General features: G+C 44.1%; 8 protein-coding genes across 8 annotated transcripts; 5 read left to right on the plus strand and 3 right to left on the minus strand.

The window, feature by feature from the left end:
- The first annotated feature begins 10,786 nt into the window (after nucleotides 1–10,786).
- Nucleotides 10,787–12,302, plus strand: LOC134183219 (uncharacterized). Its single transcript, XM_062650697.1, has one exon. The coding sequence runs from the start codon at nucleotides 10,903–10,905 to the stop codon at nucleotides 12,151–12,153; it is 1,251 nt and encodes a 416-aa protein (XP_062506681.1). The 5' UTR covers nucleotides 10,787–10,902; the 3' UTR covers nucleotides 12,154–12,302.
- A 26-nt stretch (nucleotides 12,303–12,328) lies between these two features.
- LOC134183221 (uncharacterized) lies at nucleotides 12,329–13,412 on the plus strand. The gene has a single exon (XM_062650698.1). It carries the CDS (start codon nucleotides 12,387–12,389, stop codon nucleotides 12,978–12,980), a length of 594 nt encoding a protein of 197 aa, XP_062506682.1. The 5' UTR covers nucleotides 12,329–12,386; the 3' UTR covers nucleotides 12,981–13,412.
- On the plus strand, nucleotides 13,191–16,381 carry LOC134183646 (uncharacterized). Its single transcript, XM_062651230.1, has one exon. The coding sequence runs from the start codon at nucleotides 13,191–13,193 to the stop codon at nucleotides 16,350–16,352; it is 3,162 nt and encodes a 1,053-aa protein (XP_062507214.1). The 3' UTR covers nucleotides 16,353–16,381.
- Nucleotides 16,382–16,411: 30 nt separating this feature from the next.
- On the plus strand, nucleotides 16,412–17,303 carry LOC134183222 (uncharacterized). Its single transcript, XM_062650699.1, has 2 exons — nucleotides 16,412–17,026; nucleotides 17,084–17,303. Exons 1-2 carry the CDS (start codon nucleotides 16,433–16,435, stop codon nucleotides 17,177–17,179), a joined length of 690 nt encoding a protein of 229 aa, XP_062506683.1. The 5' UTR covers nucleotides 16,412–16,432; the 3' UTR covers nucleotides 17,180–17,303.
- A 632-nt stretch (nucleotides 17,304–17,935) lies between these two features.
- On the plus strand, nucleotides 17,936–19,020 carry LOC134183696 (uncharacterized). Its single transcript, XM_062651287.1, has one exon. The coding sequence runs from the start codon at nucleotides 17,961–17,963 to the stop codon at nucleotides 18,918–18,920; it is 960 nt and encodes a 319-aa protein (XP_062507271.1). The 5' UTR covers nucleotides 17,936–17,960; the 3' UTR covers nucleotides 18,921–19,020.
- Nucleotides 19,021–24,566: 5,546 nt separating this feature from the next.
- Nucleotides 24,567–25,754, minus strand: LOC134183565 (ATP-dependent DNA helicase pif1-like). Its single transcript, XM_062651147.1, has one exon. It carries the CDS (start codon nucleotides 25,720–25,722, stop codon nucleotides 24,592–24,594), a length of 1,131 nt encoding a protein of 376 aa, XP_062507131.1. The 5' UTR covers nucleotides 25,723–25,754; the 3' UTR covers nucleotides 24,567–24,591.
- Nucleotides 25,727–28,180, minus strand: LOC134183647 (uncharacterized). Its single transcript, XM_062651231.1, has 2 exons — nucleotides 25,840–28,180; nucleotides 25,727–25,792 (listed from the first exon to the last, which is right to left on the minus strand). Exons 1-2 carry the CDS (start codon nucleotides 28,162–28,164, stop codon nucleotides 25,727–25,729), a joined length of 2,391 nt encoding a protein of 796 aa, XP_062507215.1. The 5' UTR covers nucleotides 28,165–28,180.
- A 25-nt stretch (nucleotides 28,181–28,205) lies between these two features.
- On the minus strand, nucleotides 28,206–28,746 carry LOC134183500 (uncharacterized). Its single transcript, XM_062651056.1, has 2 exons — nucleotides 28,363–28,746; nucleotides 28,206–28,285 (listed from the first exon to the last, which is right to left on the minus strand). Exons 1-2 carry the CDS (start codon nucleotides 28,723–28,725, stop codon nucleotides 28,268–28,270), a joined length of 381 nt encoding a protein of 126 aa, XP_062507040.1. The 5' UTR covers nucleotides 28,726–28,746; the 3' UTR covers nucleotides 28,206–28,267.
- Nucleotides 28,747–71,488: the final 42,742 nt, after the last annotated feature.

The raw sequence follows: 71,488 nt of genomic DNA on the forward strand, positions 1-71,488 counted from the left end.
CCCCGAGTTGGTTCTTCCATGGGAGCAAATATCACTGCCAGTACGTCTGGGTGGATTTGGTATGTCATCCCTGTCGTCCACCTTCAAACTCGGTTACGTGGCTTCATGGATACACTCACTTGCTGAGCTCCCACTTCGTTTTCCTGCTGTAATACCCATGGTTGACAACGTGGTTGACCATCAATTTGGTTCAGTTGGTGATGCTCTTGCCAAGTCCATACCTCCTGACAAGCTTCTGTCTGACTATCTGGCAAATCCTAAGAAACTTCAAAGCAGACTTTCAAATCAGTTCTTTGCAGACCAACTACAACTTTCATTAAATAACTCTGCTACGGCTAGAGATGCCTCTAGGTTATATTCCCTACAGGGAAAAGGAGCTGGAGCATGGCTAAATGCAATCCCTGCATCACAAGGTTTCGCATTCAAACCCTGCGATTTTCGCTTGGCGTCGCTTGTGAGGCTTGGATTGCCCATCTCTCTGTCACATTGATCAGAGGCATGCAACTGCAGTGCACCACTAGATGACAGCGGATACCACCTACTCACATGCAAGACCGGTGGAGGCCCTATTTGGTCTCACGAATCAATTGCTGGGGTGTGGTCTGAGTGCCTTAGGAGCCTCCAAATCCACCATCGACGGGAGCCAAGGAACAGATATGTCACTTCAGATTGCAGGCCTGACATTGTCATGTTCGATTCTGAATCAGCTTCCAACCTCGACCTGGACATCTCTCTAGCCCACCCTTGGAGTGCGGATGCATTTCCAAGCTCTGCTGATAGAACAGGCGTCGCTGCTAAACAACGTGAGAATAGGAAGGCGGCAAAATACAGCCAACAAAAGCTCCCTGGGACTTCAGTTCTCAAAGCCATCCCTTGGTATTCGAACATTTCGGTGCATGGGGAGAAGAGGCCAGGAACTTCTTGCGAAAGCTAGCAGCTTTCTCATCAGACGAAGTTGGTCAGCCAAACGCACCGGAATTTGTGGACTTCTGGCGTAAACGATTTTCAGTGCAGCTGCAAAAGTGCAACGCACGGGTCATTCAGAAGAAATTGAATGTGTTGTGTGGTGGGTGTCAGATTCCCGAGTCACTCAGCACTCAATTCTTTTATCATTAGTGTACTTTTAGTTGTCTCTTTTGCCTCAGAAAATATGTATACACTTACCTATGAACACTATAAAGCATTTAGCTTTAGTCGAGTAGTTTCTGCTGTGATGTATGATAGTGTGATTGTAAGAAATAAATGATTCTTGACAGACAGACAGACAGACAGACAGACAGACAGACAGTTGCAAGATTCTGGGAGTTCCCTTTGGGAACCTCTCATTTATTCAAAGTGTGTGTGCAGACTTTGTTGATTCTGGAAGCCTTCTTTGCAACCAAATTCTTCATCTTGACGATCCACAAAGTGCAATGCTTTTGCTTCGACATTGCCATGTACCTAGAATGACTCATCTTGCAAGATCCATTGCCCCACTCAAACTCTACACTGCTGCCACTGCTCATGATCTTCAGACAAGACAAACATACACAGGGCTGCTGAACTTCGGAGAAATCTCTGATGAGAAGTGGATTCAGGCAACCTTACGACTAAACATGGAGGCTTTGGTGTGACCTCTGTGAGAGAAATTTCTCAGTTTGCATTCATTTCTAGCTGGTCACACACTTTATCAGTTCTGCCCACACGCTTTCCGATCATGGAGAAGATAGTAAACGATCTCATTTTTCAAAATGACACTGACACTTCAATTGCACTGGAGATACATCAGGCCCTACCATCAGGCAAGAGTCTTAGCGAGCTACTTCAAAAGCCCAAGCAACTACAAAGAAGGCTCACTCAACAACACATGACTTCTATTTCCAGTTATATGATTGAACATTCTTGTTCACCTAGAGATGCAGCCCGCCTTCACTCCCTAAAGGGTTAAGGTGCTGGTGCCTGGATTGCTGCTATCCCAGAATCGGCAAATTTCGCACTTCAACCTTACGAATTTCGTCTGGCTTGTTTGTTGAGACTGGGTCTGGAGATACCGGCTGTGAGCTGCATCGAGAAATGTGAATGTGATGCTAATCTGGATAACACAGGGTATCACTTACTCACCTGTAAGAAAGGTGGTGGTCCTGTGTGGTCACATGACTCCATTGTGTCCGAATGGTCTGATTGTTTGAGGCACCTGCAGATCCACCACAAACGCGAACCTCGAGATCGGTACACTGACAACAACAATCGTCCAGACATTGCTGTCTTTGATGCGGGCTCAGGCACCAATGTAGAGCTTGACGTAGCCTTGGCTCATCCTTGGGCAAAAGACACATTGTTCCAAGCTTCTAAAAGGGAAGCAGCAGCAGCTGCAAACAGGGAGAACAGGAAGTTAACCAAATATAGTCAAGTCACTCTCCCCGGTGCGTCTTCCTTGACACTTGTTCCACTTGTATTTGAGCATTTTGGCCATTGGGGAGAACGAGCCACCAGATACCTACAGGAACTATCAACCAGGTCGACGGATGATGATGGCAATAAGAATGCTAATGAATTCATGTGTTACTGGAGAAAACGATTCTCAACAGCGCTACAACGTTGCAATGCTAGGACTATTGCAAGGAAACTATCACGCCTTTTATCTATGAGCTCCAGTAATGTAAAGAACTATCATACTCAGTTTTGCGTACATTAGTTTGTGATGTGTATTGACCCTATTGGGTCTCTTGAAAATTCTAAATAGTTTTAGTTGTAATAGCATTCATTTATGAAAATATATGAAGTTCGACAGACTGACAGACAGACAGACAGACTGCTTTGTCTCAATTAGAATATCCTCAGTCAGAATGCCTTCTACTACGTCATTGCCATGTTCCCACGTTAAATTACTTGGCTAGGTCAGTATCACCATCTTTATTTCAGTCTACAGCTGAAATACATGACAACATGACTTGAACAACCTTTTGTAAAATATTGGAAGTGCCATCAATAGTCGATGAACGGTGGAAACAGGCAACACTTCCTATCAAATTAGGAAGATTTGGAATGACATCGGTCGATGCTATTGCTTCATCTGCGCTTTTAGGAGGATGGATGCATACTCTGTCAAACTTGCCTACTAGGTTCCCTCACTTGACTAACGATGTATCACTCTTGCTTTCAACCGATAATGTCTCGAAGATCTCGGCCGATATTCATCAAGCTGTCAAGTCTACTGGTTGTGATGATTCCCAACATTTAAGTGAGTTTGTCAAACAGCCCAAGAAATTACAACAAAAACTATCTAGTCAACTACACGAGACAAACGCAAATTCCTGCCTGGAAACTTCAATTTCACAATCAGATAGAGCTGCAGCTAAACTTAGATCAATAAGAGGTAAGGGAGCTGGGTCATGGCTGGAAGCCATTCCTACTGAAGAGATTCTTGCACTGAAACCCGACGAATTTCGTTTGGCAGCATCTCTGAGGTTGGACATACCTGCACCTTTTGTCAACTGGAACATCCAGTGTGAATGTGGCAAGTTGGCAGATGAATATCATCTTCTTACATGCAAACATGGAGGTGGGCCTGTGTGGCAACACGATGAAATTGTAAATGCATGGAGCACTTGTCTACATGAATTAAAGATTCATCACGAGAAAGAACCTCGACATCGTTACTCTGGAAATGACAATAGACCAGACATAGTTGTGTATGACTCTGGGTGTAGCTATGACCTTGATGTGGCTATGGCTCATCCTTTCAGCCAAGACACTTTAAAGCAGGCAGCTTTAGAGGAAGGTTTTGCTGCAGCAAGAAGGGAGGAAAGGAAGATGATCAAATACGAAAAAGAACAACTTGCTGGCAATACATCAAGTCTCAATTTCACTCCTCTGGTATTTGAACATTTTGGAACATGGGGATCAGAAGCTACCAACTATCTAAACAAACTAGCCAGAAGATCAAGGGACATTGAAGGCTATACAAATGAAGCTGACTTTAGAGGTTTTTGGAGAGAAAAATTCTCAATAATATCACAACGATGCAACGCTAGAGTCATCCTCCACACGCTGACACGTGTCTTCCCTGGAGGAGAAGATGAGAACATACACAATAGAGACTACCAAAGTAGTTTGCATTAAACTAAAGCTGAACTCAGTAGATTTCTTGTATTTAGTGTTAGAAATGTAACGTAGAGTTTGTGTTTCAATAAATGAAATTGACAGACAGACAGACAGACAGAGGAGGGAATCCACCAAGGAGACCCACTCGGTCCTGCACTATTTTCCATTGCCATTCAGAGCAGTCTGCTAGAGGTGCAAAGAGCTAATCCAAATGTCACTTGCTTAGCATATTTGGATGACGTTTTCATCTTGGGACCAGTCGATGCTGTTGTAGCAGCGTCAGCTGATCTCAGATCTTCTTTTTCACCTATTGGACTAGTAATTCAAGATAAGAAGTGTGAATTGTTTATTTCTGAGGTATCACCACCTTGTGATGTCTCATTCCCGGTTTCAAGTGATGGTGTTATCATACTGGGGATCCCCATTGGCAACAGCTCATTCATCTCAACAGTCTGTACTGACTGTGCCCAGTCGGGAAGTTTACTCTGTGAGGAATTGCTTCAGCTGGAGGATACACAAAGTGCATTGCTTCTCCTTCGCTATTGTCATATTAACCGTTTGTGTCACCTGCTAAGGAGTATTCCTCCTCAAGATTTAAGTCACGCTGCGGTCATACATGACAGACAAACACGCACTGCCTTTACCAAACTACTGAACATTGATGAAATGACTGCTGAACCTTGGGCACAGGCAACTCTCCCTGTGAGGTACGGTGGTTTTGGAATGACCCCTGCGACCCATCTTTCACCAATAGCATTTGCCTCTGGTTGGGCTCATTCATTCCATGTGCTGCTGGATCGATTTCCAACCCTACAGCCTTTGGTAACCTCAGTAATCAATGAAACAACATCATCAATAGCACAAGAGAACAGCATTAGTCATCACCTACAGCAGTCCCTGTGTCCAGGTCAGGCCCTATCAGATCTCCTCTGCAACACCAAAGGGCTTCAGCACAATTTGACTGAAAAACAGACAAAACTCAAAGTTCAGGACATGATTGAAAGATCTGCGACCAAGGATGCAGCTCGTTTGAGATCTCTTCAAGGGAGGGGATCAGGAGCCTGGCTAGATGTCATTCCCAGCTCAAGAAAGCTTGCAATTTCCCCTGGATTGTTCCGCCTGGCAGCTTTATTGAGGTTGGGTATGCGTTTGCCATTGCCTCTGTCAGCAACCTTATGTGATTGCGGCACAGCCTTAGATCCTGAAGGATATCATCTGATTACTTGTAAGACAGGTGGGGGACCAGTTTGGTCTCATAATTCAATAGTCTCTGCTTGGTCCGAGTGTTTGAAACGCGTGTCTCTTCCCCATACCGTTGAGCCAAGAGACTGTTACAGCAGCTCTCAGTCCAGACCCGATATTGCTGTTTATAATGCAACCGACTTTAACGTTGAGCTCGACATTTCCTTAGCCCACCCATGGAGCACCGACATAATTTCAGTCGCAGCTACAACTGATGGATCTGCTGCTTCAAAAAGGGAGGGAAAGAAGAGAGAGAAGTACAGCAGAGAGACTCACACTAGTGGGGGTTCTCCATGCCTAATTCCACTGGTGTTTGAGCATTATGGCCGCTGGGGAAATGCAGGAGAAAAGTTTCTCCATCAAATCTCTCTGCGATCACGAGATGATGACGGCAAGGTGAACTCCAGCGAGTTCAAGACTTATTGGAGACGATTAATGTCCATTACTTTACAGCGGTGTAACAGTATGGTTTTGGCGAAGAAGATTGACAGAATAGTGTGTAGAAATGACTCCGTAGCTGGTTTTTACAGTTACCAGAGTGTACGTTAAGCTTTCATTTCATGACCCTTTGGGTCATTTTTCTTGGACTCATAGATAGTGATTTAGTGTTGACTGTAATAGCGTTGATGTTTACCAATAGATGTTTTTGACAGACAGACAGACAGACAGACAGACAGACAGACAGACAGACAGACAGTTGCAAGATTCTGGGAGTTCCCTTTGGGAACCTCTCATTTATTCAAAGTGTGTGTGCAGACTTTGTTGATTCTGGAAGCCTTCTTTGCAACCAAATTCTTCATCTTGACGATCCACAAAGTGCAATGCTTTTGCTTCGACATTGCCATGTACCTAGAATGACTCATCTTGCAAGATCCATTGCCCCACTCAAACTCTACACTGCTGCCACTGCTCATGATCTTCAGACAAGACAAACATACACAGGGCTGCTGAACTTCGGAGAAATCTCTGATGAGAAGTGGATTCAGGCAACCTTACGACTAAACATGGAGGCTTTGGTGTGACCTCTGTGAGAGAAATTTCTCAGTTTGCATTCATTTCTAGCTGGTCACACACTTTATCAGTTCTGCCCACACGCTTTCCGATCATGGAGAAGATAGTAAACGATCTCATTTTTCAAAATGACACTGACACTTCAATTGCACTGGAGATACATCAGGCCCTACCATCAGACAAGAGTCTTAGCGAGCTACTTCAAAAGCCCAAGCAACTACAAAGAAGGCTCACTCAACAACACATGACTTCTATTTCCAGTTATATGATTGAACATTCTTGTTCACCTAGAGATGCAGCCCGCCTTCACTCCCTAAAGGGTTAAGGTGCTGGTGCCTGGATTGCTGCTATCCCAGAATCGGCAAATTTCGCACTTCAACCTTACGAATTTCGTCTGGCGTGTTTGTTGAGACTGGGTCTGGAGATACCGGCTGTGAGCTGCATCGAGAAATGTGAATGTGATGCTAATCTGGATAACACAGGGTATCACTTACTCACCTGTAAGAAAGGTGGTGGTCCTGTGTGGTCACATGACTCCATTGTGTCCGAATGGTCTGATTGTTTGAGGCACCTGCAGATCCACCACAAACGCGAACCTCGAGATCGGTACACTGACAACAACAATCGTCCAGACATTGCTGTCTTTGATGCGGGCTCAGGCACCAATGTAGAGCTTGACGTAGCCTTGGCTCATCCTTGGGCAAAAGACACATTGTTCCAAGCTTCTAAAAGGGAAGCAGCAGCAGCTGCAAACAGGGAGAACAGGAAGTTAACCAAATATAGTCAAGTCACTCTCCCCGGTGCGTCTTCCTTGACACTTGTTCCACTTGTATTTGAGCATTTTGGCCATTGGGGAGAACGAGCCACCAGATACCTACAGGAACTATCAACCAGGTCGACGGATGATGATGGCAATAAGAATGCTAATGAATTCATGTGTTACTGGAGAAAACGATTCTCAACAGCGCTACAACGTTGCAATGCTAGGACTATTGCAAGGAAACTATCACGCCTTTTATCTATGAGCTCCAGTAATGTAAAGAACTATCATACTCAGTTTTGCGTACATTAGTTTGTGATGTGTATTGACCCTATTGGGTCTCTTGAAAATTCTAAATAGTTTTAGTTGTAATAGCATTCATTTATGAAAATATATGAAGTTCGACAGACTGACAGACAGACAGACAGACTGCTTTGTCTCAATTAGAATATCCTCAGTCAGAATGCCTTCTACTACGTCATTGCCATGTTCCCACGTTAAATTACTTGGCTAGGTCAGTATCACCATCTTTATTTCAGTCTACAGCTGAAATACATGACAACATGACTTGAACAACCTTTTGTAAAATATTGGAAGTGCCATCAATAGTCGATGAACGGTGGAAACAGGCAACACTTCCTATCAAATTAGGAAGATTTGGAATGACATCGGTCGATGCTATTGCTTCATCTGCGCTTTTAGGAGGATGGATGCATACTCTGTCAAACTTGCCTACTAGGTTCCCTCACTTGACTAACGATGTATCACTCTTGCTTTCAACCGATAATGTCTCGAAGATCTCGGCCGATATTCATCAAGCTGTCAAGTCTACTGGTTGTGATGATTCCCAACATTTAAGTGAGTTTGTCAAACAGCCCAAGAAATTACAACAAAAACTATCTAGTCAACTACACGAGACAAACGCAAATTCCTGCCTGGAAACTTCAATTTCACAATCAGATAGAGCTGCAGCTAAACTTAGATCAATAAGAGGTAAGGGAGCTGGGTCATGGCTGGAAGCCATTCCTACTGAAGAGATTCTTGCACTGAAACCCGACGAATTTCGTTTGGCAGCATCTCTGAGGTTGGACATACCTGCACCTTTTGTCAACTGGAACATCCAGTGTGAATGTGGCAAGTTGGCAGATGAATATCATCTTCTTACATGCAAACATGGAGGTGGGCCTGTGTGGCAACACGATGAAATTGTAAATGCATGGAGCACTTGTCTACATGAATTAAAGATTCATCACGAGAAAGAACCTCGACATCGTTACTCTGGAAATGACAATAGACCAGACATAGTTGTGTATGACTCTGGGTGTAGCTATGACCTTGATGTGGCTATGGCTCATCCTTTCAGCCAAGACACTTTAAAGCAGGCAGCTTTAGAGGAAGGTTTTGCTGCAGCAAGAAGGGAGGAAAGGAAGATGATCAAATACGAAAAAGAACAACTTGCTGGCAATACATCAAGTCTCAATTTCACTCCTCTGGTATTTGAACATTTTGGAACATGGGGATCAGAAGCTACCAACTATCTAAACAAACTAGCCAGAAGATCAAGGGACATTGAAGGCTATACAAATGAAGCTGACTTTAGAGGTTTTTGGAGAGAAAAATTCTCAATAATATTACAACGATGCAACGCTAGAGTCATCCTCCACACGCTGACACGTGTCTTCCCTGGAGGAGAAGATGAGAACATACACAATAGAGACTACCAAAGTAGTTTGCATTAAACTAAAGCTGAACTCAGTAGATTTCTTGTATTTAGTGTTAGAAATGTAACGTAGAGTTTGTGTTTCAATAAATGAAATTGACAGACAGACAGAGAGACCCGGATGTTGGCGGCGAGGGCAGCGAAGCTTTTGCCTGTCTCTTTTCTTTAACATGTCTCAGGAAGTGGAAAGTTGTCCTTTGCTTTCTTGCCACTTTTCGGGAAGGCTTCGGCGGGTCTTATGCCATATACGAGAAGTACATGCTCCAGACGACGTACCGGAAGTTTTCGTTTCTCGTTGGAGGCTTCAGCGGTGTCATCAATGTCAACATTGGTTTATGAAGCTGGGCCAACATGCTACGCAGTGTAGGAAAGTAAGTCAAGACAATTCTGCTACTCAACGGCCGCCGTCAATTTCAAATGTGTCGTTGACATCCATTTCTGCGCAAGCGCTACCGTCTTCACCTCGTCAAGAGAATGCTACATCTGAGAAGGAAACCAGACCACCTGCTACAAGGAATGTGTCAGTAGATGGTGTGAGCGACGCCAATCTTGAATCTAGCGGTTTACAAAAGGCTAAAGAAGACCGAGAGCTATCGTCGTGGCAACTAATACGGGACATATCTGTTGATGATATCTTGAAACAACCTCCACCTAGAACAGTCCAAACGATCAAACCTGCAACAAAGGCGCTGTTTCAAGAATGTTGTTTATTAGTTCTTCGCAGAATCCGTCAAAACCTGGCAGATGAGACGGCCTGGAAACTTCTATTTCTACTTCCAAGGATGTTGTTGCGACCATTGTCAAGAGGAGGGCGAGCAGTTATTAAGGAAGTGAGATCGCTATACAGTCAATTCCTAGATTTCCATTGGGAAGGTTTGATCCAGTTTAATGAAAACAATACGTGCGCATCTAGACGTGAGGCAGCATCTCAGTCACAAAGAGCTGCACTCAGACTTGTGAAGTGTGGAGAACTCTCCAGGGCAGCCAAGGTATTAACAAGCAAAGGTTTGGCTCCGTCTACAGCTGATACAGTGTCCAAACTTAGGGCAAAACACCCATCTAAGGAGGATGATAGTGATCCACTGCCTGATTGCCCCAGCTCTACATCTTTTTCACTGTCAATGTCAGTGTTGCTTAGTGTCATCAGGGATTCACCCAAGGGCTCGGGAACTGGGCCGTCTGGGTGGCGATACGAACATTTTAGATGCATGATAGAAAATGAGGAGCTAGCTGAATGTCTGCATGCTGCATGTGCAGGCATTGCAAATGGATGCCTTCCTGGCTCAGTACCGGAACTTTTGTCTTCCGCTCGGCTTATTGCACTACCGAAACCTAATGGTGATGTAAGACCAATAGCCATAGGTGAATCACTTCGACGTCTTACCGCAAAATCAATTTGCAGGCAGAAAAGGGGCTGTTTTTCCAACTTCTTTGAGCCTGATCAACATGGAGTGGCTACAGCTTGTGGAATAGAGCTGCTATATCATCATGTTCAACTTCTTCTGGAGGGCAGGCCGGACTATATCGTTCTCAAAACGGATGTCAAGAATGCTTTCAATTCACTACACAGGCATCATCTCCTTGAACAAGTCTCTAATTTCCACCCAGAAATTTATCCTCACGTTCGTCAAATGTACTCCCACAGTAGCTCTCTGGTCTACCAGCAAGGCGATTGTATTGTCATCATTCCATCTGAAGAGGGAATCCACCAAGGGGACCCCTTGGGTCCAGCTCTGTTCTCAACCGGTATACATTCAGTTCTGTCAGATTTAAAGGGTTCATTTCCTACTGTCAGAGTTCTTGCCTACCTAGATGACATCTTTTTGGTGGGGGAGAAAGATGATGTTCTGTCGTCCCTGGATTATCTAAGACCAGCATTCTCTAATATTGGTCTTCAAATTTCTTCCAGCAAGTGTGAGATCTATTCCCCATCTGGACCTCTGATGTCAGGCAGATCTGTCTAGATGCCATACCTGTAGTTAGCGATGGGACTATAGTTCTTGGGGCTCCAATAGGCAAGAGAGAGTATGTGTCTGCAGCCTCTAGCCAATATGCTGAGAGTGGAAGGCTGTTGTGTGAGCAGTTGATGAAGTTGGGAGAGGTACAGAGTGCAATGCTTCTTTTACGATTCTGCCATGTTCCTCGCATGAACCATTTAGCACGTTTAGTTTGCCCTGACAGACTTCAGGCAGCTGCCGAGGTCCATGATAAGATTTCTCGTGAGACCTTCACTCACGTATTGGGATATAGTCACCTCACTGACTCTTCCTGGATGCAAGCTACACTGCCGGTCAGGTTTGGTGGTTTCAGCATGTCACCATGCCTCAGCACTTCTCGATTTGCTTTTCTTTCGTCCTGGGTTCACACTCTGGTTCATCTGCCTATTCGTTATCCAGACCTCAAATCCGCACTGGATCTTCTAGTCAACTCAAATGGTGTCGAGGAATCGATAGCATTTTCGCTGATGCAGGCTGGCAGTGATGGGACAGATATTACTGAAATGATTCAAGTTCCAACTAAACTACAACAGAGGCTGACACGGCAACACGCTAAAGAAAAGACGTCAGCAATGATCGAGAAGGCCCCCTCCCAGCGAGATGCTGCTAGGCTAAGATCGATTCAAGGCAAGGGCGCTGGAGCCTGGCTGAATGCTATGCCCACCTCAAATAAGCTCGCACTAGTTTCCCGCGATTTTCGTTTGGCGGCTTGCTTGAGATTGGGGTTAGCCATGCCCTTCGATGGCTGTATTCGTCAGTGTGACTGTGGTTCTTTTCTGGACAGTTGTGGATACCATCTCCTAACATGTAAGTGGGGCGGTGGTCCAGTCTGGACCCATGAGTGTATTGCCAATGTATGGTCAGACTGTCTGCGCAGCTTACAAATGCACCATCACAGAGAGCCACGGCATCGATACATTACATCTGACAACCGCCCTGACATAACAGTTTTCGATGTTGGATCAGGGTCCAACACAGATTTAGACATTTCGCTAGCACATCCCTGGAGCAGTGAAGTAATTTCAGCATCAGCATCTACGGAAGGTGCTGCAGCATCCAGGAGAGAGCAGAAGAAAACGGAAAAATATAGCAGAGAACGACTTCTTGGTAAGGAAACAGTGACAGCAGTCCCACTAGTCTTGGAACATTTTGGTCGATGGGGACAACAAGCAGAAATGTACCTACAGCATTTGTCAAGTAGATCAACGGATGCCTATGGAACAACAAATGCCTCCTCATTCAAGACACATTGGAGGGAGCGCATGTCCATTCAGCTACAAAAAGCCAATGCTCGAGTCATCTACAGGAAAGTGGAGAGACTTTTAGATGATGCTAGTTAATTTGTGTTTTTCCAAGGCCATTTGGCCTTTACTTTTTTTTAGTAAAGGAGCAAGCACGTGTGTAGTTAATTGGACTGATGAGGACATTGTGTTGTAGAGGATTTAGCCTCCATCTGTACGTACTTTGTTCTATTGAATAAAATACCTTTGACAGACAGACAGACAGATTGGGTCTATCTTTGCCGGCTGTCAGATGGATTGAGCAGTGTGATTGTGGAACTGCATTAGACGAAATGGGATACCACTTGCTGACTTGTAAGAAGGGTGGTGGGCCTGTTTGGTCACACGATTCGATAGTAAGTGAATGGGATGACTGTTTGCGGCAGCTGCAGATTCACCACAAAAAGGAACCGAGGGACAGATACAATGATAGCAACAACAGACCGGACATCGCTGTCTTTGATGTTGGCTCTGGTGCCAATGTGGAACTAGATGTAGCCCTTTCACATCCATGGGCATCGGACATTGTGAGTCAGGCTGCTGAGAAAGACGGGGCAGCAGCAGCAAGAAGAGAGGACAGGAAGACAAAAAAATACAGTGAGCTAAAGCTCGCTGGAATGTCTTCAATGAGATTTGTTCCCCTCGTCATGGAACACTTTGGTCGCTGGGGTGAAGAAGCCACAAAGTATCTACAGGAACTATCTCGCCGATCATGTGATGATGCTGGCAACAATAACTGCAATGAGTTTATGTGCCTTTGTCGAAAGCGGTTTTCAATAACACTACAGCGGTGCAATGCAAAGACAATAGCAAAAAAAATTTCTATTCTTACCTTTAATAGTTGTAACACTGTAGATGACTTTGTCACACAATTTTACATACATTAGGTATAGATAGCAGTATAGTTGTAGTGGCCGCATAGAGCCTGCTTAAACTCACCTTCTCTTCATTAGCCTGTAGTAGTGTTCATGTTTGAAATATATGAGGATTGACAGACAGACAGACAGACAGACAGACAGACAGACCCGGATGACGGGCGTGTAGCATCCAAGACTTGAGGCCTTGTTGTTTTCGCCTTGCTTGTCCGTTCTCTGGCAATGTCTTCTGCCGAGAAATGTCCATACGAGTCTTGTCATGTTTCGGACACACTGAAGAGAGTTCTGTGTCATATCCGCGATGCTCACGACCCGAATCTCCTCCCAGGGGATTTCATCGCTCGCCTGAATCTTCTTCAGTGCTCATTCTGCAAAAGATGGTACTTGAAGTTGAAACAACACACTTCTCAATGCCGTTCTCGGAAATCCGTTTCTGATGGTCAACGGTCAAGTCAGGGCCATACTACACTCGGCGCATCGTCACCTCCTGGAAGGAACGTCCGGAAGACCCTTTCTGAGTTGCCGCCGTCTCTTACAGTGCCGGATTCATTCTCTGGAGATTCCGCTTGTCATAATCCACCTCAGCGCGTGTCCCTACAGGATGCCCATGCTGACCTAGAGACTGCAGCCTGGAACATTATCCGGGATCTGCCCTCGGATGCCATTCTCAGGGCCATTCCCCCACGGGTTGTACAAACTATCAAGCCTGCTGCACGAGCACTCTTTCACGACTGTTGTGCTGTGGCCCTTCGAAAGATCCATGACAATCCCGGTGACGAGCTAGCATGGAAGCTGCTCTTCCTCATTCCACGCATGATTCTCACGCCTATGGTCAGGGGAGGACGTCATGGCTTTCGTGACGTCAAAGTGAGGTATCAGAAATTTCTCAGTTGGAATTGGTCGGATCTACTTCAGCTAAATGGATCAACTTCAAAGAAGACGCCTCGTTGTAGTGATGAAGCACGGAGAGCCGCTACCCTGAGGTTGGTGAGATGTGGAGAGCTTTCAAGAGCTTCCAGGTTGTTAACCAGCAAAGGCCTAGCTCCTGCCTCAGAAGATACCACAGCAAAGCTGGCTTCCAAGCACCCTTCCAGAGCCACGGGGTTGCATCTTCCTTCTTTGTCTCAAGATTCAATCAAACTGTCAAGCTCAGCGCTGTTTGATGCCATTAGACGAGCTCCACGGGGTTCTGGTGCAGGTCTCTCAGGCTGGCGCTTCGAGCATTTGAAAGTTCTACTTGAAAACGAGCTCACAGCAGATTGTCTTTTTTCCGCTTGTTCGGCTATTGCTAGAGGCATATTGCCTGCTGCTGCAGTAACCCTCTTTTCTTCATCTCGGCTAATTGCTCTGCCCAAGTCCAATGGCGACATACGACCTATTGCAGTTGGTGAAGCTATACGCAGGTTGACAGCTCGAGCTATATGTCAACAAAAAAAGGAACTGTTCTCAAGCTTCTTCTGCCCCATCCAGCATGGTGTGGCAACCGAGTGTGGCACTGAGCTGATTGTCCATCACATTGAGCTACTCCTCCAGCACAATCCCGACTGGGTTGTATTAAAATCTGATGTCAGAAATGCATTCAATTCCATCAGCAGACAACAGATGTTGGAGCAAGTGGTCGGGTCATTTCCAGATATCTTGAATCATGTAGCTCAGATGTATGGGAGGATCAGCCCATTGGTATTCATGCAAGGTATCACTCCAGTTACAATCGAATCTGCAGAAGGGGTCCATCAAGGCGACCCGCTGGGGCCAGTTCTATTTGCCACTGCCATTCATTCTGTTCTAAAAGATCTTCAGGAGATGCATCCGAAGGTTCGTATCTTGGCATACTTGGACGACGTCTTTGTACTGGGTCACCCTACGGATATTCAGTCTGCCTTTCAAGATCTGAAAAAGTCTTTTTTTGCCATCAACATGATCATTGCAGATTCAAAGTGTGAGATCTACTGCCCTTCTACACGTGATCCTGTTGAAGGCTTTGACTGCATACCAGTCACTGATGATGGAGCCATCTTTCTCGGAGCACCCGTAGGCACACCTTCATTTGTTGCCTCCTCTTGCTCGAACATCGCAAAGTCAAAATTCTTACTGTGTAACGAACTTGTTCAATTGGGAGACATACAGAGTGCCATGCTCTTGTTGAGAGGCTCTCACGTCCCTTGCCTGAATCACTTGGCACGCTCAGTTCGTCCTGAGTTGCTCACACAAGCAGCTTCAATTCACGACTCTCAGACAAGAAAGACATTTTGCCATCTACTTGGGTTCAACGAGATTGAGGACATGCCTTGGCGCCAAGCTGTTTTGCCAATTAGACTTGGTGGCTTTGGCATGACTTCGTTGGCTTTTGTGTCGCAGCCTGCCTTTGTTGCATCCTGGGCTCACGCCATTGTGGAACTGCCTCTTCGTTTTCCAAGTCTCTTTCCAGCTGTTGACAGCCTAGTTAATTCAACTACTGGGGCTCTTAATAACGCCCTGACCCAATCTGTCCCTGATGGAAAGCATATTTCCGAATATCTGACATCTGCAGGCAAAGTTCAGCATCAGCTATCCATGTCATTTGCTCGCTGTGAGGCAGAAATCTTGTTCACAGATGCACCCACAGCCCGAGATGCTGCACGACATCGATCTACAAAAGGAAAAGGAGCTGGTGCATGGCTGAACGCAATCCCGACTTCAGAAGTGCTCGCACTAAATTCTTACGAGTATCGTTTAGCGTCCTTGCTGAGGTTGGGCTTGCCCATTCCACTTTCTGACTGGATGACAACATGCAACTGTGGTGCCTCCCTGGACAGCAGTGGGTACCATCTGCTAACATGCAAAACCGGTGGAGGGCCAGTTTGGTCGCACGAATCGCTTGCATCAGTCTGGTCTGATTGCCTGCGGGAGCTGCACATCCATTATCGAAGGGAACCGAGGCATCGGTATGCCAATTCCAATGACCGGCCAGACATTGTAGCCTTCGACTCAGACTCTGGGTGCAATGTGGATCTGGACATAGCTCTAGCACACCCATGGAGCTCGGACATCTTCCCTAGATCTTCGGAAACAGATGGCGCCGCTGCTGAGAGAAGAGAGGAGAGAAAAAAGTCAAAATACGAGAAGGATTGTCTACCAGGTGGAACTGCTGTCAGTCTCATTCCTCTGGTTATGGAGCATTTTGGACGCTGGGGTGTCATGGGAAGAAACTTCCTGCAGAAACTAGCAAAGAAATCATGTGACGAAATTGGTAGACCAAACGCTGCAGAGTTCCTTGACTTTTGGCGAAAAAGATTCTCCCTTCAGCTGCAAAAATGCAATGCCAAAGTCATACTGAGGAAGATGGCAAGCTTGTCAAGTGACACAAGTAGCGCTAAGTACTCAACCCAGTTCTTTAGCCACTAGGCTGACCTGGGTTATCTTTTAAGTTAAGTTGTTACTGTTTCTTAGTGCTTTTTCCTGTGTACTGTAGCACCTAAAACATTATGTCATTGCCTAGCACTCTTTGTATGATAGATGAATGTTTGAAAATATATGTGAAAGACAGACAGACAGACAGACAGGCAGCTTTATTGAGGTTGGGTATGCGTTTGCCATTGCCTCTGTCAGCAACCTTATGTGATTGCGGCACAGCCTTAGATCCTGAAGGATATCATCTGATTACTTGTAAGACAGGTGGGGGACCAGTTTGGTCTCATAATTCAATAGTCTCTGCTTGGTCCGAGTGTTTGAAACGCGTGTCTCTTCCCCATACCGTTGAGCCAAGAGACTGTTACAGCAGCTCTCAGTCCAGACCCGATATTGCTGTTTATAATGCAACCGACTTTAACGTTGAGCTCGACATTTCCTTAGCCCACCCATGGAGCACCGACATAATTTCAGTCGCAGCTACAACTGATGGATCTGCTGCTTCAAAAAGGGAGGGAAAGAAGAGAGAGAAGTACAGCAGAGAGACTCACACTAGTGGGGGTTCTCCATGCCTAATTCCACTGGTGTTTGAGCATTATGGCCGCTGGGGAAATGCAGGAGAAAAGTTTCTCCATCAAATCTCTCTGCGATCACGAGATGATGACGGCAAGGTGAACTCCAGCGAGTTCAAGACTTATTGGAGACGATTAATGTCCATTACTTTACAGCGGTGTAACAGTATGGTTTTGGCGAAGAAGATTGACAGAATAGTGTGTAGAAATGACTCCGTAGCTGGTTTTTACAGTTACCAGAGTGTACGTTAAGCTTTCATTTCATGACCCTAAGGGTCTTTTTTCTTGGACTCATAGATAGTGATTTAGCGTTGACTGTAATAGCGTTGATGTTTACCAATAGATGTTTTTGACAGACAGACAGACAGACAGACAGACAGACAGACAGACAGACAGCCACTTGTATTTGAGCATTTTGGCCATTGGGGAGAACGAGCCACCAGATACCTACAGGAACTATCAACCAGGTCGACGGATGATGATGGCAATAAGAATGCTAATGAATTCATGTGTTACTGGAGAAAACGATTCTCAACAGCGCTACAACGTTGCAATGCTAGGACTATTGCAAAGAAACTATCACACCTTTTATCTATGAGCTCCAGTAATGTAAAGAACTATCATACTCAGTTTTGCGTACATTAGTTTGTGATGTGTATTGACCCTATTGGGTCTCTTGAACATTCTAAATAGTTTTAGTTGTAATAGCATTCATTTATGAAAATATATAAAAACAAACGGACAGACAGACAGACAGACAGACAGACACACAGACAGACAGACCATCTGGCCCGGACTGTACATCCGAATAATATTAGGAAAGCTGCTTCTATCCACGACTCTATGACGCGCGCAACATTTTCACAAGTACTAGGCTTCCCCGAGTTGGTTCTTCCATGGGAGCAAATATCACTGCCAGTACGTCTGGGTGGATTTGGTATGTCATCCCTGTCGTCCACCTTCAAACTCGGTTACGTGGCTTCATGGATACTCACTTGCTGAGCTCCCACTTCGTTTTCCTGCTGTAATACCCATGGTTGACAACGTGGTTGACCATCAATTTGGTTCAGTTGGTGATGCTCTTGCCAAGTCCATACCTCCTGACAAGCTTCTGTCTGACTATCTGGCAAATCCTAAGAAACTTCAAAGCAGACTTTCAAATCAGTTCTTTGCAGACCAACTACAACTTTCATTAAATAACTCTGCTACGGCTAGAGATGCCTCTAGGTTATATTCCCTACAGGGAAAAGGAGCTGGAGCATGGCTAAATGCAATCCCTGCAACACAAGGTTTCGCATTCAAACCCTGCGATTTTCGCTTGGCGTCGCTTGTGAGGCTTGGATTGCCCATCTCTCTGTCACATTGGTCAGAGGCATGCAACTGCAGTGCACCACTGGATGACAGCGGATACCACCTACTCACATGCAAGACCGGCGGAGGCCCTATTTGGTCTCACGAATCAATTGCTGGGGTGTGGTCTGAGTGCCTCAGGAGCCTCCAAATCCACCATCGACGGGAGCCAAGGAACAGATATGTCACTTCAGATTGCAGGCCTGACATTGTCATGTTCGATTCTGAATCAGCTTCCAACCTCGACCTGGACATCTCTCTAGCCCACCCTTGGAGTGCGGATGCATTTCCAAGCTCTGCTGATAGAACAGGCGTCGCTGCTAAACAACGAGAGAATAGGAAGGCGGCAAAATACAGCCAACAAAAGCTCCCTGGGACTTCAGTTCTCAAAGCCATCCCCTTGGTATTCGAACATTTCGGTGCATGGGGAGAAGAGGCCAGGAACTTCTTGCGAAAGCTAGCAGCTTTCTCATCAGACGAAGTTGGTCAGCCAAACGCACCGGAATTTGTGGACTTCTGGCGTAAACGATTTTCAGTGCAGCTGCAAAAGTGCAACGCACGGGTCATTCAGAAGAAATTGAATGTGTTGTGTGGTGGGTGTCAGATTCCCGAGTCACTCAGCACTCAATTCTTTTATCAATAGTGTACTTTTAGTTGTCTCTTTTGCCTCAGAAAATATGTATACACTTACCTATGAACACTATAAAGCATTTAGCTTTAGTCGAGTAGTTTCTGCTGTGATGTATGATAGTGTGATTGTAAGAAATAAAAATGATTCTTGACAGACAGACAGACATACAGACAGACATACAGACTGACAGACAGACTGCTTTGTCTCAATTAGAATATCCTCAGTCAGAATGCCTTCTACTACGTCATTGCCATGTTCCCACGTTAAATTACTTGGCTAGGTCAGTATCACCATCTTTATTTCAGTCTACAGCTAAAATACATGACAACATGACTTGAACAACCTTTTGTAAAATATTGGAAGTGCCATCAATAGTCGATGAACGGTGGAAACAGGCAACACTTCCTATCAAATTAGGAAGATTTGGAATGATATCGGTCGATGCTATTGCTTCATCTGCACTTTTAGGAGGATGGATGCATACTCTGTCAAACTTGCCTACTAGGTTCCCTCACTTGACTAACGATGTATCACTCTTGCTTTCAACCGATAATGTCTCGAAGATCTCGGCCGATATTCATCAAGCTGTCAAGTCTACTGGTTGTGATGATTCACAACATTTAAGTGAGTTTGTCAAACAGCCCAAGAAATTACAACAAAAACTATCTAGTCAACTACACGAGACAAACGCAAATTCCTGCCTGGAAACTTCAATTTCACAATCAGATAGAGCTGCAGCTAAACTTAGATCAATAAGAGGTAAGGGAGCTGGGTCATGGCTGGAAGCCATTCCTACTGAAGAGATTCTTGCACTGAAACCCGACGAATTTCGTTTGGCAGCATCTCTGAGGTTGGACATACCTGCACCTTTTGTCAACTGGAACATCCAGTGTGAATGTGGCAAGTTGGCAGATGAATATCATCTTCTTACATGCAAACATGGAGGTGGGCCTGTGTGGCAACACGATGAAATTGTAAATGCATGGAGCACTTGTCTACATGAATTAAAGATTCATCACGAGAAAGAACCTCGACATCGTTACTCTGGAAATGACAATAGACCAGACATAGTTGTGTATGACTCTGGGTGTAGCTATGACTTTGATGTGGCTATGGCTCATCCTTTCAGCCAAGACGCTTTAGCTGCAGCAAGAAGGGAGGAAAGGAAGATGATCGAATACAAAAAACAACAACTTGCTGGCAATACATCAAGCCTCAATTTCACTCCTCTGGTATTTGAACATTTTGGAACATGGGGATCAGAAGCTACCAACTATCTAAACAAACTAGCCAGAAGATCAAGGGACATTGAAGGCTATACAAATGAAGCTGACTTTAGAGGTTTTTGGACAAAAAAATTCTCAATAATATTACAACGATGCAACGCTAGAGTCATCCTCCACAAGCTGACACGTGTCTTCCCTGGAGGAGAAGATGAGAACATACACAATAGAGACTACCAAAGTAGTTTGCATTAAACTAAAGCTGAACTCAGTAGATTTCTTGTATTTAGTGTTAGAAATGTAACGTAGAGTTTGTGTTTCAATAAATGAAATTGACAGACAGACAGACAGACAGACAGACAGACAGACAGACAGACAGACAGACAGACAGAACTATCAAGTTTGCTTTTGTGTCTTCGTGGGCTCATTCTGTGCATGAGCCGCCAAAACGTTTCGTAGCTTTAGAACCTCAGGTTGCTGTTTGTAAAAAGAGTGGTTAAACTCTGTAGGCCACATTCTTCATGAATGTCTAGATCCTGATCAATCAATGAATAATCTTTTGTCTAATATTAAGCGTCTACAGAGGCATCTGATATGAAAGCTGGCGTCAATATTTTATTGGATAAAGAATCTGGAAAGGATTCAGCACGATTAGGTTCCTTGCAAGGAAAAGTGCAGGCTCGTGGCTAAATGCCATTCCATTAACCCAGAATCTCGCAATCTTTGGCATTCATGAGATTGGGGATGGCAATGCCCTTGCCTTGCCTATGTTGGCAGATAAGTGCAAATTTGAATGTGGAAAAACCATTGATAGAGAAGGGTATCATCTGTTGACTTGTAAAGTTAGCGGTGGACCAGTGTGGTCTCACAACTGTCTGGTCTCTGCGTGGGCAGGTTGTCTCAGTTAGCTACATGTACCGAGCTACATGTACATAGAGACTCAAGATTGCACCACTTCCAGTGGAAGCCCAGACATGTATGTTGCTAAATCATTCTTCAGGCCAGTAGCAGAATTAGACATTGCTATATCATATTCAATCAGCAAAGATATTCTATCTAGAGCTGCTTATATTGATGGTGCTGCCGCATCCAGAAGAAAAAAGATTAAACACACAAAGTATAAATCCCAACTACTACCAAGAGCGTTTGCAACAACAACAATCCCTTTGGTATTTCAACATTATGGCAGATGGGGTGATGAGGCTCAACAGTTTTTAAGACTCTTTCTCTCACATATGTCTTATGATGATGACGATCGTCACAATGCATCAAGTTTTACAACAAATTGGGACAACTCTGATCAGTCAAGTTACAACAATGTAACTCTAGTGTAATTTCCAGAAAGACATCCCGTTTACTAGAACTTACAAGGAAAGTCAAGAGACTGAATATCCATAATTATTAATGTGCTTTACTGTACAGCCCTATATGGGGCTGGTTTCTGTAGGTTCTTAGTTTGACAGAAGATATGTGCGATTGAGACAGTAGACTTGCTTTAAAGTCCATTCGAACAATAGGTGCAGTGTGAGAATTGTGGGTGTGGACTTCGTCAATTTGGGCTGTCTAGTGGGGACAATAAGAAATTGAATTAGCGTAACGACTTCAATGACGTTTGCTAAACACAATGTAAACACTCATTACAAGCTTGTGATGGCATTCTAGAACAGCTGCAGAAATAATACTGACAAAAGTAGGTGCGAATGTCTTCCAAAGCTCTGAATTGAGTTCGCTTGTGACTCTGGAGACGTCATTGAGAACTAATTGGCTGTCTAGAGTATTCTAAGGAATGCAATTAAGGTAATTACATCTAATCTTTAGCTAGAATAGGATGGGCCATGTCCGACTGGGGTGGAGTCTGCATATGTAATATTCCGGAAGCTGCTCCTTCCAACGTATTTGAGCATCATTCTGACTGTTAGAATGCACCACTGTCTCCACCTCCACACGTGCGTTCCAGAGATATCATTTCCATGTTTGTTAGTGCCGGGATACCAAGATCTGGTAATTTTCCCACACTGCATCTATTGTTCGAATGGACCTTAGTTGTGTTGTATTTATATTTCAACGTGGAAAATATATGTATTGAACAGACAGAAAGACAGACAGACCCCGAATGTTGGACGTTAGGACTGCAGGACATTTGAGGATTCTCACGTAAAATCAGGAATGCTGACACCCCAGTCGAGAACGAAGCTGCTAGCAATGACTCTTCTACTCTTGATTTACCGTCTCGTTCTCCTTTGCATGCTAATTCAAGAAGCAGAGAGGAAACAGCATGGGAGCTTATACGAAACATTGCGTTGGAGGATGTAATCAATACAAATCTAACGGTGTCAGTACAAACTGTTGCTCCTGCTCTAGTAGACATGTTTCGAGAATGCTGCAACATCGCTCTTAAGAAAATTCTAGATGAACCTGAAATTGTCTGTGATCAGGCATGACTGATTTTGTATAAAAAGTTTGTTCAATTTCAATGGGATGAACTCATTGGAATACATCAGTCTGGCCAGGCACATAGTGATACGTCTAGACTAACAACAAGAAACATTCAACATTTTGAAATAAGGCTGCTCATTAATTGGTTAGATGTGTAAAGCTCTCTAGAGCTGCAAAGTTACTAACCAGCCACAGACTAGAACCTACGTATGTTGCTAAAACGTAGACAAAAAAGCATCCACAAAAAGACTACGATATTGCGAGATATCAGTTTGCACATTCTTTCAGTCCGATTGAGTTAGTTAGTAGTTGTATAAAGCTTCATTTCTAATAGCAGTTAACACTTTTCCAAGGGGCTCAGGTACAGGACCTCCGGATACCGGTATGAACACCTGAAGATCTTAGCTCAATGTGAATCAACTAAAAAAGGTCTATTTTCTCTTTGTTCAATGGTTGCCAAAGGCAGGATATCTTTCGGTGCATCAACCCTTCTTTCAACTTCTCGCCAAGTTGCTATTTCGAAGCCTTTTGCCATTGCATAGTCACTGAGGCGATGTGACAGCCAAAACTGTCCGTGTTCAAAAAAAAAGAAATCTATCGCTCAGTTTTCTCTCCTTTACAACATGGACTTGCAGACAAAGGTGGATCAGAACTGCTCGTGCATCACTTACAGCTGCTATTGGACTCACAGCCTGACTGGGCAATCGTCAAAACTGACATAAGAAATGCAAAAAATTTCTTTGGACCGATCGTGCCTTCTTGATGAAACCGCAAAGCCTTTTTCCAGATTTGTATCAGTACGTCTTTAGTCTGTATTCACAAAGTTCTCCTCTCATTTTACAAGATACGTCCAATTTTAACCTATTGTCACAACAGTGAGTTTATCAAGGGAAACCCTCTGGGGCCCTCTCATTTTTCAATTGCTATTCAACCAATCCTCGCAAAGGTTCAGGAACTACATTCTATCACACAATTTCTGGCATATCTAGATGATGAGTTTGTGATCGGTTCCCAGGCAGATGTTGTTTTAGCTCTCACTGCCTTGAAGGTATCGTTTTCTGCCAATGGTTTGCATATTTCTATGGAAAAGTGTGAACTGTTTGATGGCACGCTGATTTCTTCTCTACACATGCCTGAAGGCCTTAAAGTATTATCTTACAAGCTCCAATGCCCGGCTTCGCCCGGGGGACAACACCCGGGGGACAACACCCGGGTAATAGTTTAATCACACAAATTATCGATTTGCAGACACTGTTTGCTATTAATGACAGACAGACAGTACAGAAAAACACACAAACAGACAGACAGGTCGCTTTTATAGGTAGAGATTACAGCAGAAAGTATCTAAAAATGCGTTTGATGGTTGGAGAGGCAGAGGGGGTGTAGCCAAGTCACGTACAGTTTGTATAGAGAGATCTTTGTAGATTTCCAAACTCTCTGGTCTAGAGTGTTGGTTATCATCCCTGTGCAAAAAAAGTTGCAATCACAGCACAAACCAATTACACTAACTTATGCCCTTGTCAGTGCAACCCAAGCCAGACCACGTGGAGGTCAGGGCATATACTGGCTCAAAAAATTGGTTGAGACATGCTCAACCTGGAGCTCTCGCTCCGGTGGTATTTGAACGTTATGTACCTGCTTGATGTCTTCAGCATAGGTCTCTTTGAGAAATTGATGCATCACCAGCTGCTGCAGCCGCCAAAACGGTCTACTTTGTCCTGTTTGTTGCTGTGTGATACATATTGTCTCCCTACCTTTTAGTGCATTATTGTAGTGTTTGTCTGTTTAGTCGTTAGTCATTAATGTTTATCTAATTGACCATGTGTGCATGATTAAAAGCGGTGTCTTGAATGTTCAGTTGGGCTGAATTTACAGCCATGCAAAGGCACAGTCTGAGATGTCATGGAGTGCTTGCACACTCCTATTAACAGTCAACCTCTTCTAAGCTAACCCTCGTTCAGTCGCTGTTGGCCAGCATCATAGGTGATGTTGGCCATGAATGCCTGCAGTGAATATAAAGATGATCATCTTGTCGACAGCACTTCCTGGTACACTACGTTTTTGGTTTTTCCTTCTTTTGCCAAGAAAGTTAGTCCATGTTTGGAGGCAACTCTAGAAATGCCAACATAAAGCTGTCCATGGCTAAAGGATGGCTCGTGTAGATCTAGCCCTGCCACAGCTAAGGTCTGCCCTTGTGCCTTGTTAATAGTCATAGCAAAGCAGACCTTAACTGGAAACTGAAGTCGTTTGAATTCAAATGGTAGTCCAGTATCACTGGGAATTAGTGGTATCTTTGGCAGATACACGTCCTGGGCTTTATGCGGTCCAGTAGCAATAGTTGCTTCCAGACAGTTGTTCATCATTCTCTTTAGTATAAGACGTGTGCCGTTTGCAATCCCAGGAGCCAGATTTCGAACAACCATTAGAGGAATTCCCACCTTTAGAGCCAGTTTATGAGGAGGCATACCAGCAGGTTCCAGGGAGTTAAGAAACTCCGAGGGATAGTGTACTGCATCATCATCTCTGACCGTATCAATTGATTTATAGATCTTTATCTCTCCAGGAAACAGCTGAAGCATCTCCCAGTTAATATCACGAATGGAGACATTGTGTGGTGCGAGAATAGCTCGTTGCATTAGCCATTCGAAGTCTTGGTAGTGATGTTGCAAGTTTGGGTACACTCGCTCTATCAAGGTCTGAGGAGAGTCGGTAACTGTGCCAAGATCTTCTGGAATGAAGATGGTATGACGTCCTTCAACTACCGGTATATGACCGTTCCCAACTCGCAGCAAGAGACTTGCAAACTCAGCAGCGTTGGCGTCACCGTAGAGATAAGCTCTCATGTTAGTTGTCAAAGAATGTGTTTCTACGTGTTGCCATAAATGTGATGACTTGATGCAGGCATCAATTTCATTGGCACGTGTACCTCCTCGAATGACTGGTAATGTCTGACGAAAGTCCCCAGACAGGACAACTAAGATACCGCCAAATGGTCTTGAGGACTGCCTTAGGTCTTGTAATGTGCGATCTAAAGCCTCAAAAGCTAGTTTGTTAGCCATGGTTGCCTCGTCCCAAAATATAACGGCACATTCCTGTAGGAGTGTAGCCTTTGATGAACCTCGCTTGAGGTTGCACATAGGAAGGTCTGTGGTCATGAGATTAAGCGGTATCTTGAATGTCGAATGTGCTGTCTTCCCATTTGATAGTAGCTGTGCCGCAATGCCACTGCTGGCGACAGCAAGGGCGACAAATCCTCTTGATCTGAGGCGTGCCAGGAAAAGGTTAATCAGGTAGGTTTTACCTGTGCCACCTGGGGCATCAATAAAAATAATCCCTCCTTGCCCATGGTCCACCATATCTGTAATGCGAAGGTCAATGTTGCGTTGGTCAATCGTCAAATTCGTTTCATTTTCGTCTACAAATTGTTGCAGTGCTTCTCTGTCATAAGATTTTTCTCTAAGTAGGTCAACTGTCAGTCTGTCTTCATGTCCCCTGTTTACAGGCGGCAGTCCGTACTCTTCAAGTTTCTGTCCACTCATCTGCTGTACTAATTCCTGTAGTCGAAAGAGACACTCGTTGTACATATCATCACTATAGTCCATGTCAGGCTGTCCAGCTTCCCTCCTACACTGATGCAGTATGTCATCAGTCATATCATTTCGATATGCAGACCATATGGCAAGAGGGTCAGCAACATCACACGTGGTCAATATAACAGCAAACAGAGCACGTAGTGTAGATGCTCCGGCTCGCATGGCTGCCTCTTGCATGGCCATGGCCCAATGCAAGTCTTCTTCCAACAAACCCATGCAGTTACATGCTTCGCGAAAAGTCTGGCACTTTCGTGCATCAATCGTAAGCAAGTCATCAAAAGAGCAAGGTCCCCGCTTATGGTGAAGCAGAAGGCGTAAAAAGAAGCATTCCTGTTGCTTAGGATGCACGGCGTACACTCGACCAATGACCTCACTTTTTTTAAATGAAGTTATTTGACCATCACTGTAAACAGCTGTGCCAAGCCTTCGAGGGTTCCAGGTTTTGGTGCCTGAATGAAATGTAAAGTACTCGGGCACATTTACATAAAGCAAATTTTGAACAAACCTCTGGTCGGGCGTAGCAAGCTGGTCAAGATCTGGACGATACCGAGCGCAGAGATCAAAAAAAGCTGTCAACGTGGTTTTAGGTGGACGTTGAGCAAGAGCAACAGCATTTTGATCATTGTAAACAACCCTCTGCCCATTTAGTAGGTGGACATGAAGGTTTGTCACTGCTGGATGACGATCGTGAATGGTAAAGTTCAGTATTCTCCAGCAAGCTTCACTGCAACTGACGTATCTTGCTGTCTGGTACAGATCTATTTCATCGATAGGTTGGTTTTTTTCTAGCGAAAAAACTGCCATGTCCCTGCCCTTGTTGACATACTTTAGGACATACTTGATAGACTTGACACTTGTACAAAGCTCTACGTTGATATGACAGGCAAACATTCGGCAGAGGTAGGGAGAGTAAGGTACTACCCATCGATTGTCTATACAGACATCGTTACCTTTGATCTTCTTTATTCCTTGATTGCCACAATCATCGGGTTTACGTCGTCGATATAATGGATAACCATCATGGCCGCTCTGAGTATCACTTTTAAACTCTTTCGGGTAACGTTTCGTGCATGCTCCATCTCGCATGCAGGGTGAGTGCTTGTCCATGCGACCGCAAGGACCATGAATCATGTTTGTCATGACTATATCAAACAGCACCTTGTCAGAGTTAGGGTCAGGCAACTCAGCGGAAATAGCGGCATCGATGTCATCAGCATGAATGCTGTGCTCTGCAGTTAACCAAACTAAAATATGAGCATGTGGCAGACCACGTTTCTGCCATTCAATGGAACACAGGTATGCAATAGTCTTGCCGAAGATGCAGTGCTTGGTCAACTGTTTGATGAGTTCCTTTCTTTTTAGGTTAAAGACACGTGCAATTAGGTCTGGACGATGTTGTGCTGTCTGCATGGGCAGCAGTTCATCAGTGATTTCTTTCCAGCCGGGATTGCACGTCATTGTGATAAAAAGAGAAGGCCTACCAAACTTTCTAACATAGCACATGGCATCCTGTGTACGTTCATGCATGTACCGTGGTCCTCCAGTATAGGAGCTAGGTAAGATCACCGTCTTACCGATGTTTGTTGGATCTCCATCACTTGCCAGAAGTGCATCTCTCAACTCACCATATTGTTCAGCTCGAAGTTTTGTTTGCTCTCGCCGAAGGAAGCACAGCCGTTCGGTCTCTATTTTGGCGTACATGTCAACAACATATTGTTGCATCAGTCTCTGACACCGTAGCAAGATGTTAAAGTCTGCACCACCTCGCATCATCAGTCGATACGCATAATGTTTCATCGCAGATACTTTGTACTGGTTTGGGACTGGTTGGTCAGGAAAATAGTATCCATCATCTCCATGTGGAAGTATGAGAGGATACTGCAAAGCATCATAGCTGCGATGAGTTTCAGCTATTCTTGTAAGGCTGCCATCAGACTTACGAAGGACAATGTCTCTCTTTCCATGTTCTTCTGTGACCATAAGCACAGCTACCTCATCACACATTGGAGCATTAAACCGCCCTCTGTGTTCTCTAGAAGGCCTCTTGTCAGCATGAATCACAACCTTGTACTGCTGATCATATTCACGGAGAACGTCTTTGGCTAATTTAAAACTCTGCACATACCTATTGATGGCATGAAGCATGTTTTGTAAACCCTCAATGATATTTATCCTCAAACCAGGAACAATGCCTTGTCTTACTTGTATCTCTCTCTCCACATCACCCAAAAAGTAGATTTGAGCAAATTTGGATTCTTCATTAGGCAAAGGGCACAGGCTTCCAATGAGGTGGTACACTTGACCTTGCACTTTGAAGCAAGGATTCCATCCATGTGTTTCCTTAATTTCATTGCAACCCATTGATGTCATCTGAAAAGCTGAATTGTACTTGCGAATATTTGTAAGGAAATGCCTAGACGTTTCTGAGTCACCTAGAAGCAATGATTTTAGCAAGAGCGGTGGATCTTGCAGAGTTGCCAGTTTCACTTTTCCGCTACTGCAACACATGCCAGGTGCTTCTCCTTTCCACTTCATAGCGCCGCAGTTGACACACACGTTTGTCATAGAGCCAATACAACACGGAAGTGGAGGTTGTGCTGCATCATAGTTCAGAGCTGGTGGAATGTTCGGTTGCTGTCGCACTCTTGTTGCAGTATGTCTTTCTCGATCACTGTGAAGTCGTCGCTGTCTAGCTAGCTCATCTTCCGCTGCACGCGCTGCAGCAGTTCTGTTGCAGTGGGCGGCCAATCGTTCTTGTCTGGCTAGCTCATCTTCCGCTGCACGCGCTGCAGCAGTTCTGTTGCAGTCGGAGGCCAATCGCTCGTGTCTGGCTAGCTCATCTTCCGCTGTACGCGCTGCAGCAGTTCTGTTGCAGTCGGCGGCCAATCGCTCGTGTCTGGCTAGCTCATCTTCCGCTGCACGCGCTGCAGCAGTTCTGTTGCAGTCGGCGGCCAATCGTTCTTGTCTGGCTAGCTCATTTTCCGCTGCACGCGCTGCAGCAGTTCTGTTGCAGTCGGCGGCCAATCGTTCTTGTCTGGCTAGCTCATCTTCCGCTGCACGCGCTGCAGCAGTTCTGTTGCAGTCGGCGGCCAATCGTTCTTGTCTGGCTAGCTCATCTTCCGCTGCACGCGCTGCAGTAGTTCTGTTGCGGTCGGCGGCCAATCGTTCTTGTCTGGCTACAGTGTGTTCATCTACGCGAGTTCTAGCAGTGGTATCACGATTAATCTGAAGTCGTCGCTGTCTGTCTAACTCGTTTTCGTTCGCGCGAGCCGTAGCGCTTCTGTGTCTGTCGCTGTCTAGTCGCCATTGTCTAGCTGCCTCACCTTGCTCAGCACGCGCTCTCGCCACTCTATCTCTACCGGAGTCCAAACGTTGCCGTCTCGCTACTTCGTCTTCTTCTAAACGTCTCCGTTTTTGACTGGCTGCAGCTGTCGATGAAAAAACTGTCTTTCGTCTCTTCGGAGGCATTGTAAAAACGACGCAAAATGTCGCGTATAGACTTGGAAATCCTATATTGCGCAGCTAGTAGACTGTAATGTTTTGGCGACAGTAGAGTGTAATCTTTTGTCAGTAACCGTTTACTGTCACTAATTAGCCGTGGTGTTAGTTCACTAAAGGCATATCAAGTGCGTTGACATCTGTGACGTTTGCTATTAATTAAGATAACGTAAGATTATCGGCAGTGCGAAAGATCCTGTACAGACATCGGCACTTCTCTCCGCTGCAGGGAGTGCATACTGTCCGATGTCAGGAACGGGCCGGTAAATTCGGTGTAGATACGTAGTGATTAGTTGAAGTCACGTGCAATACTTACCCGGATAATCCGTTCCCCGTATACAACGAATGCCGACTCGTGTCATTTCGACAGTCCCGCTGAACGTCGTCTGTTCGAAGACGTTGCTGGCGTTTCGGGGAACAGGTGCATCAAACACGGCAGCTCCGTATCTAACGAAGTCACGACGCGTACCGACTGTCGTCATTTCGACAGTCCCGCTGAACGTCGTCTCTTCGAAGACGTTGCTGGCGTTTCGGGGAACAGGTGCATCGAACACGGCAGCTCTTCGACGGTCGCAGACTGGCAAACGACTGTGTGCGTATTTTTTCGAGACCCGGATATCAGCAAGAATATCTTCCTTTTCCCGACGTCGTCGGCAATAGACGACACGCTCGGCGCGTACCGTCCGACGTCGGGAACGGGCAGTCTAAATTCGGTGGAGACACGATGCGCCGTTCCGGAGATATTCGCGCGCGAGCGGAAGCGAGCGCGATCGGCGGGAAACGGCTTCGTCGTGGGAGAAGTCAGGAAGACGACCGCGGTCTGACTTTCGACCTGAATGAATTCGGCGTGCGCGAGCGAAATTCGGCCGAGATCGGACTCGCCGTCTTCGAGAGACGCTCGTACGTACGGGCACACAGACAGACAGACAGACAGACAGACACACAGACACCTCTCCTTTATATATAGAGATGGTATCACAATCTTAGAAGTTCCTGTTGGCCAAGTGCAATATGTTGCAGAGATCTGTCTAAATTTTGCAAAATCAAGCCAAGCTCAACTGTTGTAACTAGAAGATGTGCAGCGTGGATGTTTACTTCTGAGATATCGCCATGTCACACGTATGAATCGTCTCATCAGATCTGTAAACCCAGAAAATGTACGTTCAACAGTTCAGGCCCATGCCAGCTGACAAAGTCGACGTTTATATGATAAGTTCAGTGCCCTGACCTAACCAACAAGAACTGGCTTTAAGCTACTTTGCTCATTAGGCATGGTGGATTCGGATTGACAAACAGTGAGTCATTGTTTGCTGATGCTATCGTAGCAGGTTGGGCACAATCTATCCAAGCACTTCCTGCTCGGTTCCCTTCCACTACTAATGGCAAATCTTTGGTCTGCCTATTTGAGGAAAGAATGAGCATAGCGTTAAAGTCTTCTATTCCTGACAACCATTTCTTAGTAGACATCCTTCGTGACACTAAAAATGTCCAATTCCAACTAATATTGGAATGTACTAAGCATACTCTCTCAAAATCTATACAAGTATTGAAGTCTAAGAGAGATAGGACTCGCTTGAGATCTCTGCAAGGGAGGGATATAGAATTATCGTTACATGCTATTCACACTTCCACTAAGTTTGCAGTTAATTCTGGTGATAACCATTTGGCAATACGTGTACGAATGGAATGTAGAATGCCATTGTCGTCTCTTCTAAGGCAGTGAGAATGTAGTCGAAGGATTGATCAGCATGGTTTTCACCTTCGCACTTGCAAAACAGGGAGTATAGCCCTGTTTGTTTACACAATGCCGTCACTGCACGGTGTCTGGGATGATTGTTCAGGAACCTTATCAATCCCTCGTCATGTTAAGTTATGCTAACAGCAACCACCGACCAGACATTTTCATTATTGATGCTTGCATGAAACATTGCATGATTTTGATATTTCACTGGCTCTCCCTTGGAATCAAGACATAATTGAAAAAGCACAGCGTAAGATAAGCATGCAGCAGCACAAGCCAGAGAAGTGAAGGACAAAACGTATAAGGACAAGATACTAGCAGCAAAAGAGCATGCAAAAACCATCCCCTTAGTACTGGAACACTCTGGGCGTTGGGGCTAAGAAGCTCACAAGTATCTCAATGAACTGTTTGAGAAATCGGTAACAGATCAGGTAAAAGGGAGGCCAGTTCAAGAATTATTGGATGCGATGCTTATCAGTTGTTCTGCAATAATGTAATGCTGAAGTTTTTTCAAAAAAGATTAGCCGTCAGGTGAAGAACATTGAGTGTATTACATATGCTTACTACACTTTGTTTCCGTTAATGTGACTGGTGTAACTCGACCCATGGGTCGAGCACTCACTAGTTAGCTGTGGTGCCTTGCCTTTTACTGACGTTCACTGTATGGTAGTATTGATGCTGATATAAAGACAGACAGACCTGGTAATTTACCATTTGGTTAGTTTGCGAAAGAACAAGTTTGTAGAGGTGGAGTGTCCTTTCACCATTTGCCACGTGTCCGAAGTGGGCAAATTTTTTGGGGGGACAACCTTTTGACTTAGCCGCTGGAGCGAACTGTGCGCTGTTAGTACAAGGCTAGCGGCGCAGCCTTTGATTTTTAGTAGACGATGGACATTTTACAACCGTGAGTTTGACATAAACGAAGTGCTGTCTTTTTGCGCATCTCTCGAGCAGCAACCTGTACAGTCTATTCAAAGATAGCCCCGGTTTTGAAAATCGTCTGCTGAACGTTGTTTTCTCTGCGCAAATTGACTTCAAATAGATTGGAGGGCAGGTAACGTGATAAATTACTATGAATTGCGGTTAAACGTTTTTGTTATTTCTTAGTCTTTTTTGGGTGCATGTAGCTATGCACATTGCCTGAATTGAATTGTACGGCAACATTTACGCTGTTGCATACACTGCATACATCAAATTATGTACTATTTATTGCAAATCTATTTTCTGTGTGCAATGATGTCATATGCAATTAATTAATATTACAATTTTATAATGCAAACTAATACTGTACCTCAATTCTATTAACATGTGAACATTACATAATTCAAATGACAGCTTGATATATTTTAAGCAGTACTTAGTTGGTATAAACACGTACGTAAAATAATCTAGAGACATTTCAATAATCATAACAAGTCATTTGTTTTACCGTTATTAAATAGTTAGTGAATGAGTTAAATACAATGCAGAATCTTTCTTACCAAGCATGCCAGTTAACCTTACTTGACACCCAACCTCATTAAATATCAGGGCAACTTCACCCAAAGGTCTGAGGGTGCCTTATATTTCATTCTCTTGTTGAAGAAGAACATAGTCTGCATGGGCTTTGGCAATACTCTCTTCTGACGACACAGAATCATGAATATTTGAAGCAGTAAATTGCTTCAGTGAGGTGACATTTGGTAGTTGAATGATGTCAAAATCTCTCAGTGCTTCATATGCAGATGGAGATCGTATGTATACAGCTAGAGCTTAATGTTAAAAATAGCATATCACTGCTATCGGTCGATTATAAAATCTTAACCAAACTATTAGCGTCTCGCCTGACGAGCGTTCTACAGACAATCGTCCACGAAAACCAGACGTGTTGCGTACCGGAGAGATCGATCAGAGACAGCTGTCGCGTCTTACAAGACACGGTCGACTACTGCGAGGCGACAGACAGGGAAGCCGGACTCGTCAGCCTCGATCAGGAGAAAGCCTTCGACAGAGTCGAATGGTCCTTTCTCGACAAAGTGATGGCAGCCATGAATATTGGCGAGATCTTTCGTTCATACATTTCGACAGTGTATCGAGACGTGTCGAGTCGTGTCATTGTCAACGGCTGGATTTCACGAAAGATCCACCCGACACGAGGAGTGCGTCAGGGCTGCCCCTTATCACCCATTCTGTATGTGTTAGTCGCGGAGACGCTATCTTCTACTATCAGAAGTACTGCCATCACAGGCTTGTAATTGCCGCAGACCCACAGAGTATTGAAAGTGGCACAGTACGCAGACGTCACTACCGTAGTTACGACTTCTGACCGCGACTTCCGTATCCTTCAAGAGTGTTTATCTTTGTATCAAGACGGCAGTGGGGCACGACTAAATATCTCCAAGTCCCGCGGTCTGCTTGTGGGGCCTTGGAGGGAGCGCACAGACCGGCCTATGTCTCTGTCGTGGACGACAGACAGCCTCAAACTTTTAGGCATACACGTCGGTGCCGCTCGTTCCCTAAACGAAACGAACTGGCAAGGAGCAATCGACAAGATGCGGGCTGTACTACACTTTCGAAAACCACGCGATCTTTCCCTCGCCGGACGTTCGTATGTGGCACGTACGCTAGCGGCGTCCAAATTGTGGTACGTGGCTCAGGTAGTTCCGGCACCACCACGAATGATCGGCGAGATCAACACGGCCATGTGGAAATTCATCTGGAAAGATCACGCCGAACTCGTAAGCCGACGAGTCTGTTGTCGGACCAGGCGCAACGGATGTTGGCCGGAATCGTAATCCACGACAAAGTCGCTGCTATACAATTACAGTGGATCTCTAGACTGACGAGTACCGGCGACGACAGTTGGAAGTACTTCGCGCGATTTTGGCTAGATCGAGCAGCCAGTCCTTTTACCGAGCATCGTGGCCTCTTGTCAGGAAACCGATCTCCCGTTTCCTCGGCCATACCACCTTTCTACTTGTCCTTGCTTAAAACCTATCGACTTTTCAACGGTGCCGACAGGACTAGCCCGTCTACGTTGTCGGAGGCGACTTCACAGTCTCTGTTCGGCAACCCACATCACCGATCCGAGCGGCAGACCGTTCTTTTCGCTTTCCGTGGCGACCGCGGGACTGTGCATTGTCGGTGATTTACGAGAGAACAATAGATGGAAAGAGATCGGACAATTACAACAACGATATCAAGTCGGACCATACTTTCTTAAAGGCTTTGTGCGTAAGCTGCACACTGCCATACCAGCCGTATGGTTTACATTGCCCGACACTGAAGCCACTCCGTCATTGTTATCGATTTTCTTTCCACCTAAGACGCCGATTCCTCTTTCCTCCAAGAGAATGTACGTTCAGATGGTAAAATGCGGAGATGTCAGACCACTAGCCGAGGATAAGTGGACGCTCCCTTCTTGGTCGGAGGGCTGGTCGACAGCTTGCTCCGCTCTTCGGGATGCAAGACTGAACACCCATATTCCAACGATATTGCTTTCAAATTTCTCCATCGCGTTCTTCCGACTCCAGACCGTCTGACACTCTTCCGACCTTCTCACGACACCTCTTGTGTAACTCGTGTGGCGACGGACGGGCTGATCTCGAGCATATTTTCGCTCGTTGTCCGTCGGCGAGGTCTCTCCAGCCTTCTTTACGACGTATTCTCACCTGCTTCCTGTCTAACGTTCCGTCCGATGTGACTCTTTTGTCTGCTCCGTTTTTGTGTGGTCTATCGCTATCATCACCCGCATCGTTTATCGTCTGGACCTCATCGCATCCTATTGGCAACATCGTAATTCTTTAAATTCTAATAGCATATTGAGTGTAACAGCGTCGGCCATCAGGCGGCGGATCGTGGAGGAATGGCACGAAGCCAGCCTTCATCGTCCGCCGAGAATTGATTTCTTTTCTCGCCAATAGAGACCACCGGATAGGTCGTGCGCTTTGTGCTTTGAGGATGGCGACGGCGGCCTTGACATCCGCCTGTCTCCTCTGTTGGGTATACTAATATAAAACCAAAAAAGCATGTGATCTAGTCAGTCACTCAGTCAGTCATTCATAACCGTGTAGTCAGTCTGTGTGTATGTCCACATTTTAGAAAAACGGTCCTGATGGACTTAACATGTACACCTCGCACCTCGGCGTGAGTCGGGCCGGGGCACCATAGATCGCATTCATTTAGTCAGTTTTTACTTCTCGTGCAACACTAATGATTATCATACATGAGACCTGTCCAAATACGACTCAGACAGGAGTCACAAGAAGAAATTCTTGTGGCTTGCGGAAAGGCCTGGTTCGGTCCCCGGGTGATTTTGACGTGCTGGTGCACTCAACCCGTGTCTCAAAAAAAAGATGATTTGTTGAAAAGTTTAGATAAATCAGGTTTGGAAGCAAGAATTGAAGACATGGATGTGGGTTGTGTAGTATATGCAGATGACATCGTACTGCTATCTCCCACTGTGGATGGTTTGCAGAAAATGATTGACGTGAGTTCATCATTTGCAAATGATCACAATCTGACTTTTATAACAGTACGAAATGCTTGACAATCAAGTTCACGGCAACGAGAGTCATCCCCTGCGGTTACAGAGTTCTCTATCGTTAGTGATGATTTATTGTGTAGTCCAAAGTTTATATAAAGACAGACAATTATGGTTAGGGTTAGAGACATAGAGACAATTTATAGAGACATATATGGAGACAGTTTACGACATACGTCAAGGTGTCCTGTTGGAAATCTGTTTGCTGTAAAGTATAGTGAATTGACTTTCTGTGTCGACTTAGTTTTATTTGTGTTCTGTTGTTGTCTTGTTTGTGTAGCGTCTTCGTTGGTATGCTTGTATGTTACGTCTTGTGTTGCCCCTGCGAGGGAACTGCAACTGTAATTTTTGTGATACATGTATATAAGAAGTATAATATAAAGTATTTGAACATGTAGCAACTCTCTAGACAACATTGTACAAGTACAGTAACACTCACTTCAGTACAGTACTACTCAAGCAGCTAGACAGGAAAGTGGAGCGCTCTGAAAGTGATAAATCTGCATGTCCTTCAAGAGCTGACCCTGGTGAGGGGACCCGGCTTTCTTCTTGTTGTCGGGTTATTGTTCGAGCGTTGATCACCTTTCTCGCAGTTTCCTCCTGCCGCCGTCTTGTCCGAAGTTCTCGACCTGACGTTAATTCAAAGTTACCATATTAGGATAGGGGCACTAATTGGCTCCGCCTCTTACCATCAAAACGATATCACCTCACCCATGCCGAGACGGACGCTCCACCTTTTCTCTTTGTATGCTCCTGATTAAGTCTATTTACTAACTAAGTTAATGAGAGGGGTATTTTAGACACCTATTAAAGGAAAGTGAAGTAATGTAGTGCAGTCACGAGATCTTTACAATTGTATTTACCTTGTAAGCTCGACTAAGTCCCGCAGCATAAATAAGACCCGCATCAGCAACAGGCTAAAAGAAAAAAGAAAAAGGCCCGGGTCGCAAATAAGCCCCGCGGGAGCAGTTACGTTAGCAAGACTACGCATGCTTTGTATAAAAATCCCGGAGGAAAAGCATACTTCTAGCTATAAACGAAGAAATATTCAAAGCGTTAACATCACATAAAGGGGAAGAAGTCGCGTCGCTATACTTTAGAGGAAAAGCTGAAGGTGGTTGAGGAGGCGAAAGTAGTTGGAAACCAGGCGGCAGCACGAGATCATGGCGTGAACGAGAAGACGGTGAGGGAATGGCGGAGTAAAGACGCAGACCTTCAAGCTGTTGAGCAACCAAGCAAGAAATATCTCTTAGGAGGAGGCGCACCATATAAGTCCCACTTCTGCAACTAGCTGATAGAAATAGGCTCATAGTAACAGTTCATTCTTCATAACCTCACATGCGAGTGCATACGTCATTACTCAGGCGCGCCTTATCTTCCGTAGTCCCGTTGAACATGTCAGATAAAGACGTCGCTGCCGTTGTAGAAAACATGTGTAGCGAAAGTGGCAACTATTCCAAGCGCTTACATGGACAAACGAAGATAGGAGTGTTTGTTAAAGACGCTGACATAGTCGAAAACATCCATCTTACTGCTATAGACGTCGCCGATAATATACGACACCCATCATGCGTATCGTCCAAGGTCACAAATGGGCAACTTGAATTCGGTGGAGATGAGATGCGTCCTTATACAGAAATTCGCGCGAAAGTGAAGGCGAGTACGATTGGCAAGAAATCGCGTTGTCCTGAAAGACGACGAGACATTAGATGTCGAGCTCGATCGATTCGGCGTTCGCAAGCAAATTTCGGTGCCTTTACGACTCGTCGCTTTAGAGATACGCGGATACATAAAAACGCAAGAACACAGCACGCACGCAGACGCAGACGCACGCACACACACACACACACACACACGCACGCACACACACACGCACGCACGCACGCACGCACACGCACGCACACACACACACACACACACACACACACACACAAACACACACACCTCAACCAACCAAACATACACCAGCCCATTTATAAAATGATGGCATAAACAACGGGAAAAAGCAAACTCGTACTGTAACGGTCCATATAACAGTTTGTATAAAGGTCATCTAGTGTACAGCGTCCCGAGGTCTTTCTCCAAGCAAAAAAAAAGATGTCAAGCTGCTTCTTTTTGCTAATCCCGCAATACGGATTACCCGCACGCACATTAGACCAATGGGCTACTTCTTTCTACGATCCAATAAAGGGCACGATTCGAATTGATATAATTGTTCACATAAGTTAAATTGAATACTTAAGTTCACATGAAGTTAGAAAATCCTGATTACGTTATAGTTCGCATTTGAAGGAATTCATTGAGAAAGGGTGATGTGATTGTAGTGTAGTGTACTACTGATACGCTTACTGCAACTTGTTTATGTGTGATGTTAGACTGCGCCGCTGCAAATATATGGTTAGATATTGTAGAAGGTTCTAGTTCTTCTAAAGACAGTAATCTTCAACTTTCCATTAAGTGAGGCATATATATGATCAGATATTGTAGAAGGTTCTTCTGCAGACAGTAATCTTCAACTTCCCATTAAGTAAGGCAATAAAGTGAGTGATGACAATTTCATACAACATAAACGTCAATTTGTCTACAAACTTGTTATCGTTGCTGTAGTGTATTGCCGGTTTTGCTATAGATAAAGAGGGTCCATTTAGAGAAAGTCAGAAAGTCGTGTTCTGTTTGTCAGCGAGAGAGTAAAAACCGTCCAGTGAACATTGCACACCCTTGTGTTCGTACAGTCTCTCCAAAGCAAAGAGTACACCTAGATTCTGCAGGACCATACAAAGGACACGTTTTCAGTGTTTGCCGACGTACATTCAAAATGGGTTCACGTTGTTCCCATGAAGACTACCACCAGTTCACAAACTCGTGCTGTACTACGTAGATTATTTCCTGCATATCGCTTACCAGTACAGCTAGTGACTGGTAATGCTCCCCAATTCATTTCAGAGTTTGCTGAGTTTGCTGCAATGAATGGAATCAAACATATCCGTACCACCCTTCTAGTAATGGTCACGCAGAGACGACGGTATAATCTCTGAAGTCGAAATTGAAAGCCATGAAAAATGAGCAAGGACAAGTATCTCCCATGCAAAGTGGCTCGTTTCTTGTTATCCTATAGACAGCCACCTCATTCTAACACAGGAAATATTCCAGAAGAAGTGTCTATGACGTCAGTTACGAAAAAGATTGTCACTTCTCAAACCCCAAGTAGGAGACATAGTGGTGCAGAAACAAGCTAAGAAGTTCGATAATCATTCTTAACACAGACTAAGGATCTGCAAGAAGGACATTTAGTTTGGTCTAGACGATGCAGAAGTAATGATAAATGGGAAGAAGGAATAATCAGAAAGGTAAGAGGTCGTGTTACCCATGATGTTGAATTAGGAAATAGAGTTGCCAAGCGTCACATTAATCAGCTCAAGGAACGACGTGTACCCAGTGTCAGACCTGAAGAAAACATTCGCTTAACAGCCTGTTGCAAGCTACCAAACAAGATGATAATACGGAATCAGAGCAAGCTTCATCACAATCAACTGGTTCACGTCAAGAGACAAACGACTTGCCGCAGTCAGAGGTTGGAGCCACGCCATCCCCATCTCCAAAAAGAATTCGCCGAGGAGCAAGAACCTCCTGAAAGACTGGACTTGTGACAGCTAAGGCAGAGTGAAAGTGGTGTTTGGTAAATAGCTTAGTGGCGTTAGTGGGTGTATCTTTAGGCGTAGCTTTTGAGTACTAGACATTGCAGCTAGTGTAATTTGCTCTGTTGCTGTCGTGTCGTTGCAAGTGGACTAACAAGTATTTGATGTTACACACCGCTACGCGCTAACGTCTTCGCTAGGGGTCTAACAAACGACAGACTCCCCGTTCTAGTACTCCTTAGACTCTAAGTAAACATCCCGGTGAATGATGGAAGCCACCTGATTGTGAGTCCATTCGTGTAGTTCGTCTGTGCTTACTACATGTGTCGTTATGACTTTCCATGCATAATGAGACAGTGGGGTCTTCACACACCAACACCAATCTGACAAATCCTTAGTTAAATATCGATAGGCATCGTGTCGTATCGGTGAGCAAGGCGAAGATCAGACTCGCCGTACCCTGCAGAAAAATTCAAGGCATAATCACACATGCAGAGTAACTATAATTAACTGAATGAATTTAGAACAAACGCAAAAGCAAACGCGAATGCAAATGTCAGCGCAAATGTTTCGGCAGCGATGGCACGCCACACAGCTAGGCACAAACACACACAGAGAGACTAAATTCGCCTTCCTCTTCCCTGTCTGTCGCTGTAAATCCCCTCTCTTGGTTATAGACTGAACAGGCGCTGATCCAGGATTTTTTAGAAGGGGGCGGGTAGCTAGTGGTCGTAAGGGAGACATATTGGAGTGTGACAAAATTGTACTAGATAGCTACTAGCGAATTGAGTGAAGACAGTCTAACTCAAGTCCACCAGCGACTGTAGCCCATATCCGGGATATTGCCAAGGGTGGCTGACGGTGACGTTACCATCTGATCATGACGTCTGACTCAAAGAAATTCAAGCAGCCAACACTGTTTGAGTTAGCGTTCGATGGAGGCTACGGAGCACAAGAATCAGGGATGCAGAATGAACAAAGGCAACTGTCGCAAGAATATGTATAACCTGCGACGGCGACCCTCAGCAAAAGTCAACTACAGGAGCCGAAGGGTTTGCAAAGCAGTCTCCTTCAGATTGCAATTAGACATACAAGAGAGCTAACTGCCGATGACAAGTACCGTTTGCTAACTGCCGATGACAAGTACCGTTTGCTAACTACCGTGCAAGACGACATCCGGGATGATGAGTTGGACACAAGGTCATTTCCTGCTGGAGATCCTGAGGGTAAAAAGCGGTAGGTCAAGCAGATTACATTTCAAAGAAGGTGGCTTCGAGAGGATAACTGGCTTCGCTATGGTAAATCAATGAAATGACAAGGGAGGTTGGTGTCTACCGTGCATTTTATTTCTGACTCCTGATGAGATGAGATGTCTTCACTTGGCGTATTCGTTAGAACCCCGTTTGTTAATTACAACAAATCCAAAGAGATTCGTGGTAGACATGCGACAACGGAATATCATTCACGAGCTGTTGATCGGGCGTACCACTTTAGGATGCATTATTCCAATCCTGAAGCAAGAATTGACAACAGAATGACAGATATTAATGCCAGAAACTACAAATTCAACTTAGAAGTTCTGCCTACCATCGTTAAAGCTGTTATTATGTGTGGAAAGGAGAGGATCGCCTTGCAAGGTCGTAAGCAAGATAAAATCAACTTTGACAGTCCTGCAACACGAAACGAGGGAAATTTTATTGCATTGGTAAGGCTGCTTGCTGGCACCAATTCTTGCTTGGATCAGCATCTCAGGACTGGACCTGCAAATGCAAAGTACATCAGTAAAATATTCAGAACGAAATATTAGAGATTGCTGCTGACCAGATTCGAGATTTCTACAGAGAATGCTTGAGGGAATGAGCATACTTTTCAGTTGTAGCAGACGAGGTTACATCTCATGGGCAAGAGATATAGTCAGTTTGTTTACGGTTCTTAGAAGTTCAAAAAGGTAACTTTGAGCTGAAGCCAAAGAAACATGAAGTCTTGCTGGATTTCGCCTTTCTTCAAAGAATAACTGGGGAATCTATTGCACAGGGTATCCTATGTGTTCTTGAAAAGCATAAGATTGACATCAGGAATTGTCGAGGACAAGCGTATGATACAACCAGTTCAATGAGCTCATCCAGTGTTGGTGTGCAAGCGCATATCAAACGCGTGGCACCTGATGCAGATTATCAAGGCTGATGCTTGCACAGTCTGAATCTAGTAATATGCAAGTCGTCACAAATAACGGCAATTAGGAACATGTTTGACAGTTGCCAGCAAGCATACCTATTTTTCCATAACTCTCCCAAACGACAGAGATTTCTGGAACACGTTATTAGCTGTCAATGCCCAGCTACCAAGACAAAAATCAATGGTTTGTGCAAGACGAGATGGGTTGAGAGGCATACAACTTTTGACACAATTCTGGAACTTTACACCTATCTTATTGAAACCTGGGATGAGATATGTTACCCAAGCAATTGTGACAAACTTTATCCTGATGGAAGCGACTGGAAATGGGATTCAGAAACACGAACTGCTGCAAATGGCTTGAGGTACACATTTGTTGGATTTGAGCACATTGTAGTTTTCATGCTTGTGAAGCAGCTTCTTGAACCCATACGTCCAATTGCAGAGTGTCTGCAAGCAAGGTTGCAGGAGTTGTACTTTGGCTTCAAGAAAGTTGACGTAGTTGTCCAATTTTACAAAAGGATTCGAAACGATGTGGATAGAGAGCATAACCGAATATAAGCTAAAGCCAAGAAGCTAGCCGCTGATATTGGAAGTGACGCAATGCCACGCATCATAAAGGAAAGGCAAACAAGAGCAAATCCTACTGTGTTGTTGCCTTGTGATTACTGGAGAGTTAACACTGACAATTCCGTTTTTGGACTCCATCCTTTCTGAAGTTGAGTCTAGATTTGCAAGCGATAAAAGAGCACACTTTGAACTCTGTGTTTTAGTACCAGAGGTCATTACCAAGAATGAAAGTTTAGAAGAAACGGTAGGGATTTTGACATCTAAATGGGGACATCTGATGCCAACAGAGGATAACTTTGAGAGTGAACTAATCCGTTGGAGGCAGCACTGTCATGGGATTACGGAGACCAAATCCATAACACAACTTTTGAGCGAGAATGCTGATCCGCTATTCTTTCCAAATGTTCGAGAACTACTCAGCATTCTAGCTGTTCTTCCAGTTGGTAGTGCTGAAGCAGAGAGGTCATTTTCTTGCCTCAGGCAAGTGCATGCCTGGCTTCGTACCACTATGACTTGCGATTAACTTGGCAACTTAGGTGTTCTGGCGCTTCTTGGATTTGACATTCTACTTAACATAGAGAAGATATGCAGTACTTTTAGAAGTCAACACCCGAGAAGGATGCGCAGTCCTTCTGTATTGTACGATGATAGCAATGCGTTGTAAGAGTAAACTTGACCTTGAACACAACCTTGAACATTGTGTTGTATTTGTGTACCATTAAAGTTAAACAGAATACTACAAGGTTTCTTTCCGTTCAAAAAATCTGAGGAAAAGGGAGGGTGGATAGCCACCCTGTCCACCACCCCTGCATCAGCCCCTGAGTCTGATTCGTGTAGTGAGAATAACGCTGTAGTGACTACAGAAGCTAACCGTAATAGGCTAAATACTGTCGATTTGAACACACCAATATCACTGCGGAAAGTCAGCTCTACATAAAAGACGAAACAACAAAGCATGTTTGCTTTTGTTGCAAAGAAGGATCTGACAGCAACTGCAACTAGTGAGTATTCGACTGACTTCCAGATGGACTGTTTCTATTCTTGCAAGCAAGAAGGCTAGTTATGATGCAGTCTATGATGCTGAAAGACGAAGAAGACAATTTGTCCCAAGTTGGAAAGATCGATTTCCTTGGCTGCAGTTGTTTGTAGAAGAAATAGGAAGTGATGGAAACGTGCGTTCGGATTTCATGAGATGCAAATTGTGTTGTAAGCACTCTTTATATGCAGATAACCGAAGTTCTTTTATTTTGTGGACCAAAATGTTTAGAATAGACGCTATTAAAAAGCATAGTGTTTCGAAACAGCATTTGGCATGCGTCCACGCTGAACACAAGAGCTGTCAGCAATCAGCAGATGCTAAAACTACAGCAATTGGGTCAGGTATTCTTCTCCTCCATGAAGGGGAACGACAACGATACAGATGTTTGTTTCGAACAGCTTATGCTGTTGCCAAAAGATGTAAACCCTTTGTCGAATATGAATACATATGCAAGCTACAAATTTTGAATGGCGCTGATTTGGTAAAAATTATTTGCACGAAAAGGCTGCAGCCAAGTTTATCGAGTATGTGGCTGATGAGATAAGATTGACAACAGCTCGTACTCTGGTTGAACATCTGTACGTCTCGGTAAAACGTGATGGATCAACAGATTTAACTGTGATAGAGCAACAGATGGTTATGGCACGGTACGTTGAACTTTCTAGTTCTCAACTTGTAACGAAGTTGGCTGCCTTGGTAGACCTGAAGCACGCTAACGCAGATGGAGTGTATTCAGTTTTGCAAACAGGTCTGAAGCATGTTGTGAATGATGATCTCCCCAATGCTCTAAATATTGTTTGCGGCAATTTTGATGGTGCTGCTGTCATGATGGGGACTCGCAATGGTGTCAAGGTTAAGCACATTTGTGACCATCCCTTTGCTACAACAGTACATTGTGTTGCACACAAACTGGAATTGGCTGTTCTCGACGCGGTTAAGAAAACGTGTATCTTGCTGAGTTTGAAAGAAACTCAAAGGAAATTATTAAGCTTTACCATTATTCTTCTAAACGACGACGGGAACTGCAACAAGTTGCGGATACACTGTTGGAAGATGATCTCAAGTCATTCTCCGACCTCAAACAGATCAGATGGATTATCAGCAAAGAGCGAGCTCTAGAAGCTATTTTGCACAATTTGCCATCTTTAGCCTCCCACTTAGAGTACATGGCCGTCGGTGATGGCAATAGCAATGAAGAGAAGTCCAGGGCACGAGGCTTGCTGGACAATGTTTTGAGCTGTCGGTTTGTTTTTTGGCTTCATATTATGCTAGATTTTTTAGTGTTTTGCCAAAGGTTTCACAAAAATTTCAGCAAGACAAGTTAACAGTACTCGAAATTCCAGATATCATAACTGGTTGAACTGACGATCTTTCTGGTCTTATTGAACAAGGCAAAGACTATCGAAAATCATTCAATCTGAAATTTAATGCGTACAAAACAAATTTGGCAAAATTCAGTTGCGAGGCAGAAGGATGACGAGAGAAAGTGCGAAAACAGACGGCATAGACTGGGACATGGACGTAACAAATCTAGTTGAAAGTTCGATAGAGTATCTGAAAGAGAGATTTGCCTGCTTTGATGAAGAGCCATTGAAGCATTTCAAGATATTTAATTTTAAGTCATGGCCACACAACGAGAGCGAGTTAAAGAGGTTTAGTCAAAATGCTATCAAATCCCTACTGAAAGCGTTCTATCCAGCTCTGGAGAAGGCTAGCTGCAATATTAATGAGGTGCACGAGCAATTCAGCAGAGGGGTTTAATATCAGTCTGTTATGAACAGATGCAACTACAAGCGGTTCAGTCAAAGACCGAAGCAAAGCAAACAATGGTGAAAGAGCTCACCAGACATCAATCTTGTGAGGAGTACAGAAGCTAATTCAACAGCGAGTTGGGTAAGCTGGGCATGCACACCTTTACACTTGGATATAGACGAGACGGCAACACCAGTGAGATTACCAATTCGTCGGCTGCCTATAAACCCTAACTTCCCCTACCAGTCTTTACACTATTAAACTACCCTGTAAGTCCTCTTGCATTTCCTTCTTTGCCATCTACCATATCTACCATACCTAGCCACGAAATACTTCCTTGTATACAACCACACGCAGAATCAGAAGACCACCTCCCTCCACCACTGACAAATCTCTTTGCACAAGAATTTCAGCAATTGGACAAAGATGCCTTGTTAGAAAAGGCTAAAGAGGTGTATCAATGTTTATCCATCACAAAAGATGAGGCGGTACTTGTTGAGAGAGAAACAAGAATGCAAAGGCAATGTGAAGAATGGTACCATCAGAGAAAAGGACGACTAACCGCCTCGTCGTTCCATGACATTCTTGTGAGAAGATGTACAACCAACCCTGACTCGCTAGTCAGACGCCTTTTAACAAGAAAAGACATAAGTAGACACCCTGCTGTCCAATGACGAAACGCAAATGAGAATACTGCTCGATATGAGTACATCCAGCAAATGTCTACAACACATCACCAGTATGTGTGTAAGAGGCTGGTCTGTCTGTAAACCCACTGCACTCTTCCTAGGAGCTAGTCCTGATGGTGTTACAATGTGTCACTGTTGTGGGTAAGGCCTCTTGGAAATAAAGTGTCCATACTCACAGAAAGACAATCATCCAAAGGAATTAGTAGGAAAAAGAGGATTTTATCTCAAACACAATGGCTTGACCAAATCCCACAGGTACTACACCCAAGTACAAGGTCAGATAGCAATATGTGACAAACAGTTTGTGATTTTGTGGTGTGCACTAAAAGGGGCATATCCATTCAGAAAATATACAAATGCCCCATTTTGGGAAAAACTCCTTCAAAAGCTTACCAGCTTTCTATGTAGAACACCTGCTGCCATAACTCATGACAAATCATCTCATTAGTTCACATGTGGAAAAACAAGACCAACCAAAGCTGTATTGTTGGTGTAAAAAAGGAGAGTATGGCTCCATGATTCTATGCGACAATCTCTCCTGCAAATATGAATGGTTTCATTTTGCTTGTGTTGGCATCAAAGAAAGGCCAGATGGGCCATGGTTCTGTTCTGACTGTAATCAGTAATAAAAATAAAGTGTATAAAGTTATGAGAAACTCATAATTATTGTTTGTCTGTATATTATCTAATTTCTGTAGTATCTGATACATCAGTCTGAAAATAATGGTGGATGAAGATTTGACAAAGCAGCACATATAACAACAATTTTGTCTACAGTAGCATAATCTGTTTCCATAGACATTTTAAGAAGGGATACGGACAACGTTGATTGCAAAATTCTATACACCTTCATCCTCCCAATTGCCTTTTCAACGTGAATTCTGACCCTCGACAAAGAACTTAATGTTTCTACTTCTCTTTGAAAAAGTTGGGATTTTCCCCTAGTGTATGGTGGAATAGCTAGAGAAGCCCCACACACTGCCAGTTCATCAGATATATTAAAGCCTCCATCTGCAAGGACCAAATCACCATGTTGCAAGTGTTGAAAAAAACCACTATGTGTTGTCAAGTGTTTATTTGATACACGGCCTGCCCTAGCCTCGTTCCAGACCCTCTCGCGCCGTCGTGCTCGGTTCCCGTATAACACGACAACGCCGGAGAGGGTCTGGGATCACACCGCCTTTCTTCACCTAGTGTCACCCCACGTCATCTAAGTGTCACCCCACGTCACCAACGTCAATACTTTCATGCTATTAGTTCATTATGCTGTAACAATACACCCTTCTATCAAAGCAAATTAGGCATTACGCCATCTGTGATATCCCATAATTGTATACATTCACTGTTTGTTTTTCCTTCGTCTGTGCGACATGGAAACGGATTCATTCACAGAGCGATCTCCTGAGTTCGAGTCACGTTATCTGAAGCTGTAAGGTCCAATGTGATTTGATCACAAGCAGCCTGGAGTATATGCATGCACTGAGCGCTGCTCTATGACTGCGCTAGGCTACAAGAACAATATGAGTTGGGAAAGCTCATCAGATGAAGTTCCAACGAAAGTGATAATGAACAGCGTCAACTGTAGCTTGTTGGCCGCTGGAAAGGCAACGCTGTCTTCTGTGGATGTTGGCAAGCTAGTGCGCCTTGCCTTTGGATCAACTGTAGAGAGGAAAAGCGCCAGAGTTCAAGGCTACCGCTCATACGTTTACTGCGGTATCCGGAGAAAGAGTGATCATGAGGAAAGTCCAGCCAAACACGTTCTTGCATACAAGAGTCATCAACGGATATTACATCACCGACCTCTGACCATCTACTACGAATTACACAATTAGAAGCTGAGCACAAACGTGAAAAGAAGTGCAGACAAGACTTGGAGGCTGAACTGCAACAATCAACTATTCAGAGTCAATCTATCCAGTGGCATCAAGTAGGTACAGAAATTAACGCAGAGCTGAATGCGCTACAGAGAGCTAGAGGAATCATGTCAACAGGTCCAGTTGATGCAGCAGATGCATCTTCACTGACTGAAAACTTTAGTTTACATAATCTACACAGCCAATTACTTACACACGCTCCCAAAATTACATCACTGCTTTCCTCAATAGGCCAAGCTGACACCACTACAAGACCAAAAGATATCTACAGCTTGGCAGCAGTCTGCTTACTAGCGACCCAAGAGGAATAACCTATCGCCTTCTGAGAGACAGGCACTCGCCAAATTACAGAAACTGAGTGATATAATAATATAGAAGGCTGATAAAGGGAATTGTGTAACTGTGGAGGATACCGACGATTATATACGAGCAGCAGAAGAATACCTATCAGACGAGACCAAGTACGAGAAACAACCTTTCGATACTACAGATGTCATATACGACAAAATACAAGCAACCGTCTTGTCTCACTATCTGCGCCATAATCTTAGACGGACACAATTTGAATATGCTAGTAGACCTAAAGAATATTGCCGGACACAACGCTTTTACACGCTTAAGAAAATCCACAAAGATCCGTCCCAAGTAGGACCAATAGTCAGTGGCTGTTCAGAGCCCACTGAACTGATCAGTTCCATTACCGACTATTTTCTACAAACGATCCTTCAAGAGACACAAACATACTTAAAGAACACGGGGCACGTTCTGTTCATTTTACGACAACAAAAAGTTAACGAACACTCATCTTGTTACCATCGATGTCGTAGGTCTATATCCCTCTATACCACACGATGAAGGAATAAGGATCGTGTCAGAGCAAGTTCAAGAACATTATCAAAATCAAGGACTAACGGATATGATTCGCGATTTCTTAATTCATATTCTAAAAGATAATGTCTTCGAGTTTAATAACCAATACTACCGGCAAATACATGGCACAGCAACGGGCACGAAGGCAGCCCCTTCATACGCTTGTTTATATATGTGGGATCTGGAACTCGACTTCTTCAACAAAACCAGAGTAACAAAATCCAAACCAGCACTTTGGTACCGTTATATCGACGACATAATAATGATATGCGAGGATAGTTATAAAGAATTAATGGATTTCTTGGAGGAACTCAACCAATTCAACTCTCACATAAAATTCACATGGACGATCTCACAGACAACAGCAACATTTCTCGACCTTAACCTTAAGAAGATTAAATTCGACAATACTTGGATTATTTCAACAAAAACGCGTATAAAACCCACGAACACTTATCAATACGTAATGCGTAACAGTTGTCACCACCCAGGCACTTTCAAAGGCATTGTTTTGGGAGAGGTGACCCGTCATATAAGAAATACAACCTTTTCTGAAGTTGCTGACTTGGACATCAACAATCTCCTCACAAAATTTCATCAAAGAGGATACAAAGATAAACAGATGCAATACTGAATCCAAGAATCAACCAAAAGACAGCGATTAAAAGAGAAAGAACAGTCAAAAGATGGTAAGCAACCTAATTTTGTGACAAAAAGACGAGTGACAAGGTCAAAGGTTTTCAGCTTCTAGTTAGTCTGATGTTGGTTGCCAGGGCAACTAGTAAACAAGTCATTACCACTCTTAACCATATGGGTGTCTGCTTGTCATATAGTCAAACTTTTAGGTATGTGGAATACGCTGCAAAGGCAATAGAGCAGAACAGAGAGCTTCAACATGGAGACTGGATCGTTGCCTATGACAACATAAATATTGAGAAATGTGTCACCCATGAGAGACATGCCCGACATAGAGGCATGAAACTTCACGAGCCGTTTGGCTGTCAAAGTAGCCAGACTTCCCCACCTGATTACAACACAACAGAATTACCACAATGCACTCGATGAGAATTAGCTGTAGAAGACATTCTACCGAATGATGATGACGACAAAACATTTCACGAATCTGCTCAGACAAGAGTTCAGAAGGTACTCATACACAGGTTCAAATGCTGCAATCACCTTAAAGCAAGACATCAATATGACAACCATGACCAACCAACAACAAAATCTATTATCCACCCTATTGCTGTGATAGACATAAACGAAAGTTACACTGTTCAACAATGTGTTGTCGGTGACCAAGCGACTTGCAGGGCAATTCGTGCAGCTCGGCGTAGAAGGGTAGCAGATATTCCTTCAGCTCGCCTCCTATGGGCGAAAGAGAATCCTGGTGATTTCCACTTCGCATGAAAGTGCCTAAAAGTCATCTTCCTCTCACATTTTGGGAGTCACATGATTTCCTGGCTCATTGGCTCACCTCAGCAAACTGATCAACAGAAGTGGAGTCACTGCTGCTGCAAAAACATTTCAACAATCCGATGAGTTCCTCAAACATGCATTAGAAGCACATCTGACTGCATCCCTCATCACCTTTCTCAACATATCTGCTACCTCAGATTTAATTGTACATGATGCAACCATTATATCGAACTCATGGCTAAACGAAACAGCAGAGAGATTCGCCAATGAAGTGCTAGTTATAGGAACAGATGAAGATGACCATGATGCAGACAACCTGTATAATTTCCATCGTTCCTTTTCTGCGCATGGCCCTCCTTTATGAAGATTTGAGGAAGCCATCAAGTACGAAGATGGCCCAAGAGTTGTCCAACATTGGTGGCGACTGTGGTTACTGTACTTCCTCGCAACAAAGAACGCAACTACAGCAATAAAGCAGCAAATCTCTTAGCCAATCTGAAGGCTGACTTTTCCAAGAGGCTTGCTTACATAGTAACTCACAACAGAGCTGTTAACTCTCTGGGCATACCTGGTCATGGGAAAGCAATAGACATGGCAGTAGAACACGACAATCTTGTCATCAAAACAGCTTTACGATCTTCTGGTGGCAATATCACCCTCCATCATTTAAGAGTAATAAGCTTAGCATCTCCGTTATTACATGATGCTGCACTGTTACGCGATCAGGAAGTTCATGCCCCTCGTGTAGGTACAAGGCATACAAGTTTAAGTGCTGAAAAAGACATCCAAATGATGATATCCAATCTATTGGACAGTCAAGTCACTTGTCGTATTCCCAAAAGAAAGTTGCCATCTAACAGACATTTCACAACACCAGAGAAAAAAGGATATGAAGTTGCCTTATCCAAGCAACGAATTGCAAAGTTCCTAAGTAAGACAGACCTGAGAATTGAGGTCAATCAGTCCACTGAAGACCATGAAGAAATTGATTCTCTTGATGACATACAGCTATGACAGAAATAGACAAATGTATATAATATCGTAACTTCTTGTATTGAGAAACATAGCCTAAAGTGAGTTACTACTGTCTGTTCCCCATAGGTGTGAACTTTGAAAATCATCAATATCTCCTGTTTTTTGGACTTCCGTAATGATCTCGGTATCGTTAGAAAACGCTAGGTCTGGCGTTTCTGTTTATCAAATAATCTAAGCCTTTCCTATAAACGAAACGGAAGGATAATACTTTTGCATATCAAAGACAAACGGGTGGAGTAAAGTTATTATCCAATTATCTTGTAAGACCAACGGATCAGCAACTGGAACCATTTAAGATTATTGGTGTAACATGGTCGAACTGGAGCAGCTCCTAGTGCTCTAATGAGCACAACTGGTGGAACCTCTACTTCATTACTCACTTCCGAGTTCACACTTACGGGGAATAGACAGTAGTGATTTGTAAGCTCTCCTAAACATGTCTACAAGTTGAAGTGCTTCTTGTACCATCACTACTAATATTGGCTGTAGTGCAAAAAATGTGAAACTCGATTAACTTAAAAACTGCTAAACTGAAGTCCCTTACAACTCCTAGTGACCTAAAATCATTTTCTGATCGCATCTTACTACATTTTTTACTAGTTTATCAATCACTAACATGGATAAGACCCTATCTAGTCCTCTCATTCCGTATCTTGTGCCTAAGTTCAAGTAGTGCTTTCCTCAAAGCAGCTCTCTGACCAGCAACAACGCGACGTGATCTCAACGGTGCAGATTTGCATGGAATAGAAGGAAGTGGTAAGGTGCAATCCAGCTCTGGCTGAAAAATATGAGGTCGCTCACCAGATGCATTGCAGAAGGAACAGCACAAATCACTATCAGGTAATGGCTCATCTGACTGCAAAATCTTGTAAACAAGAACTCTTCTCAAACAGACCTTATTTGAGGCAAGGGTCACAATTTCGTTGTCGCACACTGACAGTCTACGGTCCTGAGAGTGTGCCACAAACCGAACAAGGCACAACCTTAGTGGATCTCTCCCTCCACGTCCAGCAAGTTGCACAAGCTCAGATCCACTGTCTGGCAAACCGAATAGAATAACTTTACTGATGTCATCAATGTCCACACCAAGGCCAAACGCACTAGTAGCTACCATGACTCGCTGCTTGCCACACTTGAATTCTCCATAATGTTGAGATCGCCCCTCAAGTGTCATTGTGGCATGGTATTGTCCTACTGTACCCCTGGTTATACTACTGCAGCTGTACACAAGATGAATATACACTTTATACAAACATCCTTCGATCTGCAAAATATATGGGTTTTTGGAATATCTTTAGAATACTTTACAGAGGACAACATAGAAGCTAACAAGTAGAAGACTGACGAAATAGAGGTGGATGAATCCAAAGAAAATTATAAGTTTGGACGATTTAGATATCCAGATACTAGAACATAGTCAGGCATATTCAGATGTTGGGTTACAGAAGTAATAAGGAAAAGTGAAGCTGTTGTTGAGAGAGCCATAATAGGAACAGTAGGCACGCAAGAACGAATAAAACTTAGTTCCTTGTAAGAAGGTCTAAACGTACTTCATCAGATGTACTTCATCAATAGCAATGAAGGAGATTGCTGTCTTCAATTGCCTAGACAATGCGTTTCGCCAAAAACTTGACGTCATCGCTTCTGGAGACGTATAAACTAGACAAACCACTGCTAACCACCATTGCCTGACCAAAAGATTGTCCAATACTACTGTTTGTACTTGCTGGAAGAAATGTCTTTCAACAGTTTCTCGTCTGACAAGAACTCAATTCGTGTGACAGACACTCCCTTTTTTACCAGTTTGGCGACTTTGAATCATCAGGAGGCTAATAACTAAAGCAAACTGGCGGCTTCAAGCAACTACACCTACCTAATCATGCATCAATAATATCAGCGGGCTTATGATCACACACACTCCGTTCAAGAAAAGGGCAGGCAGTAGGTAGCACAAAGATTTGCAGCCCGAAGTCTTCAATCGAACAAACACATCCTTGTTCGAAAGGATAGCCTTAGAGGCCTCAAGCTGACCTTCACGAAAACTATGGTGTCCAAATACGTCGGAATGAACAGATTTCAGACCGAGTTCAAAATTTGCGCTGTCGGAAGCCATTCCGCGCTTTGTGATGAGTCTGCGCACAGCTGTGCGGATCAAGTACCCTATGCTATGTCTGAGACCTACCACTTTGGTACTAGCAAAATGATTCTACAATTCCGTAACGGCCTACCCAAAGGGTTCCCACCTCCCAGCTTACCGTGTCTTCTACGCCTTCTGAAAACATCCTTCAGGTTTTTCAACGTAAGAGATATATTGGCGATTGCAGGAGAAACGCGTGGAGTTCACGTCCAAGAGACTTTCTGTGTGACACATGAGTATAGCACTTACACTAATCGTGTTAGTAGCCCGAGGATTTGTGACATACAAGCCAATTTGATCATCTAACAGCATAAACGGTAGGCGGTATGGTCCCAGACCCTCTCCGGCGTTGTCGTGTTATACGGGAACCGAGCACGGCGGCGCGAGAGGATCTGGTACGAGGCTAGCCTCCCCAGCATTTTCACACAAATGTTACTGCTCCTGTAGAGGTGATGGCTACAAGAAATTTGAACATATTATGGCTCTTGTAATGTGAATATGTCTGAGAACGAGCTAGCATAGAAGTTGGTCTTTCAATGAAGACTTCCGAGCAATCAATAATACAGGTAGTGCGACGATATCCTGCTTTAAAACACTGGGACAGTGTGCGATGAAGAACATCTCTGTTTGGTCACTGAATCAACTGACTAAGTTCTCTGGATGCTACATCTAGCCAAATATGGAAAACTTTGGAGACCTTGGATTTGTGAATGCCAAAGCGGTATGCCAAATCTGGATGTGGCACTGCCAGCCTCAACTTCATAAGAAATAGCAAGAACTGATCATTATTCGACAAGCCACAGCCTGTAGCAGATGTAGATATTAAGGGAGACAATAGATTTAATTACGTTGTAAAAGCTGAGTAACATGGAAGTCCAGTATAAAATTTAGTCTTTTCATCGTTGTTCTCTATTCTGCTTGCAGGGCTGCATGCACTACCCATGTCATTTCCGCCGTGTACTATTCCTTCAATTACTGCAGGTGTGAGGTCTGATAACGTACATGTTTCTTTATCTGTCATTTCAATTATCTCAGTATTGACACCTTGATCGCATGCTGTGGTCATGGAGACACTTACAAACTGTGAGAGCTCTTCTTCCTGCAGAGCTGACTGGTCCAAGCTTTCTTCAATCTCGTCTGTCTCTCTTTTCCTCTTCATATACCGTTTGAACCTCGCAAATTTCTTTCTACCCTTTTCTTCGCTGTCACGAGAGAATGTAAATATGCTGGGAACGTAGTCGCAGAGCTGGAAATAAAGTTTGGCAATCGGCTGTTTGCCGGACAAAACTTGTATTTAGCCGGACAAACATGATTTGTTCGGTCAAATTAGCCGGACGTCTTTCATGCAAGGCGCGGCGCTACTTGGCATTTACCTTCATCACAATGGTCAAGTTCTGCCACGTCTTCTGTTCATAGTGGGCCGGGCTTAGTGAGCTCGTGCTGCGTACAATTGCCGTTAAGGTTCTTAACTCATTAAGCAGGTATGACTTTTTAAAAACAATGCTGCTAATCGACGAAGTAGCCAATTAGCAAGGTCACTAAACTGTCCACTGCGGTGACATCAACTCACAGTCTTCGTTGTTTCGCCGCAGTTGGTTGGTATTCCTGACTCTTCTTCTCGTTCTGTTTCGTCTCGATAGCCTTCGACTTGCTTTACCTTTACGTAACATCTTTGTATTGTAATATGACCTCTAGATGGTACAGTTAATGGGATATCACTTAACATCTGAGTCAACGTGAATAAGGGGCGCGTTCGATTGATCTCTTCCAGGAGAGGCTCCACGTGTACGCCCCTCTTCCAACTTCTACAGCTCTGCCGCTATGGTCGAAAAGCCAACTCTACCAACTCTGCTGCTGGTTGGAAGAGCACGCCCCTCTTCCAACATTTTCCAGCTCTGCGCTGGAAGTTGGAAGAAGGGCGTGGTCTTCCAGAAGAGGCTGGAAGTCTTCAAGAGGTCAATCGAAAGCGCCCAAGTCAAGTCCTGGACTTATATAAACAATAACATTGCCATAATCCTTCCTTGTGGCGCTACCTGCTAACCTCGTTGCTGCTTTGTTGACTAATTACCAGCGTTTGAAAGGTTTGTCACCCTGGCTTCACTAGCTAGGATAAGTTAGTAGTGGTGTTCAGTTTCTCCTCTGTATTTACGTAGCTCTCAGCAGCAGCATTGCACTGACCACCTATAGACGGCCTGTCAGTGCAGTGTGTGAAAGCTATGCTCCTCGATTTTAGAACAAAGTCGTCACTTGAACAAGCTCGAACAACTTTGGAGAGAATTGGAGACACGTACATTGCAAGTACCGGCCACAATAGTGCGAGTCGTCATACTCAAGATGTCATAGCGGAAAAATTGCTTCCTCCGGAGGTGGTAGGACTGGTGTCCCTTGCCGTTAAGGGAGACGGAAATTGCCTGTTTCGCTCAGTGTCCCGTATATTGTCCGGAGATGAAGACGCAGACTACCTAGAATTAAGACTACGCACGGCAATGGAGTTGATGCTTTATGAGCAATATTACTTAGACACATGCAAGCAAGAAGCTCAGCGAGTCACAAAGATTGGGGAACTGGGCAAGAGCGGATTCACTGTTGGAACTTGTCCGAGTCTGTTTCTAGGTAATGCGTTGTCAACAGGTTAGTAGAAATAATATCGAGGTCATTGCCTGCATGATAGTCTAGCTTGTGGTTACTGCAAATTCATTGATGGATATAGAAGTGAGATCACTTTAACATGTGTGGATAATCATTATGCAACAATGCTTCACGTTCGTGCGTTGGCAAACGTGATTGGCCAGTCCGTGAGAAGTGTCTATCCATCACGATTTAAGAATTTGATGCGGCCACTGCTAAACGGCACAGTTGATCCACGCGCTACAACGAAATCTTGTGAGCAGTCAGTTGTGATTATGTGGTCATCCTGCAGCTTGCCAGCAGAACCGCACTCATCTGACATGATCTGGAAACCAAATCATTTTGTTCCACTGTTGCCATAAGTAGAGTCTGTGAATGGAATTGTTGGCACTCACGTGACTGTGAAACTTGAAATATCTGCAGAAACCAGGAAGTTCAGTCAACATCCGCTACTTCTTTGCAAGTAGTGAAAAAGCGTCAATAACTGACACTGACACTCACTTGGACCCAAAGAAATGCAGAAGCAGACCAGAGAAGCTACAAAGAAGACAACAAAGAAATTGGTGTCATCTCAGTACTCGAGGATAGTGGCAAGGAAGAACACTGTTAAGTCTACTGAATTACCGAAGTTGAAGGTGCTTGATGAAATTGTTGAATGTGCTACACCTATGTCTACTCCTGAAGATGTAGCGGTGACATCGCCGCTGACCAAGCCACGTAAACGGTTTAGTGATACCTTGGACGACGATTTCATCGGTAGTTATGCTGCACCAACAAAAAAAACGGCGGTTGTGCAACGGAAGACGGTGGAGAAGTGGATATTAGAGAACGATACAGCATTGACCACACGTCTATGGTTGAAGTTTGACTGCAGTTCTGCTGATCGCAACCAAGTGACATCTTTGAACCGTTCTTTGTGCAGGCAATTCAAGGAGAGGATTAGTTCCATGCGCAATTATCGCCCAGCTTTTGTGGAAGGAACGACGAACATTAAATTATCAGCGGTTAAGGATCACGCAGTTACCGAAAAGCATCACCGTGCTATGTTGTTGTTGAAGACAGAACATGCAGTCGACTTATGCGAGTGTGCTCCCATTGCCAAGTCACTTTTTCAGCCAAAGATGGACGAAGTCCCTCAACTAAGAATTAAACAAAAATTCGAAATTGCATACGTCATTGCGAAGGAGAAACTTGCTATGACGAAAATGGTGGCTATATGTGACTTGGAAGATCGCCATGGCGTTGACTTAGGCGACACGTATCGCAACAACCACGGTGCTACGTCATTCATTGAATCTATTGCCAAGGATCAGCAGGAGCAACTAAATTATGCCCTATCCAAGGTTAAATTCTTTAGCATACAAGCTGATGCATCAAATAACACTGAAAATGCTGAAAATAAATTTTTTCTCGTGCTCTAATTCGACCCATAAGCATTAGACGGCAAAGTCCACACTCGGAGCCAATTCTTCACCGTAAGACAACTAAGCAATGCGTCAGTGAGGGCCTGTACAACCGAGATGCCAACTAAAGGCGGCACACGGCCTCTACGTGCTTGTGGCACACGTTTTATTGCCCACAAGGTCTCTGCTCTTGCCCGCTTAATTGATCTCTTTGGCGCCTATGTTAGTCATCTAACCGTACTCTCGGAAGAACCAGGCGTTCGAGCTGCTGATCGTCAAAAGTTGAAATCCTACATCACCAGATGGACCAAATCAAACATGCTTCTAGGCTGCGCTGTTTTTCATGATCTCCTAAAACCAGCCGCAAACTTGTGCAAAGTTCTGTAGGAGAAGGAGCTATGCGTTGTTCAAGCCATTGAGGCTATGATAAAGATGAAGCAAGCAGTTGACAACTTTAAGCATACGGCAGTGGAAGACTTACCTACAATAAAGAAAGTGCTGATGAGAATAAAGCGAGAAGAAAAATGGGATACTTACCAAAATGTAGATCTGAAACACTTTGAGTAAGGCCTGGAGTATGTTCAAGCCCACAGGGAAGAGTGGGCGAATTCTGTGCAAGCATGCTTGCAGCATAGGTTACAGTCACAGAGTGATGAACTACAACTGCACAAGCATGCCCTCGCAATCTTAGGAACAAAGGGTTGGGAGAGGAGTGACGACGCAACATTCGCTCATGAAGCCATTGAAGCTGTGTGCATGCGTTTCGTGTCCTACTGAAAAAAGCCGGTGTCAGCTGGACAGAAGCAAAGGATGAGTGGGATCACATGGTACAATACGCAAAACAGTACCTCAATTTAGTAAAAGATGACTCAGGACAGTGCTCTGGAAGTTGTGTAATTGTCCGGATGCCAAGAACTGGGCAATTATCTTCGCTATTATCGAATTACTGTGTTGCTTGCCTGTCGCCAATGGCAACCTTGAGCGTGTGTTTTCCCAGCTGAAGTTAATGAAAACCAATCGGCGGATCTGTCTGAATGAGAACACCTTGGACCAGCTCGTCCGCATCAATGTGACAGATCCCGCTCCAGCCAAGTGGGATGCTGCACCTGCCATAGCACTGTGGTGGTCAGACAAAACACGCCGACCTGAGTCACGTCATGTAACACAGAGCAAGCACCATCCAGCAGCAATAGGCCGGCCAGAGTCCCGGTTACAGGGCTGCCATCCCTCAAGTGAATGTGAAGAATGATTCTTCCTTGATGAGTGGGAAGAATGGCTGCTAGACTAAGACGTTGGTGAAGACCTTGAGGAAAGTGCTGACGAGTACAAAAGCCCAAGGCAAATACGACTAATTTAGAATACAGTTTGAAGCTCATCGTACTCTGGCTTCTGTTATGCAATGTTGTAGTAAAATATCCTTTTTGTACTCCCATGTGCATGGAATTAAGTCCCAAACCATCTACTATTTAGTATTAGCATTTGTTGACAGTAAGAGACGTATCACATTATGTGTACTGAGATAATAAGCAATTGTGAATTTACATTAATAGCACTTTAATGTAATATGATCAATTAAACTAATAGAAACGCAATCTTGTAATGAAACACCATTTAAAGTAACCACATTGTGAGACAAACCATACTGATTTATCCCGTCATTTTCCTAGATAGCTGGCAAGTACTATTTCCCGCTCTGAATGTACAGGCCACCGTGTGTGTGAGTTGTCGAGATGTCTTAGCTGTCTTCTGGACATCATAGGACTGATGTCAATTGTTGCCCGACGCGTGAAACGCTGTCACGTGGTGTTTGACAACCCTGATTGGTCGATACAGCGGGTACAAATCGTTTGTACGCTGGTATGTGCTGATACCCTACTGCTGTCAAGGGAAACGCGTACGTGTACCTGATCAACAGCACAACACAGCTGGTTTCAGTTAGTAACACCCAGATGATTTGATATGCCTCTAATGAGCTGCTAAACGATAAATGCACTTAGACTCCGTCTAATTAGTTACAGAACAGTTACTGACAAATAAGTAAGAAGTAGGGCGAATCTCAGCTACAGTAGAAAGCAATAGTCAAGCGGAGGGTTTACATTTTAGTGCAGTTCATATTTATGGTTAATTAATGAATGAAGGTTAAGTAAGAACGAAGAAATAGTTGTAGCCGAACAAACCTCGTCACTAGCCGGACAAATCTGATTTGTCCGGTCAATTTAGCCGGATAACTGGCCAGTACTAGTTCCAGCACTGGACTACATAGCTCGTGCATATCTTGTAGAACTCAAGTCCACTTTAGATGCTGCACACTTTTTCAGCATTCAGGCTGATGGCAGCACCGATCGTGGAAATATAGAAAATGAGGTACTTCAAGCATTTCACTTCGATGGCCACTGCCGTGATGATCGGATCCACGTTCGGAATAAGCTCATAGCACTCCAGCAACCACGGTCAACAACTGGAGAGGGTCTATATGAGTGCCTTCAAAGAGCATTTGATTTTGTGCAGATAGACAACTGGATGAAGAAACTGATTTCATTTGGTTGTGATGGTGCCAGTGCCAACATTGCAGTTGGAGGATTGAGGGGACACCTAGAGAAAGAAGTTCCATGGGTTGTTATGTTTTGGTGCTTGGCACACAGGTTGGAATTGGCTTTGAAGGGTACTCTGAAAAGGAATCCAATGTTTTTGGCTGTAGACGATATTTTGCTTAGGTTGTATTACCTTTATGAAAAATCTCCTAAAAAGTGTAGGGAATTAAAAAGCATAGTAAACGATATGACATCCACAGCACATGCAGACGACTTCCCTTGTAGTGGTGGAAACAGACCATTACATGCTTGTGGTACTCGATTTATCAGCCACAAAGTGGCTGCAATGAATCGTGTTGTTGAACGATATGGGGCATACTTGTCCCATGTCATTGCTTTAGCCAGTGACAAGTCAGTCAAGGGAACAGACAAGCCAAGACTTATTGGGTATGCCAAGAAATGGAGTGATGGCAAGGTGCTGCTAGGATGTGCGATGATGCATGACTTACTTGAGCCATGTGCTACACTGTGCAAGGCCTTACAAGAAGAAGAGGTGTGCGTTGTTAGTGTTATAAACGCTTTAGTCAAGGCAGCACAATCCTTAGATGCCATGAAGTCCACCAACCTAAGCGACCTCCCCACAGTAAAAAAGGTTCTTTCTCGGATAAAAGAACAAGACACTGAGACAACTTATCAAGTGTTCACATTTCAAAGTTTGCTGAAGCCTTGTGGAGAGCAAAAACTCCTGTACTGAGTCTATCTGTCTCTGCCTAAAAGATCGTGTAAACGATAGAAATCCTAATCTCTTGACTGCATTGCAACATTGCTGGCTACACATGGTTGGAAAAGAACAGATTTTCTTACACTGGGAGAATTTGCAGTAGAAGCTTTGGCAAGTCGTTTTAAAGAGCCTCTGAAGAGTGCAGGCATGGATCAAGCATCACTCCTTGCACAATGGCATGTGATAACAGATTACGTAAAGCAATACCTAACCTTGACCACTGACCACTATTGTGTGATATGGTGGCATCTCTTTAGCTGTGCTGCTGCAGTCAAATGAAGCAACGTTTTGTTGCTTGTGGAGCTTGTGTTTTCACTCCCTGTATCAAACTGTGCTGTTGAAAGGGTCTTTTCAAATCTGAATTGTATTAAGTATGACCGTAGATGTAGTCTGAGTGAAGAGAGACTTGACGACGTGATCCGCATTGGAGTAGATGGAGTTGCATTATGCGATTGGGATCCAACCAACGCAATACAACTGTGGTGGTGTGACAAGCAAAGATCATCGAAGTCAAAGTTCCAGAGTATGTATACATTTGAATCTATTTCGGAGACAATCGAGTCAGAAATAGACATTGATTAAGATTAATTGATTTTTGGGGATTGGGACAAGTACTTCCGCTAGTTATAAACAATATGTCTGTTTGAAGTACTCCACAGTACTGTGCATTCCAGGACGTTACACTAATACAGTAATTTTGCAAAGTTGCAAAGAACGACATCGCTCATGGTTGCCTATAATACAGACATGGGCATAATTATGGAGCCACCCTGAGCATGTGACCCAGATTAAGAAGTTATTAGACTTTCTCAGACAGTCCAAGTAGATGCATCTACAGTGACAGCTGCACTTTGTAGTAAATTAAAACAAGTCATAATGGTGAGGTAATGGCTCTGATTGTGCCATCCACATGTCTGCTTCTTGCTGCCAGTTCAATCAGTAAATTTGAAAGTTAATAATCGAAATCATTTTCAAAAAGCTTCTAAACAATAAAATGACTTTGTTTATTTTAGAAGACATACTCAAAAATTAAATAGAGGCTATACGTTTCAGTTTACTTGCATATTCTGAGTCTATTCTCATCTGCTCTTGTGACGTCACAACATGAACGGTTTAGACCAGCAATTGAGACTAAAATTCGTTGGTCACTGTTCTGCAGTGCTAATGTCCTGTCCAGTCCTTTCTGTCACAGTCCAGTTAGCAAACATTGCTGACGGAGTGACTTTAGGTTTGCAACAATGTACAGAAATATGGCGACTGTTATAGAGAAATCAGCTGTTTCGATTGAGCGCTAAGCAATTTCTAGCGGGGAAATGGTCAGCTGTCTTCTCAAATCACCTGTGCTTTCTCTCAAGTCGCATTCAGCTGATTATTTCAGTATCTCACGGTCGTGTTCTATTGCGTAACTGCCAAGCGCTCGCCAACTCAGCCCACGTTCTAGAGGCAAGATCGAAGGTCTCCACCAGACGGGCTTGTCTCATCGTGACCAGATTGGTAGAAAAGTCTCGTGGGGCAGTACAGAAGTGCGTGAAACGATGGGAAGAAGGCAGTAGTGATTACATCAAGCGATCTGGAAGGAAAAGATCAACGTCGGCTAGGGAGGATCGTTTACTCGAACGACTTGCACTTACTGACAGAAAGGTGACGACGAGACGGTTGCAAGGTAGACTTTCAGCGGTATGTGGGAAGTCATTGTCCCGAAGAACCATCACTCGCCGTCTCAGGGAAAAAGGAATTTGTGCTCGCCGTCCACGCAAGAAGCCGCAGTTGAATCGTGAACATCAGCGATATTGACGTGCGTGGGCGGTCACCCATCGTGGCTGGATGTTGGAGGACTGGAAACGTGTTGTCTTTTCCGATGAGGTGAAAATCAGCATCGGAAGTGATGGCTGCCTGTACGTGTGGCAGAGAAAAGGGGAGGAATTTAGCGCAGAATGTTGTCAGCCAGTAGTGCAGCATCCAACGAGCATTATGCTATGGGGTTGCATCAGCTTTCAAGGTGTAGGCTCTCTTCATCGCATACGAGGCCGTCTGAATTCAGAAGACTACCAACAGATCCTGGGTGATGTCATGCTGACAGATGCTCGTCATTTAGTCGGTGAAGATCTTATCTTCCAGCAAGACAACGCGACAATTCACACCTCGCGCTCAAACAGGCAATGGCTGCGGGACAACGAGGTTACTGTCTTGGACTGGCCTGCTAAGTCGCCAGATGCAAACCCCATTGAAAATCTATGGCATGTTCTGAAGGTTCGGGCAAATGAAAAACATCCTGAAACCGAACAAGAGTTGTGGGAAGCAGTGCAGATGGCTTGGCGCGAAATACCCCAGGGATTAATTAACAACCTGATAGAGAGTGTCCCAAGACGAATTGAGGCTATAGGACAAGCGAGAGGAGGAGCAACCAAGTATTGAGAATTTAACGGAGTGTCTGTGGGTTATTTGGAGTGTGTGTGTGACCCGTTGAACTAAACCGGCTTTTTTAAAAGCCACAAATTTCTTCAAAGAGAGCGAAATCCTGACATGGTAATGCAAGGGGGCGTGGTTAGTCTGGTCATCCCTTAATCGTTTTGTTGCTACGAGTTGTCAAAGCGTCCAATCAAAACAATATCAATACTCAATTAGCATGATTTGATGTAGAATCAGATGCAGCTTTAGGCGGGTGAGCAGGTATATTCATAAATTTGCAATGTTCTGTTGATTTTCCTGCCTCGGCTGATATGAGAGGTGGCTCCATAATTACGCCCATGTCTGTATAATATGGTAATCTCCTTTCAATAGACAGCATTTGTGATGCAGCATCATCATTTGGACTGCAACAATTGAACAGAATTCTTGCCAGCTGCTTCAAGGGTGTCCTTTTTTAACAACGTTTAATTAATTAATTAGAAAATTCTACTTAAAACCTTCAAAAGAAACTATTTTCAAATCTGGATGTCCGACAAGACAGCTCCTATGTCCGGCTGAATATGAAGGTGACAAGACATCATGTACGGTGCTTCTTCAGACATCATTTCGTGCTCTGGTTCTTAGAAATAGTTGGAAGTCCAGAGATGCAAATTGCATACATCTAGAGAACTAAAGGTTTCATACCCCACAAAAACTAGACAGTCCAAACTAAAACTACAACGCCTTGGTTATCCCCTTCGATCAATGACAACATTATCAATGCTAAAATAGAAGTTCAGACAATGTCTTCCCTGGTAAAACAGCGTAGACTAAACGACGCACTATCGTACCATGGACGTGGCCATTTTAATAGTTTTCGTAAACCCGGATGAAAAGTAACGTCCCGAATGTTTAAACAAGCGTATCTCTAGAAACTAGTAAATGCTCGTTAGCATTGTGGTACAGTGACGTAAGAAGATGTTCACGAGCGGGGAGGCTGTACCGTGGATGTCATCATTATCTCGCCAGACCGTAAACAGATATGAAAAAGTTAATAGAGCGCGGCCCCATTCCTCGGACACCATCATATTCCGAACGCGAGTTCTCAGTTATCCGTTTTTGAACGCAGTCCCTACCACATCATAAATGTAGGTATCCAAGTTGTAATTGAGCACACCAAAAGAGAGCATTGTACCTCTTCTCTGCTTAGAGTGAGATTGAAAACTGTGCGGAGCCTTGCATACCCCGTTCATCGGACAAACGCATCGTTCACCGGACCGTGGCGTCTAAATTGCACACACGCATCCTTCAGCCTAGTTACTTATATATTGCTAACCAACAACTCTTTACCTACAAATCGTGTTGTTACCCTGCATGTCAGCTAAGATCTGTATGAGTTACAGTCAGTCAAACGCCCGTGGTAACAGCCCCAATCGTCGGACACCAATAAATTTTCTTGCTTTCCTACCTTCTCAGCAACAGCTCTAGGTTTCAAACGATTGCAGTTGATTAAGTTCAGCTATCTGAAACGCCGCAGAACGCAGAACACTTGCCTAGAGTGCTTGATGGCAATTCTGAGTCATTTGTCATACAAACACGCCCCCACTAGGACGAGTAAAAGATGCCGCTTGAACGAAATAACCGTTCAACAAAGAAGACGACAACCGAAACCGATGAGAGGGCACGATTGAAGTGCTAAAACGCTCTTTTATGCTTTGCAAAGAGAGTCGATCGCTGCGTAGCGCGCGTTAACAAGGACTTGACGTAATCTAATTCAACTTTACCTAGGAGAAGCAGGGTAAAGGTTCTGGCTGCTCTGATAGTAAACAAAGTTCATTCGATACCGCTGGTTGTATCAACGATGACGTGTTGCACTTCGTGACGGTGCAAGGTCAGGCAAAAGTAGATATCAAACTGAGATAGAAACACCTGCACACGTCCTATATGCAGAACCAAGTAACAATTTAGGGGCCTTGAAAGGACAGCACGGGCTGTTCCTGTGCGAGTTGGGAGAATGTGCTCACCGCAAAGCTCGAACGTGGATGACATGAATCATCTGCAGCTGATACATCCGTGTGCATCAAGCCTGTGCAGTTGTGCTGCAAGACACTCAGGAGTTCAAATTCTTACGCTGGGAAGACTAGACAGTATCGGAAGGCTAGTAGATGCCAACAGAGTGAGCTTGTAAAATTCAGCAGTTTTCGCTGATAACCGTTGCTGAGTCAAATAAAGGTCAAACGAATTGGGGGCCGTACGATATTTCCTTCCAACTCTCTCTCATGACATTATTACCTGCAGACTGCTGCTGCAAAGAAAAAAACGAGTGTCCGACAAAAGGGGCGTTACCACGACTCAATGAGCGTGCGCTATCTCTCCTGGAGAGTAGCAAACGGAGACTGTGATAGTGTTGTTGTGTTAGCTAGTCACATATAAACCTATCTCAGGTTCGAAGTTGCAGAATTGTCTTTGCGTTTTTATGGGGGAGGTCGTGTCCGATGAATGATGGTGGTGTCCGATGAACGGGGTCGCAGAGAAGGATAACGTTTACCGTCCTAGCATAACCGTTTCAAGCCTTTGGAAGTCCCGCGTCTAGAATCACAGTGTCTACCAATCCTTCTTACTGTGGGCTTTAACAAAGCTCAGTCGTACTTCGTTTACTTCTTGCACGGCTGTCCGATGATTGATGGTGTCCGATAACAGGGGCGTCGCTCTAGCACAATTCCTACACTGAGAAAGGGGGCTTCAGTCCCCACCCATCCACCCATCCACCCATCCACCCATCCACCCATCCACCCATGTCGACGAGTATATACGAGGAAAGATAGATGAATGGGCTAAGCAAGTGTTGAACATGACATTAATTGCAAAAACGCAACCAAACGCTGCTTACTCAGCATTTACACATGGTTTGATAGGGAAATGAAACTTTCTGCTGCGTACAGTCAAAGAGATTTCACATCTACTGGCTCCATTGGAGAAGGTCGTTCGTCAACAATTCATGCCTGCTCTCACAGGTCAAACGGCTATTAGTGACGAAATGAGAAGCCTTGTAGCTCTATGCTGTAGACTTGGTGGTCTAAATATTATTTACCCTACAGAAATGGCTGATTGGCACTATCAAACTTCAGAACGAATTACCGCCCCTCTTGCAGCTGAGATTGTAAATCAACAACCTTCCTACTCTGTAGACAAGAAAGAAATTTAAAAAACAAAAAGGCATCAAAGTTAGAGAAAGAAGCAGAACATAAATCAACCTTGAACGAGTTGAAAAGTGACGCATCTCCCTCGCTAAAAAGAACCATAGAACTGGCAGGAGAAAAGGAAGCATCGAGCTGGTTAACTGTCTTGCCGATCCAGCATCATGGATTTCATCTACCAAAGTGTGAATTTAGAGATGCCATTTGTTTAAGGTATGTGTTGTCACTGAAGGGCGTTCCCTCGAAGTGCTCATGCGGGTCAACATTCAATGTTGACCATGCTATGATATGCCTCAAAGGAGGATTTCCAACAATCAGGCATAACGAAGTGAGGAACATCACTGCAGATTTGATTAGTGAAGTATGCTTGGATGTGGCCATCGAACCGAGGCTAAACCCCCTCTCAGGTGAATGCTTACAGAATCATACTGCCAACAGGGACGAAGAGGCACGGCTGGATGTTTCGGCAAGAGGTGTATGGCGTCGTGGTGGACGCGCATTTTTTGATATTAGGGTGTTTTACCCCAACGCGCAAAGTTACCAGGAGATGACCTTACCCCAAATCTTTCGGAATCATGAACTTGAGAAGCAGAGAGCTTATGGCGAGAGAGTCAGAGAGGCTGAAGGAAGTAGCTTCACTCCATTGGTGTTGTCGTCAACTGGAGGCATGGGAAGAGAAGCAAACACTTTCTACAAACGGCTAGCCAGCCTGATCTCAGACAAACAGGACTCTCCCTACAGTCAAGCAATGGCACTAATACGATGCAGACTGAGTTTTTCTCTACTACGATCTGCAATGCTTTGTGTTAGAGGGACGAGGTCATCGAAGCGCCATCTAGTACATCTCGACTGTGTTGACAGCATCGTCAGTGAGGCTCGCCCACTGTCTAAGAACTCTTTTAGAACTAGTATATTGCATTATTGGTACAACCTATTGGATTGTATTCGATGTTGACTGTTAGACAACTAGCCTGTAATAGAGCAGCCATATGTTGAAAGTATATGTATAGAAATACCCATCCACCCATCCACCCATCCACCCACCACCCACCACCCACCCCCGCTTTCTAGAGTCCGTGGGCCAATTGCAAAAAAGGCTTGCCACGCTTTGGCAAACCAGTTTTTGGCACTTGGAGATTGTCGTATGACAGTCTATGTTTGAGAATATCTATTTTTGGTGACACAGATCGTGTGTGATCACCTAGAACAAGACCGTTTTGCAAATTAGCCGCGCAGCAATCAACGGAAACCATGAGGCCTAACGCGCGTTATACAAGTTGAGGCAAAGCCTGATCTTGTGATGATTTGTTATAAATGTACGTTACTGTAGAGCTTCCGACACTTTAGCTCTTGCAATTAACGGATAGATACCGCTGTAGAAAATCTAATTAAATCTTTAGTTCCAAGTTGTGACTTCAAACATGTACAAGATGTGAGAAATTCTGCTTTGACCATTGCAATGTACTTGAAATGTTGTTGTACTGCATTACGCTACACTGCACTGCAAATATAGTAGTTTGTGTAGTATTAGTGAACTTTACTGAGGTTGAAACTAGATACGTCTTGACGTTTACAAAGGCACTCGAATGCGTTGCATTGATCATGACTGCCTATCTACGAGCTACTCTTTTGCCAATAACTTTGATGATCTTGTCGGTCTTTTCTCTGGAGTAACTGTTCCCTGTAACGTAGAATACGACCTAGCTTTTTAATATCGGCTTGCAGCAGGGCCAAGATGAGGCCTAGCTAACGGTGACGTACACGTTTGAGTGTCACAGAGAAAGTAAAGTTGAAAAAGTTCACCCTTGTTGCATTTACCAAGAGTAAAAGGCAATCGTTTTCCAGCGGTACCATGGTCCGACAGATCGTTGTTTTCATGACTGCAAAGATGCGGAAAAGGTGGTATTTAATAAAAATTGTACTGCAGTCACATATTTCCCGTATTAAAATGTATTATTTAGACTTGCTTGCCTTTGAATCCCTCCATCAACAGTAGCCAGAGACCCATGGGAGACGGCTAACTATATTAAGTTTAGAGCAGGACACCTCGTCAATCTTTAACTCAATTAATTGTCTGATGTAAAACATGTTATAGTTATCTCTAATTGACGAAACCTCTCTTCTACACGATACCGCGTCTTCCAGAACTCGAATTAAATTCGTGATTGATCTGCATTTCCAATTGAGTGAAATTGCGGTGCATCAATTGTCACACCTGCTTTCATCCTGTTGCAGCATTGTCCAGATGCTTCCTTGCGACAGAAAAGGTTCATGGCAGCAGCAGCAAATAGAATAGCATTTGTTGATTTTCTGTTTAGGAAATGACATGCAGCTACCGAAATACGCACGTCTTCTTGATGGTAAGTGTGGTATATTGTGTGTACTAATTATTATAGTTAGAGGCGGAGTTACGATTACATGTATAAGACAGCCGTAGGGCAATTGTATTGTTAGAGTCTGTGTTCCGCGTTCAGCGATAGTTCTGTGAGTCTATAGCAATAGATCGTCAGTCTTCCGTGGTGTAGAATCAGATGGAGGGTCATATCAAAAGTTTTTAGCAGCGATATTTTGCAGGGGTCACATATCAAACTATGCGGACCTCGGCAAATTTTGCCCCCCCCCCCACTCCACCCCCGGACACGTAATAATAACCAGCTCCTTACCATTTACCAAAACCTTCTTCCAAGTCCAAAGCCGCTTAACATAAAATATACGGGAACATAAAGGAGAATTGGCAACGCTGGTGACAGATGTAGATGTTATATGAAATGGCATCTAGAATGTACTCTCAGCTAAGTGAATATCGAATAGCCTTTCCTAGAACTTGTCTTGGTGAAGATGGGTTAAAGGTATTCAATTCACTCACGTTTGATTTTGAGATCGAAAGACAGGAGATAGATGCGGTATTAGAAACATTAGCCAAACCAATTTTAGGGTTTTGTTAATGTTGTATACAAGCGTTATTATACAACCGGCAAAACGAGCAGAGGGATGAGTCATTTGAAGCTTACGTAACAATGTTGAAATGATTGAAAGAATCGATTAAGACATATGATTATGGTACTATGCCATATGACCTTTTGCGAGATATAATTGTTTGTGGTCTAGATACAAGATCATGCATGCTATACTAAAGTGCTGTTGCGGAATAGAAAAGTTAGATTTTGTTACGTGCATGGAGATTTGTCGATCTGCCGCGAAAGCTAACAATCAGTTGAAAATGACGACAGACTCTGAGTCTGACCAACAATTTGACATACCCTATGCACAAAAATCGCCATCCAACGATCGATACCTTAGGGAGAAGTGAGTCGTGACAAACCCAAGAATGCTGAGGAGGGCCGGATCCAGAAGAGGTCAGGAGATTGCAAGCCCCTCTTTTCCAATAGGCATGGTTCAATAATTTTATATAATTTCATTTAAAAAGAGAAAATTAGTAATGCTATAAATAACTGCTAACGGTGAACCCCTCTTTAAAAAATCCCTAGATCCGGCGCTGCTGAGACACCTCAGTTAGTTTCTGTAACTATTTTGGTGAGCATCTTCTGAAGGCAGAAGAAATTGTGGAGCCTTTGGCAAAAGATGTAAGCTGGGCAATAATTGCAATCATTTTGCTTTTAGTGTGCAGAACACGTCTAGCAACACAAAGAACAGTTCCTCGACTCCGAAAGTACGCGTAGCCAGTGATAGCAAAAAGACGAGTCAACTTTGGAATATATTATGATACTTTTAGTCAAATTCGAGCACTGCGGGATTTGTTACCGAGCCTTCCTCCTGTAAGTTATAAACAACTATGCAGGTGGATCAGTGACGTAGGAAGATGTTAACAAGCGAGGGGGCTGTACAGTGAATGTCATCATGAGTAAGCAAAACTTATTTACTTGCCAGACCTTAAACAGATTTGCAAAAGTTACTGGCACAAAAATTTTCAAATTTTCACATTGAACGAGGGGTCTGCAACCACCCCAATCCCCCTCCCGCTTCCTACGCCGGTGACATAACAGTGGCGTAGGAAGATGTTCACGAGCAAGGGAGCTGTACCGTGAATGTCATCACGAGTTAGCAACAACTACCTTGTTTGCCACACCATAAATAGATTTGCACAAGTCACTTGCGCAGAAATTTTCAAATTTCTACACTGAGCGAGGGGGCTGCATCCCACAACCCCTTCTCCACTCCACTCCACTCCACCCCAGCCCTACGCTCCCCCCAACCCCCACTCCCGCTTTCTACGCCGGTGCAAATGCAATCTCAAATACCACATCAACAAGCAATGGAAACGCTTCGACCTCACTGAGAATGAGAACAGGACGGTTGCGATGAGAATAAGACAGACAGAGAGAATATGGTGTAGTCTCCACCAAGAAAACTCATCAATGTGAATTATAATTTACAAGATATTTACGCGAACGGGTCTTCAAGAGCAAGCCGAAGATGTGCACCCACAGCTCAAAAGACTAACTATTAACGAGAAACTATGGAACTTTATCGAAGATCTTATCCAAGGGTGGTTTTTGACGTCGTCTATGGGTACCCAACTGTTGAACGTATCTGGATATTCTCTCCATTTGACCAACGCCCGTCGACCCTTTCTTCATATCACCTTCTCGATACAAAACACATATTTTGATGGTTTTTGTAGCTCTGGCCCGTAGAAGGAACCCTCTATGATCCCCTGTTCTAGTCTTTGCGTTTTAGGTCACCGGGTTAGTGTTCTCTATTTCGACGATCTCGAAAACTTGCACGGTCCAATTACGTGTGTATACTTTTTCAAAAGGTCGTCTTCTTTCTACCAATTCGAACATGATCACCGCCTTTGAATTTTGAATGTTTTACCGATACTTCTAATCCATATCGATGATTGCAAACTAGGGGTTCGTTTTTTCTGGCTTTGGTGGACGCCATTCGTATAGATCTGTGATAAGAGATACTGTATTCTTCAACTGCACACCGGGCACGTCGCACTATCCTACTGTTGTTTGTCCGCATAGAAGTCGGATTCAATTCCGGATTCTTTCTTTTACATCTCATGAACACAGTACAACACCATGGTGCTATACACACACACACACACACACACACACACACACACACACACACACACACACACACACACACACACACACACACACACACACACACACACACACACACACACACACACACACACACACACACACACACACACACACACACACACACACACACAAACACAAACACAAACACGCGCGCGCGGATATACTAAAATTCTCTATCACACGACGTTCATTTTCCAACGACGGCACGTGGGTGAAATCGAGAAAAATGAGAAGAAACGCTATACTCGTTTTTGAATATCAAAGCATTTTCTCAGAATGTCTGCATCACAAGATACCTTACTTCATTCTGATAGGTAGCGACCCTCTTTAATTGGTCCGCGACCTCTTATTCATCAGAATTTTTCT

Source organism: Corticium candelabrum, chromosome 8 (assembly GCF_963422355.1).
Source record: "Corticium candelabrum chromosome 8, ooCorCand1.1, whole genome shotgun sequence".
NCBI classification, from domain to species: domain Eukaryota; kingdom Metazoa; phylum Porifera; class Homoscleromorpha; order Homosclerophorida; family Plakinidae; genus Corticium; species Corticium candelabrum.

Excerpts from the sequence above, each read along its gene's own strand:
- LOC134183219 (XM_062650697.1), top strand. The coding sequence starts at position 10,903 with ATGAAGTTGGGAGAGGTACAGAGTGCAATGCTTCTTTTACGATTCTGC.
- LOC134183221 (XM_062650698.1), top strand. The coding sequence starts at position 12,387 with ATGGGATACCACTTGCTGACTTGTAAGAAGGGTGGTGGGCCTGTTTGG.
- LOC134183646 (XM_062651230.1), top strand. The coding sequence starts at position 13,191 with ATGTCTTCTGCCGAGAAATGTCCATACGAGTCTTGTCATGTTTCGGAC.
- LOC134183222 (XM_062650699.1), top strand. The coding sequence starts at position 16,433 with ATGTCATTGCCTAGCACTCTTTGTATGATAGATGAATGTTTGAAAATA. Across the intron at positions 17,027-17,083 it reads CACGAGATGATGACGGCAAG|CGGTGTAACAGTATGGTTTT; the intron begins GTGAACTCCAGC and ends ATTACTTTACAG.
- LOC134183696 (XM_062651287.1), top strand. The coding sequence starts at position 17,961 with ATGGTTGACAACGTGGTTGACCATCAATTTGGTTCAGTTGGTGATGCT.
- LOC134183565 (XM_062651147.1), bottom strand. The coding sequence starts at position 25,722 with ATGACCACAGACCTTCCTATGTGCAACCTCAAGCGAGGTTCATCAAAG.
- LOC134183647 (XM_062651231.1), bottom strand. The coding sequence starts at position 28,164 with ATGTGTGATGAGGTAGCTGTGCTTATGGTCACAGAAGAACATGGAAAG. Across the intron at positions 25,793-25,839 it reads ACCTGATTAACCTTTTCCTG|TGGCATTGCGGCACAGCTAC; the intron begins GCACGCCTCAGA and ends TGTCGCCAGCAG.
- LOC134183500 (XM_062651056.1), bottom strand. The coding sequence starts at position 28,725 with ATGACAAACGTGTGTGTCAACTGCGGCGCTATGAAGTGGAAAGGAGAA.